The sequence below is a fragment of the Pseudophryne corroboree genome, chromosome 4 (genome assembly GCF_028390025.1).
Source record: "Pseudophryne corroboree isolate aPseCor3 chromosome 4, aPseCor3.hap2, whole genome shotgun sequence".
Classification (NCBI taxonomy): domain Eukaryota; kingdom Metazoa; phylum Chordata; class Amphibia; order Anura; family Myobatrachidae; genus Pseudophryne; species Pseudophryne corroboree.
This window is the reverse complement of record NC_086447.1, coordinates 881,351,031-881,423,119: the sequence shown is the minus strand read 5'-3', so window position 1 is coordinate 881,423,119 and position 72,089 is coordinate 881,351,031.

Below are 72,089 nucleotides of genomic sequence, written 5' to 3'. Positions count from 1 at the left end.
TCGCCCTCGGCCTCACATCCATCTTCTCCGAGCAGAGCTGATGATAATGATTGAAACCTGATACCGGGACTTAGTCCATATTCTTATGCTGGTTGATATAGCTAATATTTCTCCTCTATTGCGGAGTGGATTTGGTTTAACTCCTACCATGATAATTTAGAAGTCGGTTCATTTTCTTTATATAAGGGTCATTGTGATGTTTCCTTGAGCTCATTATCTTGGTATTGCCTGTTGGTTATTTTGTTATTTCTTTTTGTTCTACATTGCAGCGGGCCCACGCTGAAAGTCTATACTGATGTATGCTGGTGTAGACGCTCTCATATATTGTCTTTGTCTTAACCTTTGTCTTTACTTTTCTTTCTTCTTTCCGACTTTTTCTGCCTTCTTCTCTATTCCTTCTTACTTGAAGATGCCTAGCCGGTTGGGGTGGGGATTGTTTATGTTTATGATACTCTGGATTATTTATATAAGGATGTTTCTCATCTCAAGTCCTGTTACTGTCCTTCTGTATTCCCCTGCTGATGGTATAAATGTCACAACTTAATATAATATCGTGGAATGTTAGGGGTATCAATTCTCCTATCAAATGGAGACGTATCCTTACCTACTTAAATAAGATAAAAGCAGACGTCTCTATGCTCCAGGAGACACACCTGACCCCTGCTGAACATGCTAAACTTACCATGCTTAGACAAGAGGTTGTAGCTTTTTCTTCATTCTCTTCTAAGGCGAGGGGGGTCGTGATCCTTATCTGTAAGGGGGTGGTGTTTGACATTCATCATCAGATTATTGACCCTCTAGGTAGATACATTGTCTTAGATATCACCTTGGAGGGCACCAGATTAACCTTATGCAATGTCTATGCCCTGGCTGTCTATGATAAATCATTTTATTTGGAGATAACAAATATTCTCCGCCCATATTCGCATACCTCTCTTATTGTTGGAGGGGATATGAATATGGTGTCCTCTTTGGTTTTGGACAGGAAGGGTGCCTCGTCTCAGAGGACCCGACTTCCCGGGATCAATCTGGATTACATGTCTGCACAGCTGGGACTGATTGATGTATGGCGTCTTCATAATCCTGTGGAATTGGAATATACTTACTACTCTTCAACTCATAATTCCTTCTCACGTATTGATAATTTTTTTGTTTCCAACGATCTGTCCCCCAGGATCATTGAGGCAGCTATTAACCCCATAACCATTTCAGACCATGCCCCTATATCGCTTGTGCTACAGGGTAGACTCACTTTGGGTACCAATTCACATTGGAGATTCCCTGCCAAGATGGCGGCTTCTCCAGACTTTAAAAAATATGTTGATGGCTTCCTGGGACTCTTATGTTCTCAACAACTCTGACCCTGCCTTGTTTTGGCAGACTGCTAAAGCTGTTTATCGAAGGGATATAATTGCATACATGGCGAAATATAGACGAGACCAAGACGCCGCATATAGGACGACACAATCTATACTCACTTCCTCATTTCAAAACTTTAAATCCTCACCTACGTTAGCTAACAAGCAGAAATATAGGGACGCTAGGACCCAGTTTGAACATACTCTGACACATATGGATAATAGATTCCTTATTGCAGGTAAATATAAATTTTTTCAATATGGAGATAAGCCTAGCCGAATGCTTTCCAATTTACTTAAATCTGATAAGGGACCCCAACATGTGACAGCTCTGAGGGACTCAACCTCAGCTGTACAATCCGAAGGGAAGGCGATCACTGATATTTTTTACTCCTTTTTTAGCGATCTCTATTCACATAGCGATGTTGACCAACCTACTAAAAACTCCTTCTGGGAAACATTACAGTTGCCTCAGATCTCCCCAGATCAATCAGATTCCCTTTCGGCTCCTGTTACTGTCACTGAAGTGACAGAGGCTATTAAAGCCCTTAAACCACTGAAGACCCCGGGCCCTGATGGTTTATCTGGGGAATTCTTTAAATTGCTCTCCCCTAAAATAGTGGACTCTCTAACAGCCTTTTTTAATTCTATTTTTTCCAGTCTGACTATCCCACACTATTTTAACTCGGCCCTGATTCGAGTTATACCCAAACCTGGTAAAGACCCGCTCCTCCCGTCTTCTTACCGCCCTATCTCCTTACTTAATGTGGACTACAAATTGTTTACTAAACTGTTGGCGGATCGGCTAAAATTTATCTTGCCTGAAATAATCCATGAGGATCAAACCGTTTTTTATCTCAGGCAGACACTCGGTGACCAATATCCGTAAAGTTCTGACAGTTCTACAATCCCTGGGGGGGGGCGGGGGAGGGGGGGGGGGGGCTGATCCCACGTTCCTATTGTCATTAGACGCTGAAAAGGCATTTGATTTGGTGACGTGGGACCACCTGTTTGAGACACTGCGGCGTTTTGGATTTCCTGACCGATTTGTGGCCATTATACACACCATATACCATAATGCATTTACACAAATTTTCACTAATCGATATCTGTCTCAACCCTTAATGATTCATAGGGGGACTAGACAGGGCTGCCCCTTATCCCCTTTGCTTTTTGCGGCAGCTTTAGAACCACTGGCTATAGCACTGAGACAATTACCGGCCTTTTCGGGGGTCTCGGTAGGGGGGAAGGAAGTTAAACTTGGACTATTTGCAGATTATATGATCTTATTTGTCTCCAATCCCAATACTTCGATACCAGCTATTTTTGACACTATACACTGTTTTAGTACCTTTGCTGGTTATCGCATAAATACCCATAAATCTGAATTACTCCCTCTGACTAACATAAAGGACCCCCTTCTCTATACTGACTTATCTTCCCAATTCACGCTGACTCCTACTAAACTAAAATACTTAGGTATTTATATTCCTTCGGAACTCTCCCGGCTGTATCTATTTAATTATACACCCATTATTCAACAAATTAAAACACGTTTAGAAACTTGGAAAGACCTCAGACTTTCTCTGTTAAGGGGGGTACACACGGAGCGATAATCTAAGCAATCTGACTAGATTGCTTAGATTTTCAGCAACATCGCTCCGTGTGTAGCCCCCTCAGCGATAGCGATGCGCGGCCCCGCACATCGCTATCGCTGCTGCTAGATTGGCCTGCATGCAGGCCAATCTAGCGGGTCGCTCACTTCACCCGCTGGGTGAAATGAGCGCCCCCCCCCGTCTCCCCCCGCACGCTCAGCACAGATCGCGCTGTGCTGAGCGCCGGGAGAGATGTGTGCTGAGCGGTTCGCTCAGCACACATCTCTCCCAAATCGGGCCGTGAGTACTGGCCTTTAGGCAGGATAGTGGTGATAAAGGCTGTTATCTTCCCAAAACTGGCTTATTTGCTCCAAATGCTCCCCGTCACGATCACTAAACAGGACTCCTTACTCTGCTCACAAATATTTTCAAAATTTATCTGGAAAAATACAAAGCCTCGCATGCCCAAGGCCTGAACTTATGTTAACAAACGAAAAGGTGGTCTGAGTATGCCCAATGTGACGATGTTTGCTAGATCAGCACTATTTAAGTTCGCCTCAGACTGGCTGCTTCGGTCAGATCTATTTACGAACCTGGAATTGGAGGAGGCACTATTTTCCCCTTACTCCACTGCAGCATTGCTTCACACACCACAGTCTAAACTACCCCAGGAAGTTAGGACTAATATTTTATTTTGGGATACTTATAGGGCCTGGATCTCCACCCATAAACTATTTCGTACTGACCCTTTTGAGTCACCATACATACCCTTCCCTTATGGGGCAACCCCAATTTCCCCTCTTCTTTAGATAATCGTAATTTTTACACATGGAAATGTAAAGGAATATACACTATCAAGGATGTTTTTGATCCTGGTGGACAGATGCTCTCCTTCATGCAACTACGTGACAGATTTTCTTTGCCCCACTCTAATTTTTTTATGTACCTCCAAGCGCGCCATTATATTAACTCCCTTGGTGACCCCTTAGGCAAAAAAAAGGCCTCTACTCGAACAATACTCGACACTCTCACGTTTTGCAGACATAATCCATTCAAGATTAGTTATCTTTACAATGACCTGATTGAGGTGTCAGCCCCCTCTCTCTGCTTCTTGGCGGCGGTAGCTCCCGGAGGCACCCGCGATGGGCGAGATTTCTGCGAACACTGAATTGGTCCTAAAGGCTCTAAAATCCGCTACACTACAAGAAATACATTTAAGGATTGTGAACAGGATGTATGAATCCCCCTCCCAAAGACAACACTTCCACCCTGGTGAGTCGGGCATTTGCCCTAAATGTGGAGTGAGTGGAGCATCCCTTGCACACAATCTTTGGTTATGTGGGAAAATTAAACGGTTCTGGTGTAAGATTCTCCAGTATTTATCCCGTTTACTCAAATTAACTCTTCCTGGAGCGGTGGGCCCGTTGCTGTTCGCGGACTTCTCGCCCTGGTTGTCGCGGTTTGACCTCGCTCCTGTGATCCCTCTGCTGACTGTGATGGTCACGGTGGCGAAACAGGTGATACTGCGACATTGGATATATAAAACTGCTCCATCGGTAGGAGAATGGGAATCTGCTTTATTAGACGTACTATTTTGTGAGAGACGAATGGCCACTTTCCAAATTGAAAATGGAGTGATACTTTTCCATAAAAAATGGGGAACCTATATAGAGAGTTTACCCCTAGACAGACGCGAATGTATCTGGAAGGTATTCCGGGACACAACGTGGTATTGGACTAGTCGGATAGCGGGAACTATTACTTGACCTTCTGTAATCTGAAAGATAGGTTTACTTGGTAGACCTCGCTTATAACATAGACTCTCCACATTAGGGTACTGCATACTACAGTGTTCACTCCAAAGTCACGATTTAATCTCCTCATCCAGAATATATATTTGACCCTCCCCCCCCCCCCCCCCCCCGGCAATATACACCACCTATCTATGGTATCTCTGTACTATTTATTTTTCTTTACTTTCTATCTCTATCCCTTTTCTTTCCTGTCTCTCCTTCCCTCTAACAGCTGTGATATTTAGTTCACTTGTTATGACTGTTGCTTATTATTAGAGGCAGTGGTGCACCTAGGTGAATCATGCCCCCTACTATTGTTACTAGACAGCTGTGTTTGTATTATTTGATGTGAAATATTTCTGTTTTTCTTCTTTTCTTCCAAAAAAAACACAAAAAGTTGTACAGCCTTCAATTTTCTGTATTATATTCATTTTTGAACCTGATTATATGCCACTGCTGAATATTCTTGTAAGTTGATCCCTGGTAATTTATGTTGTGACTTTATGGCTGTATGATAAAGAAATTTATTTAAAAAAAAAACAGTGAGTGACTCGAATCATTCACACTTCCTGATGATTCGAGTCACTGTGTTGAGACAGTGAGTCAGTAGCCATCTCTAATGCCAAGGCTGTTTTAGTAGCGCACACCTTTCTCCGAACACGTGATGAAGCTATCTCCCACTGCACCGCTGGGCCCCGCTGAGCACCTAGCAGAGGAAACCTGGCCATATGCAGGGAGAGAGGCGCGCAGTCCCGAGTCGTCTGTCCGCCGTCAAGCTCAATCTCTCCTTTTCAGCAACAGAATTCCAGCAGTGGAGTGACAGGAGAGAACGCCAGCACTGGCAGCGAAAGATGGGGGGGGGGATTGGGGGGGGGGGAGTCCAGCAGGTACCTGGTGGATGTGGAGCAATGCCTGGGCTCAGCTCTCTCATTACATGGATGATAGGGCTTATAGTGTGTGTGTGTGTGTGTGTGTGTGTGTGTGTGTGTGTGTGTGTGTGTGTGTGTGTGTTGCTCCGTACATATGTGCTTATCACTCAGTGTGTAATTATTATTACAGTGCCTTTTTTTCTTTTATATATATATATATATATATATATATATATATATATAAAATGATTATTACCCTGAACTTTGAGAGGATCACATTGGCCCCATTGTTAATTAATTGTGTCGCTGCTATTATAAGAAGCGGGTATTTTGATCCATCTATAGTATCAGGGTCAAATATTCCTTATATCCAAGATCGGTCACTGACCAGACCATAATCTGAGATATATTTTTATTGGATTCCCCCCCATGTTTTAACGTAGAAATAAATCAGTTGGTTACCTGCCACAATAAATCTGGTTGTATACCTATTCTAATCAGTGAAGTATTTGTTCCATTCAAGATCCCCTTAATATATTGGGCATCTGAATGTGTACCACTGAAGAAGTCCCGGTAGGGACGAAACGCGTTGGGTTTCACCAGGTTTCATCCAGGCACTGTATTTCCACTTATGCTTATTGCTGATAAAGATGTACTTCGATAGTTGAACACAAACCAGATAAAATTTGGAATTTCTCCTGCGTGAGATTGTACAGATTCCATTTTGTATAATATATGTACACAGCAATAAAAAATACAGATTGATTTTTAATAAAGTTGTTTTTAATGATACTTATTGATTAATGTTGAAGAACAATACTAGAGATTAGCGCCCTCAGATCTGTATGTTTATATATATATATATATATATATATATATATCTGGGCTGCAATAAATCTCTTTTGCAGTACAGTCCAAATAAATCTCCGTATGTGACTGATAAAGTAAATGGACTATGCTTGTAAATCATTTACGTAGAAACGATGAATAAGTGCATTACCCGTTCCAATGCTGGATAGTCCTGCATGGGGCAACTGTGTGCTGAGTGTGCAGCCATACAGTATACCCAGTGACAGTAGATGGCAGTCTGCTGGTGTACCAATATAGTATATTAACGTTTGGAGTAATCCTTGGAAAGAGTTTAGATCAGACCACTGCAGATACAAATGGTCGGTGCTAGGAGTCTGCATAATACTGTAAGTCAGCCCAGTATTGAAGAACTATATAACAGAAGACTTGAGGAGATGGTCCTCGGTGCAAAGGACTAACGCATTTCACTGTCATTTAGTCAGCTTTATCAGAAGCTTAATATTAGTGGCCCTTTACATTTTGAATTCAACCCTGCTGAGACGGGGAGACTGGCAAAAGTCGCCACTTTGAAAATATGCCCTCAGGACAGAAAGTGTTGGAACCTGACACCTCAGCGAATAAGCAGTTGAGATAAGGGAAGTCAGACCATGGAGAACACTACTAGCAAGGGCACGAAAATACAATCTGCCCATAAGATGCCCAAGTATTACAGCTTGTTGAAATATATGTGTACTGTTGGCAATAGTATGGCAGAGTAATGGTACACACCAGCGGATGCTAGTCACAGTTATGCATGTAACAGACGCTCAGCATGGAGCGGAGCACAAAGACCATCAGCCAGTGACTACATGTTGGTAGCAGTGCCGGTTACAAGTGGTGAATGTCATGTGGAATGCAGTGTATCATATAATCTCACTGAGCTAAGTGGAACACATCTGTGTCGCACTATGGCACTCTCACACAGTGACAAGATGGCGCAATGCATGCGCAGAAAATCAAGCGGTGGTCATCTTGGTAAAGGATTTCATGCTCCCCCGAAGTAGCACTCTCCAGGCTTCAACATAGCTAGCAGAGAGACCCAATATAGTGTGAGAGCAAGGGGAACAACGAGAGACTGGCAATGCAGAGACATAGTAACATAGTATCTGAGGTTGAAAAAAGACAATTGTCCATCGAGTTCAACCTATTTGTGGTGTCCTATGCATGATGATTTGACTAAAATTTCTGACTGATGCTGCTGTCAGCCATTGCATTTTATCCCTATTTATAGTAACTATAATGCATGACTATGCACCATACCCCTGGATATCCTTATCCAATAGGAATTTATCTAACCCATTCTTAAAGGTGTTGACAGATTCCGCCATTACAACTCCCTCGGGCAGGGAATTCCAAACACCTATTGTCCTTACCGTGAAAAAGCCTTTGCGCCGTATTGTGCGGAATCTCCTCTCCTCTAACCTGAGCGAGTGTCCACGAGTCCTCTGTGTTGATCTAACCAAAAACAGGTCCCGCGCAAGCTCTGTGTATTGTCCCCTTATATATTTGTAGATGTTGATCATATCCCCTCTTAGTCTCCGCTTTTCCAATGTAAACATGCCTAGTCTTCAAGCCTTTCCTTGTATTCCATCGTCTCCATGCCCTTAATTAGTTTGGTCGCCCTCCTCTGTACCTTTTCAAGCTCCAGGATATCCTTTTTGTAGTACGGTGCCCAGAATTGTACACAGTATTCAAGGTGTGGCCTCACTAGTGATTTATATAACGGGAGTATAATACTCTCGTCCCTAGCATCAATACCCCGTTTTATGCATGCTAATATCTTATTAGCCTTCTTTGCTGCAGTCCTGCTTTGGGTACTACTGCTTAGCTTGCTATCTATGAGGACACCTAAGTCCTTTTCCAGTACAGAATCCCCTAATTTTACCCCATTTAGTAGGTAGGTGTAATTTTTGTTCTTGTTACCACAGTGCATTACCTTCACTTGTCTGTGTTGAAGCGCATTCTCCATTTGGCTGCCCATGCTTCTAATTTAACTAAGTCGTTCTGAAGAGACTCGGCATCCTCCTTTGTATTTATAGCCTTACACAATTTGGTATCATCTGCAAAAATTGACACCATGCTCTCTAGACCTTCTGTTAGGTCATTAATGAAAATATTGAACAATAGCGGTCCTAATACTGAGCCTTGCGGAACACCACTTAGCACTTCAGTCCAAGTTGAAAAAGATCCATTAACCACAACGCGCTGCTTCCTATTATCTAACCAGTTTTTGACCCAAGTGCATATTGTGCTTCCTAGCCCTGATTCTTGTAGCTTGTAGATAAGTCTCATGTGTGGTACAGTATCGAACGCTTTGGCAAAGTCTAAAAAGATTACATCCACGTCTTTACCCTGATCTAGGTTTGCGCTTACTGTTTCATAAAAGCCAAGTAAGTCGGTTTGACAGGATCTGTCCTTCATAAACCCATGTTGATTCCTTTTAATGACCTTATTGGTTTCAAGGAACTTCTGAATACTATCTCTTAGAATACCTTCCAATACTTTCCCCACTATAGATGTAAGACTAACTGGTCTATAATTACCTGGTTCAGCTTTACTTCCCTTTTTGAATATAGGCACTACTTCCGCTATACGCCAGTCTTTGGGAACCATACCTGATATAACTGAATCCTCAAAGATCAAAGATAGCGGTTTTGCCAGTTCAGAGTGAAGCTCCATTAGAACCCTTGGGTGAATACCATCGGGCCCTGGTGATTTATTAATCTTTAAATGTTTTAATCGGGATGGGCGTGGCCACGGCGCTGAGGAAGCAGACTGGTGGAGCTCCCCGGACGGATAAATCCTGCATCCATCCTGGGGCCCCTTCTGCGGCTCAGACCTGGCCAGTATAGAGTGCTGTCTGTGGGGCGGCTGCGGGCATCGTTTGCGGCCGTATTCCGGAGCTCCCAGCCTGTACCAGCGGCCGCCCGACTCCTGGGCCTAGGCCGCCAGAGGATCCCCGGACTAAATTTATAACACATAGCCGCGGGCGGGCGCGCGCGCACGGACCCGCGGCGATCGCCGGGATTTGGCTTACCCGGTGCCTGTTGTGAGCGGTGCCCCCTCGCCTGTGTCCCCTGGCTGATTCTCCCGACCACCTCTGCCTCCTGGAACCGAGCTCCTTGTGCAGGGAGGGGAGAGACTGCATGATCCGGCGGCCATCTTGGCTGCAGCTTTGCTGTATATCCTGCCTGTGTGACTCTCTGCATCTGTGGGAACTGCGGGGCTGGGGGAGCTGCTCTGGACACGGACTGTCCTGTCCCCGTGGAACACTACACAGCATACAATATCATATTGCCCCAGGCCCCCTTGGGCCCCCACCTCCATTGTGCTCTCCTGCTGGATGCCCTGAAGTGCTGCTGACATTATACCTCCTCCCCTCTGCTGTGCTTTCTGACACTGAATACAGGGACCCTGAGCGCTCCCTAAGCCTTGCTATCATGGTGAAGGGTGGCCAGAGTGCGGCGGCTAAATTGGAGAAGTATGCCCGTCAACCGGCTGCTCAGCCGACTCCCCCGGCTGAGGCCGACTCGGGCGCGGACGCGCAGCCACCTCCTCCTTCCATTCAGCAGGTCCTGGAGACCATAGCGGCCAGTGAACAGCGTCTATCGGACAAAATGGAGAAGGTGCAGTGTGACCTATCCCTGTTGCGCCAGGATGTTCAGCGGGTACGAGAGAGAGTGGGAGAAACGGAGACGCGAGTCTCTAATTTGGAAGACCTCAGCGGCCCCCTCCAGCGGTCTGTTTCTGCGGTCACACAGCAGGTCTCTACACTGCAAACTAAACTCCTGGATATGGAGGGACGACTTTGCAGAAACAACGTAAGATTCGTGGGCTTACCTGAGAAGGAGGAGGGGGCACATCCTGAGGACTTCCTGGAATCCTGGTTGACAGAAGCATATGGCGCTGAATCCTTTACATCCCAGTTTGCAGTGGAGCGGGCGCATCGGGTACCGTTCCGGCCTCTGCCCCCGGGTGCCCCGCCGCGGACATTTATAGCCAAGTTCTTACATTACAAAGACCAAGACTCTGTTCTGCGCCTGGGTCGCACGAAGGGCCCTTTGATTCGAAATGGTGTCCGGGTGTCAGCATTTCCGGATTTCGCTGCGGATGTCCAAAAAGATCGGGCCCAGTTTCTGCCTGTCAAGCGGCGACTTCGCGACTTGAATCTCCCCTATTCAATGCTGTTCCCTTCCCGGCTGCGTGTGGTGGCGGACGGGGAAACCAAGTTCTTCAACACTCCGAGGGAGGCGGCGGCCTGGCTGGACAGATACGCTCCGGGTGCCCGCCAGCTGGCTCCGGACTGACGCCCAGCTACCTTTCTCCATGGGCCATCTATACGCAAGTATACGTCCCGGGAGTATCCCCTGGTCATGGTTGTTCTGGACATTGTTGAGCAGTGACTTTACATACAGTATTAAGGGTTTCTTTCCCTTTGGGTCTGTTCGCTGCGTATAGCACTGTCGTAGGCTTTTTTGGGATACCAGGGTGGTGGTTTGTTAGGGATATGTGTATGCCACAGTTCGGGGAGGTATACGGGGAGGGGGGATGTTGTGGGGATGCTGTTTATTTTTCTGGCATGTTTTTATTTCTGTTTTGTATTGGTTTCTGTTTCCCATATGGTGGCCTATTCTTATGCGAGGTGAGGTTGTGCTATTTCAGGGGTTGTGGGTTGCGGGCTAGCACTTTGCAGGGGCGGGCGGGGGCCCAGACTATGCTGTTGCTTGGGCTTTCACAGAGCGCTGCGTCTCGGAATATACATAGTGTCACATGTCTGCTTTAAAGATTTTGGCTTGGAACGCCCGGGGCATTAATAACAAAGTGAAGCGGTCCCTGGTATTCAAAATGATTAAGAAATATGGACCGGACGTCATCTGTTTGAGTGAAACTCATTTGGAGGGAAATAGGCTATTGTCACTCCGTAGGCCTTGGGTGGGCTGGGCGTATCATTCCTCGCACTCCTCCTCTTCCAGGGGAGTGTCGGTAATGATACGGAGAACCGTACAGTTTGAATTAATCACGGTAAATACTGATCCATATGGCAGGTTTGTGTTTATGGAATGTAAGCTGAACTCCCGTGCTTTGTTCATTTTGTCTGTCTACATCCCCCCCCCATTTTCATATGATGTCCTGCAGAAAGCTGCATCGTTTATTGCTTCGTCCCCCCAAACTCCTGTTATATGTCTAGGGGATTTTAACAACGTGCTGGATGTCTCCCTGGATAGATGGAGGTCCACTCGAGATATGGGGGCGGGAGGTGGCCAGTCGACTTCTCCCTCTAAGTTCGCGGATGTTACAGATAGTATGCAGTGGGTGGATGCTTGGAGGGTTTGGCACCCTACACTTAGACAGTACTCATGCTTCTCTGGAACGCATGGTACATTTTCCAGAATCGACCTGGCCCAGGTCTCGCCCAAGCTTCTACCTAGTGTAACGGATGTTCATTATGAGGCGCGGGGGGTGTCTGATCACTCGCCCCTGTTGTTGTCTCTTGATGTGGAGTGCCGGAGGGGACAGTCTTACTGGAGGTTGCATCCATCCTGGTTGATTCAGTTAGGAGAATGCCCAAAGTTACAGTCCAGGTGGGAGGGCTTTTTTGCGGATAATATGGGCTCAGCCCCGGTACATGTTGTATGGGACACATTTAAGGCATATATGCGCGGTACGCTGATCGGTAAGATCGCTACCCGCAAGTTACAGAGCGACGGAGCGACGGCTAGAGTATGACTATAGGGATTTAGAAACTAGATATTTGGCGGAGGGTACCTCTGCACTAAAAGTACGGTGGTTGTTAGCTAAGGAGGCTTGGCTGGCTTGCCTCGCAGACAAAAATGCACGATCCCTTTTGTTCAGGGCAACCAATATATACATGCAGGCGGACAGGCCAGGTAGTCTATTAGCTCATTTGGTGCACTATGACCGCCCTGGGAATACGATAGTGCAGATGTCTGGCCCCGATGGCTCCATTGTGAGCAATACCCCTGATATGATACAGCTGTTCCTATCGTACTTTAGGGAGATCTACGGCTCCCAGATGTCGTGCTCCGAGGGGGACTTAGATCTATATTTGTCTAATATACCCCTTTCAAAGCTTCCCCCTGAGGCTAGGGACTCTCTGGACGCGCCCTTGACTTTAGAAGAAGTGACTGCGGCGATAGGAATGTGCCCTGGTGGTAAGTCTCCGGGAAGTGATGGTATTCCCACCGAGCTGTACAAACAGTATGTGCAGTTCTTCGGCCCTGATAAAGCTAAATATTTATCGTATATATGACCCTTTATGAGGTCTAAGAACACTGTACGCTATCTACGTGAGAAGTACCGTAAGGGTACGCAAGTTGCGTATCGATCGCTTAGCCGTGATCGAGACGCTCAGGCGTCACGTTCACTCACGGCCAAGTGATCGCAGGCAGGCAGACTATTGGCTGTTGACTTATCGTAATGATTCGCTATAGCGTAGCGGCGCTCGGGACCACGAGGAGATCACCAGCGATGCAGACGCTCACAACGTTAAACCTTTATATCTATACCCTTAACAATGAAATACACAGTAAACCTTAATGTAGAGACAAAGTGTAAGTGCAACCTTGTGTAACCTGATTAACTACAAAGCTGTTTGAGCGTAACCGACGCTCAGAGAATACTTAATACTATAAAGAATACACAGATACCTGGGCTTAGGGTCCGAAACCTATTATGTGTATTATGACTATTATACTTGCAAAAGGAATCACAGTACAAATGATACACTACAATATAACATAAACCAACTAACCAGATAAACTACACAGGTAATACAATACAATACAATTCAAGTCTAATCAAGGAAAAATACGAAAGAGAGAGAAGAGAGGGAGAGAGAGAAATGGCTCACAGTAAGACAATATGATTACGGAGAAAACTTACGCACAAGGGGAACGATCGCATGCGCCTCGATATCCAGCTCCCGATTATCAGCAATGAGAACCGTTGAAGAGAGTGAAGTTGGATATGGTCGGCCTGCTATTTATGCTCCACACACAATACAATTCAATGGTCCCTACAATCTCATTGTTCATTGGACACAGGAATTCGGCTTCGCATTATAACAAAAGGTCATAGGTTGATTCATACAGGTGGGCTGTGACTATTTCCAACTGCTCAGGTGGGAGGGAAACTGAGTTTCCCGCCGCATGGGTAATAAAGTGCAAATAAAGTAAATGTTCATAAACTTCTTATGTCCATAACTATTCGCACGAGCGATTGATCTGCTCCAAACCAACACCGGAATATTTCTAATTAAATATTCTTCCGATGGATACTAAACACCACTGTATTACTCCTATCTGACCCTTCGTATTAAACAAAGAGGGATTCCTCTGTTCATGAAAATTCTATATTAACCAAACTTTCAGAATCTATCAAAGGGACCATGATCTACAAAATACATTATTAGTGAAAATATGTAATGATCGAGTCGCACGCTATGATCGCATAAACTCTACCGTAAATACGCATACCATGCGCCTGCGGGTGCCCGCGACTGTGAGTATGCGCACGTACGGGAGAGCGTACGCATGCGCAGCACGGACCTGTGTGCGGTGCAAATATGGTAGCGTGCATAGAGATATTTTTCTGACTTTGACAGTCAACCCTTTGGCAGTCAATAATAACTGCCACTTCCTGAAAACATTTCAAAAGGAGAAAAATATATGTCAGGGGTTAATTCATTTCCATGGTTGGGTAAGGGAGGAGAGAGGAGTAGGTGGGAAGAGGGTATGACCTAGTGAGATAGCAGAAGCATGTGTGTATGAGTCCATGTTTGGGGGGTCATGTATCATCGTGCCGTACGTGTTGTAAATCAAGCTTCGAGGTATTGCGAAGTATACATTTGAATTCCTTCTTATCCCGTGGTACAGGTCTGTGGATGGGCTGTCAAACTTTACCGAGCTCTTTTTGAACAAAATGGGGAGCACATTTTAGTTGATGATACATGAATGGGGGAATATGTGATTGCTGATATCTGTGCCTGTATTCCCTATACTATGTGTGTCATTACCTGAGGGTTGTAGAAATGAAGAAAAGACATAATTACGGTAAATGCGGTGGTATTCTATGTCAGGTTAATGTACATCTGTCAGTTGAAGTTTTGTTCGGTATCAGTTGAAAGTCGTCTTCTTTGCGCTGTTTTGCTCATTAAGCGTGAGCAATAAGCTTTGTCGATGCCATTAGATTTACAAAAAATGTTGGGCTAGCGTAATTTTAAGAATTCTAGGGAAACTGGGGATCCATGGCAAAGTTCATCAAGTGTCCATATCTCAAGTGGTCAAAACTTCTTCTTTGGTCTATCCGTTGTCTGTATAGCGTCTAATCAACTTCCTCGTCCAAGGGGGTCTTGTTATCTTGGAGAAAAACCAGAAAAACAGGTGAAAGAAACGGACCGTAGAAATCGCATTTTCATCACATCATTGTTTCTATCGTTGGGTCGTAAATCAAATCCAGGTTAATTACAGTTTCCTCACTCCTCAAACTCATCACTCTGGTACTTTGTTTGCACCTCATTAAAGCCTGCCCGCATCTAAATATCAATCCAATCGATATAACGACACCTAAGATACATAGGAGAAACTTCCCAACATCCATTATGACTCCTTGAGCCCAGTCTCCCAAACCGGAGAACCAATTTCGCGGGTTCAACCATGACACCCAACCAGTCAGCTCATTACCTACAGCAGCAAGAGTGAGATTGTGTTTTCGGCGAAATTCCCACTTTAATTGGAGAATATCGTCCATCTTTTGGTCTATGACCTCTACCGGATCCTCGGTGCTATTTGTGATATACGTGCAACACTTCACGCCGTACTGTGTTGCCAATGTAACACAATATCCGCCTGTCACTGCTGTGAGGTAATTAAGAACCATTCTATGCTGTACCAGTTCTGTTTTATAAGCTTGAAGTTCTCTTCCAGTATATCTAAACGTGTCATCATACATTTCAGTGATATTATCTAACAAATTGGCGAGTGCGGAAATGTATCTATAATTCATCACTCCTCGAGCGGTGCGAGTGAAATCTAACGCCACCAGAACCTGAATCCCGGTGGATTCATGGATCAGATCAGAGGCCGGATGCTCTAACCTGTCTGACAGTTGTCTTTTAACGAGGTGCTCGTAATGAGTGTGAGTATAAGGAGCTTGGGCACCACGGTGTATGTCTTTCATTTTATCATGAGTTACAGTCATTACTTCAGGCAATACTCTTCCAATATAACACAATCCTTCAGAGTTTGGGGCAAGCCACTTGTACGCCTTTCTCCCGCATATGAAATATGCATCATCGGGGAGAACATATGGGACGGAGAAAGACATTACCATATTACACACCTTCCAGGTGAAATCTCCTAGCCCTAACTCTTCCATCTGCTTAATGCACGTATCAGGTTGTACGATATGTGCACAGTATCCTGGTGACACTTCTCCAACTCTAGTAATCCTATTTCCTAAGGTGTATCTATACCGGAAAGATTTTCCTCTACTGGCTATGTGGCGTACAAGCTCTGTATCTGTAGGCATTCTATCTGCTCTGTGTGAAAAGGTCATGGTGTGGTCGCTCCATGATACTTCCCAATTTCCCGGCTTTCTGGAATTGGAGATGTTAAAACATAATAGGGACCTATCCACGTGGTATTGGTGGAGCTTCAAACTAGGAGGGCTGGAGATATTAAACCTCCGGTCCACCGGTCTCCCACCATTTAACTCAAGTACCTCCCCTATCGTTAAAGGAAATGGTACTAGCCCTGATTTGCTATGACCCTGAGGTACTTGAGAGCATACCCAACAATCTGTTTTGTTTAATACATTACCCACTAAGGAGTGATAATCACTCAATGGATGCCGGTCCATATGGATATTAAAACTGGATTGGCATTTCTTAATGCACCCATCTTCAATGACATTGTTACAGAGCCTACAGATACAGTTTTCTTCAGCTAACAATCCGTCACAATTTCTTCTATGGTCAATGCTATCGGATCGTTTTCTGATACTCGCCTTTGCTTGTTGGTTAGGTTGATCTTGGAAAACTACGCCTCCATCTTTATCATCAGAACCCATTCCAGAACCTCTATCGACCTCCATGGTACTCTCGCCGGAACAGACTGCTCTGGTCAACATCATGGTCAACAGGAAAATCCGGATCACAGTCTCTTGGGGCAAGTCCATCTTTGAGGAGGAGACGAAGAAGAATGAGAAGGAGGAAAAATACATTTGAGGGAGAGGGGATGGGAAGTGGCGAAAAACAATAAAAGGGAGTGGGGAGTCGACAACAGCTCTCGGTCTTCAAGGCTCAGGTGCCGCCTCAGTCCTCCTGGAACAGACGCTCCAGTGATACAACCTCTACCGTCTGTTCCTTATCACGGGACTTCTCTGGATCAGCGACCTTCTTGCAGTGGGATGAATGGACCCAAGTCTCTCTCTCAGCAACCTTCAGTGCTGTAGTGCTAGTCAATAAGACCTGGTATGGTCCTTCCCATCTGTCAATAAGGCAACCTGAGCGTAGAAAATTCCGTATCATTACATAATCCCCAGGTTCAATGTCATGACAATTACTATCAGGTAGATCAGGAATCACCAACTTCAGATTATCATTTTGATTCCTTAACTGTTTACTCATGTTAATCAAGTACTTTACAGTTACTTCATTGTTACATTTCAAATCATCCTGAGGGTTAATCATGACATGCGGTTGTCGACCAAATAAGATTTCAAAGGGGGACAGATTAAGAGGGGACCTGGGAGTGGTTCTGATACTGTACAATACAATGGGTAAAGCTTCTGGCCATGTCAATCCTGTCTCTGTCATCACTTTACTCAATTTATTTTTAATAGTGCTATTCACTCTTTCGACCTTCGCACTCGCCTGTGGACGGTACGGAGTGTGCAGCGTGCTATCAATTCCCATCAACTTACACATTCCTTGAAAGACATCACCTGTAAAATGGGTACCCCTATCGCTTTCGATTATTCTAGGGATACCATATCTACATACAAATTCCTGCACAATTTTCTTAGCTGTAAACATAGCGGTATTTGTAGCTGCAGGAAATGCTTCGACCCAATTCGAGAAAACATCTATACAAACAAGTACATATTTCAAATTCCGACAAGGGGGTAATTGAATGAAGTCAATTTGTATTACCTGGAAAGGGCCGCCGGCAGGTGGGATATGGGATGGTTCTGTTGGTATTGCCTTTCCAATATTCTTTCTCAGACAGGTAAGGCATGACATTGCTCTTTTACTCGCATGAGAGGAGAATCCTGGGGCGCACCAATAGGCTCTTACCAATTTGCACATTCCCTCCTTGCCTAGATGAGTCAGCCCGTGAGCTGCTTCAGCCAGACATGGAAGATATGCTCTGGGGGCCACTGGTTTACCATGTCCATCCGTCCAGAGTCCTGAGGACTCTTGGCCACATCCCTTTGCCTTCCAGACTGCCCTTTCCTGTGTGGAACACAAATTTTGCATTTTACACAACTTCTGTGTGTTGATGGTATTGAATACCATCAGTTGTGTGGTGTCTGTCTGTATGGGGGTAGCAGCTGCTAACTTAGCAGCTTCGTCTGCTCGGCTGTTACCAAGTGATACCGGGTCTTGGCTATATGTGTGTGCTTTACATTTGATAACAGCCACTCTGTCGGGTTCCTGTATCGCTGTTAGAAGCCTTTTTATGTGAGCTGCATGCGCTACCGGTGTACCAGCTGCCGTCATGAAATTTCTGAGGCGCCATAGGGCTCCGAAATCATGGACTACCCCGAATGCGTATCTAGAATCGGTGTAGATATTGGCTGACTTACCCTTAGCCAATTCACATGCTCTGGTTAGGGCGACCAGTTCAGCAACCTGGGCTGAGTGAGGTGGGCCTAGCGGTTCCGCTTCTATGGTGTCTTGGTCATCTACGACTGCGTATCCAGTACACAAGTCTCCCGAGTCTGACTGTCTGTGACAACTACCGTCCGTGTAGAACGTGAGTTCTGCATCTTCCAGTGGGTTGTCACTGATGTCAGGCCTTGCGGTAAAATTTTGGGTCAAATATTCCATACAATCATGTGTATCTTCCTTTGTATTAAATCCTCCTTCCCCAGCACTCTCACCTTCCACCCTTTGTGCCTGACCAGGCACACCTGGGAGATATGTTGCAGGATTTAATGCACTGCATCTCCTTATGGTGATGTTTACGGGGGCCATTAGTGCCAATTCCCATCTTGTAAACCTCGCTGATGAGACGTGTCTGGTTTGGGCAGAATTCAATAAGGCTGATACCGCATGTGGCGTATGGATTGTGAGGTTGTGGCCTAGCACGACATCTTCGCTTTTTGTCACTAGCAATGCTATCGCAGCGACGCTTCGCAAGCATGTGGGGAGGGATTGCGCTACCGTATCTAGCTGAGCGCTGTAGTATGCAACTGGCCTGCTGGCATCACCGTGTTTTTGGGTTAGTACGCCTGCCGCGCAACCAGCACTTTCTGTTCCGTATAGTTCAAAGGGTTTCCCATAGTCTGGCATACCTAGTGCTGGTGCCTGTGTTAGGCACTGTTTAAGTCTCTCAAATGCTGTTTCGGACTCGTCTGTATGCGAGATCCTATCAGGTTTGTTTGAGGAGACCATTTCCTGCAAAGGTAACGCTAAAATGGAAAACCCTGGGATCCAATTACGGCAATACCCACACATTCCTAAAAACGTTCTGATCTGTTGCTGGGTTTGTGGCAGGGTCATGTCTCTAATTGCTTGGATTCTATCAGCGGTCAGGTGTCTCAGTCCTTGTGTTAGACAGTGTCCCAAATATTTTACCTTAGTTTGGCATAATTGCAACTTGTCTTTGGACACCTTGTGTCCGGTGTCTGAAAGATGAAACAGGAGCTGTTTCGTATCCTTCAGAGATGCTTCCAGTGAATCTGAACACAGTAATAAATCGTCCACATACTGTATCAATACTGATCCACTGTCTGGTTGAAAAGACTGTAAACAATCATGCAAAGCCTGAGAAAATATACTTGGACTATCTATGAAACCTTGGGGTAATCGAGTCCACGTGTATTGGACTCCTCTGTATGTGAATGCAAACAAATATTGGCTGTCAGGGTGCAGAGGTACCGAAAAGAAAGCGGAGCAGAGGTCAATAACAGTGAAAAATTTGGCAGTGGGAGGGATTTGCATTAGGATGACAGCTGGATTTGGCACTACGGGGAACTGACTCTCAACTATTTTGTTAATCCCCCTTAGATCCTGCACTAGCCTGTAACCCCTCCCCCCACTCTTCTTAACAGGGAAGATGGGACTATTGGCAGTGCTGGACGTTCTTACCAGAATGCCCTGTTGTAGCAAGCGCTCTATTACTGGGTAAACTCCTAACTCCACCTCTGGCTTCAGAGGATATTGTGGGATTTTTGGAGCTATCCTACCATCTTTTACTTGTACAACTACTGGAGCTACGTTTGCCATTAATCCAGTGTCCTGTCCGTCTTTTGTCCAAAGTGACTCTGGTACCTGAGATGTCATCTCTTCTACTTGGGATGGATTCCTATTTGTCATAATGGTATGTGACATTAATTTTGATGGGGAGCCTAACATGTCTCGCACTTCCTGAGCGTGTTTCTCAGGTATGTCCAAGAATACACCTTCAGGAGTACAATAAATGACGCACCCCATTTTACACAGTAAATCTCTTCCCAGGAGATTGGTTGGTGCCGATGCAGCCAGCAAAAAGGAATGCTTGGTATGCAAAGGCCCTATTGTAATCTCGGCTGGTTTGCTAACAGGGTAGTGCTGGACTACTCCTGTTACTCCCATGGCTGGAATTGTCCTACCAGTGGTCCTCATGCCCACTGTCGAATTTATCACTGACTTGGCCGCCCCTGTGTCTACAAGAAAGTTTAAAGTTTTACCAGCTACATTAATTGCGATCTCGGGTTCACTTCCAAGATTGGCAATTAATTTTACTGGCTGCAGATTACAGGTATGGCCACACCCCTATTGGGTATGGTGACCTCCCTGAATCCCGCTGGCAGCAACTACTTGTGAGGGAGATAGTTGGGAACTACCAGAGGCATGCCAGTCTCTGTTTGGGGGATATCTTTTTGTTTCCCCTGTATGTGGCTCATAACTCCGTTTCTGCGGACCTTGCTCCCAATGTCGTGTGTCGTGTCGTTGTCTAGGGGGTTGGTATGATCTTTGCGAATTTTTCGCTCTACAGTCTCGTGCATAGTGCCCCTGTCTTTGACAAGAATAACATGTTATCATAGTTGACTTACCCACAGGGTTGGATGGTACATACGCAGGCTGCTTTGTGGTCAGAGCCTGTATACTTACTGACATTAGCTTATCACTCTGCGACTCCCTGTGTCTGGTGATGTTTCGGTCGTGATCAATAGCAGCCTCTCTCAAAGTGGACACTGACAGACCTCGCCAACATGGTTGCGTGGTCTGTACCCTTGCCTTTAATGTTTCCTTCAAACCATCCATTAGTACAGACACTGCTATTTCTCGATGGTTTGGGTTTGTCCTAATGTCCTCTATACCAGTGTACTTTGCCATTTCTAATAGTGCCCGGTGAAAATATTCTGCAGCTGTTTCTGACTCTTTTTGTTTAATGGAAAATATTTTGTTCCATTTAACAACTGCTGGGAATTGCTCCTTTAACTGTAAGTTTATCCTTCTTACGTTATCTTTGTTGTACACATCTGTAAGAGGTACATCCAGATCTAGTCCACAATCAGCTAAAAATTGAGCTGAGTCGACATTGGAGGGTAAACAAGCTTTTAGCAATATCTGCCAATCTTTATTATTGGGCTCTAAAGTGTTTCCTAAGTCTGTGATGTATTTTTGGCTGGCAACTAAATCTTTTCTAGGGTCAGGGAATTCAGACACTATGGTCCTTAATTCCATTCGGGAAAATGGGCTGTACATGGCAATGTTCCTTATGGGAGTGGCTCCTGATACATCTGTTTTCCCATTGGGAACTGCTATTACCCTAACAGGAGTAATTCTAACAACCTCATTCTGTGTAGATTCTACAGCTTGTGGTGAAATAGTCTCAGCATAATGCATGGTGCCGTACTTACCAGTTGATACGACCTCACCTATCCCTCCGCTAGGGGCCTTTACTAATCTCGTGGGTGTTGCTGTGCCTACTGTGGTCTCTGCTATGGTGGCTGCTAGAGAGAGCGCTGAAATCGTTGTCGCTTCGTCCTCTTGATCACACTCCTGAGGAAAGTTCAAAACAGGGTACAACTTGCACGGGTTAATACTTGCATGGGTTAATGGGTTAACATTATCATTAACATTTACACCGTTACTAAGTGATTTTGTGTTACCCCTTAGTGCGTCTTTCTCCGTAATCAACTTCTCTCCTGATATATATGGTGGCGGCGGGGCCGTGGCAATTAGTTTTCTGTTAGAGCCAGATCCTGCCGCCTGAGCCAAACCTCTCTGTATCTCACCTTCCTGTTGCCACAACTGTAAATAATCATAATGCTGAACTCGTCTCTTTGTTGATTTTATGAGACATATCCTCCTCCTTAAATTTTGTAACACCTCTGGGCTGAAGCTACCTATTCTTGGGAATTTCTCCCGGTCTTCTACCGTCATTCTCTCCCATTCATCACATAAAACCTCTGTGTGACTTCCATATTTCTCACACATGATATACCTGGCCGACCCAATTGGTCGGACCACTGAATCAACCCGAACCGAGGTTGATCGCCCCCTACCTGAACAACTGGCCCCCATAACTCTGCAGGCGTTGCTTGCTCTACCTCTGATCTCTATATCAAGGTCTTCAGTGAACCCTTACAGAAAACCAGATTGTTCACAATAGGCCGACGGTGGCGGTTTACCGAGTACCCCACTCACTCGCCCACGCCGACCAATACGACCTGATCACACCGATATGGTGCTGGCGTACTCGACCCAGGGCACCTATAAAAACCGTTGTTTACTGGAACATGTGAGGGTTATCCGCAGAACACTTACTCTTTCCAGTAAAGGTGAGGTTTGTCAGATAGTTCCTGAGTGACCAGCGAACTTCCCTTCTTGAAAAATAAAAAATTACACAAATCACGTCAGAATGTACAAATAGCGTTTGTGACCCCTTTACTCTAATGGTACTAGGTCAGATTACTAACTACTGTACACAATTACGTGCGGTCCAGTCGTTCAGTACACAAACAACTAAGCTTGTGTACAGAAAGACCAATGGAATCGAAACTTACGACTGCGAATTCCTTCAGCCAGAGCTTGTACGGCCTATATGGGTCTTGCACCAACCCTTCTCGGTGTTGTGCCTCTGAACTGTATAGCGGACTTCCCTGTTTACTGTACCTGGACCTCCTGGTCTGTTATGACCTCCTGGTCTTGTTCTGTACGACCTCCTGGTCTTGTTCTATACTGGTCCGCTATACTCTAATGCTCAAATATTATGTTTAACCAAGGATGCCTCCCTAGCCACCGTGCACGTCACTTACACGCGTGTACCTCACGAGTACTTGACTTTTCTTGTGGTTCAACCTTTAAGTTATATAAACTTATGTAATACAAAAACACTCACTCATCACATGTACACTTTTGCTTCTATTTCTATTTCTGCGCAGAAATTTTTCTTTAGCCCAGCTGTGTTACCAATTAGGAGCAGGATCTGTTAATTTAAATTTTGGATTTCCAAAAATAGACTTGCGTTATTTATCGCCTGTGGCGCTATTTACCGCTTTGCGTTACTTATCGCGTTGCGTTAAAAATTAACTTATCGTGACTTGAGCTACGTGGGCGTAACCGGACGCTCCGTTGCGTAATGTACGCTGCGTGCGTCCGCCTTTGGATTGCGTACACAAGTCTTTTGTTAGGGACACGTGTACGCAAAGCAAAGATCCACCGTAACACAATTTATATTTTTATCAATGTAGATGATCCCTGGTCATCTACCACACAACACACTGACTTCGCCTTATCTCCCAGGCAAAACTGTGTGTTTGTCTATCTTTTAACTATATTACCTTTACTCTTAAACTATGAAATAACGGCAAATCTTTTTTTAGCACTTCTATCGACTATAAAACTGGCAGACAGGAGAGTGATATACGAAAATGAAAAAAGAAAAGAAATGCAGATATATGTGTGCGTGCGTGTGTACGCAAGACAGAAAAATACAGTTTTAAAAGACACTAGCGTTTTGTTCTTACCTCCGGTTCCCGGATTCCTTCAGCACTCTTTTATCTAAGCGAAGCAGACGCTTATCCCGTCAGCACTACGAGACAACCTCCCGCCCTTTGCTGAGGGATAATGTCTGCTGATCTACCTAGTGCAGATATGTGAAGGACAGGACGAGCCGCCAATTGATAAAGCTAAATATTTATCGTATATATGACCCTTTATGAGGTCTAAGAACACTGTACGCTATCTACGTGAGAAGTACCGTAAGGGTACGCAAGTTGCGTATCGATCGCTTAGCCGTGATCGAGACGCTCAGGCGTCACGTTCACTCACGGCCAAGTGATCGCAGGCAGGCAGACTATTGGCTGTTGACTTATCGTAATGATTCGCTATAGCGTAGCGGCGCTCGGGACCACGAGGAGATCACCAGCGATGCAGACGCTCACAACGTTAAACCTTTATATCTATACCCTTAACAATGAAATACACAGTAAACCTTAATGTAGAGACAAAGTGTAAGTGCAACCTTGTGTAACCTGATTAACTACAAAGCTGTTTGAGCGTAACCGACGCTCAGAGAATACTTAATACTATAAAGAATACACAGATACCTGGGCTTAGGGTCCGAAACCTATTATGTGTATTATGACTATTATACTTGCAAAAGGAATCACAGTACAAATGATACACTACAATATAACATAAACCAACTAACCAGATAAACTACACAGGTAATACAATACAATACAATTCAAGTCTAATCAAGGAAAAATACGAAAGAGAGAGAAGAGAGGGAGAGAGAGAAATGGCTCACAGTAAGACAATATGATTACGGAGAAAACTTACGCACAAGGGGAACGATCGCATGCGCCTCGATATCCAGCTCCCGATTATCAGCAATGAGAACCGTTGAAGAGAGTGAAGTTGGATATGGTCGGCCTGCTATTTATGCTCCACACACAATACAATTCAATGGTCCCTACAATCTCATTGTTCATTGGACACAGGAATTCGGCTTCGCATTATAACAAAAGGTCATAGGTTGATTCATACAGGTGGGCTGTGACTATTTCCAACTGCTCAGGTGGGAGGGAAACTGAGTTTCCCGCCGCATGGGTAATAAAGTGCAAATAAAGTAAATGTTCATAAACTTCTTATGTCCATAACTATTCGCACGAGCGATTGATCTGCTCCAAACCAACACCGGAATATTTCTAATTAAATATTCTTCCGATGGATACTAAACACCACTGTATTACTCCTATCTGACCCTTCGTATTAAACAAAGAGGGATTCCTCTGTTCATGAACATTCTATATTAACCAAACTTTCAGAATCTATCAAAGGGACCATGATCTACAAAATACATTATTAGTGAAAATATGTAATGATCGAGTCGCACGCTATGATCGCATAAACTCTACCGTAAATACGCATACCATGCGCCTGCGGGTGCCCGCGACTGTGAGTATGCGCACGTACGGGAGAGCGTACGCATGCGCAGCACGGACCTGTGTGCGGTGCAAATATGGTAGCGTGCATAGAGATATTTTTCTGACTTTGACAGCCCAAAACTGCTTGAGATGTACACGGATATATTTGCCTCCAACCGACTTCCTCCCTCAATGTAATTATAGTGTTGCCAAAGCCCGGCAAGGACCCAGAACTGAAGGAGTCTTATAGACCAATCTCCCTTATCCCTACCGATGCCAAGATCCTGGCAAAAATCCTCGCGGTTCGGCTCAACCTGGTAATCCAAACGGTAATACATCGGGATCAATCTGGCTTCATGCCGGGGAAATCCACGTCCATCAATCTGCGCAGGCTTTATACAGTATTACAGGCTCCACATGATTTCCCCTCGGACGCGGTTGTGGTTTCGCTGGATGCGGCTAAGGCCTTCGACAGTGTTGAATGGTCCTACCTGTGGGGAGTCATGAAATATATGGGCTTTGGCCCTAATTTCATACAATGGATCAAACTACTCTATCAGAATCCACGTGCCAGGATCTCGGTCAACGGCTATATATCCTCCTCCTTCACCTTGACTAGGGGCACCAGACAGGGATGCCCCCTCTCCCCCGCCTTGTTTGCCATAGCCATCGAACCCTTGGCTTGTCTGGTAAGGTCGCACTCGGACATTGGGGGAGTCGTTACGGGCCCCTGCACTGATAAAATAGCCCTTTATGCGGATGACCTGTTGCTGTTCTTACATGACTATGCCGTGGATATGCCTGTGGTGCTGCAGGTCATAGAGACCTTTGGCGGCTTCTCAGGTCTCCGTATAAACTGGTCCAAATCATTTATAATGCCCATCATGGGTTCTCCTCCCCAGGTGCCGAAGATACCCCTGCCGCTGTGCTGGACGGGCCAGTTTAAATACCTGAGGAACCAGGTTACTAACGACCCCTCAGATTTTATACCCTTGAACCTTGACCCGCTTATACACATGATTGTACGTAAGTCGAGGGCCTGGTGTAAACTCCCACTGACAATGACGGGTAGGGTTAGCCTTATTAAAATGATAGTTTTGCCCAAGCTACTATATGTTTTTTCACAATCCCCTGTGTACGTCTTTCCGGCCTTCTTTAAGAAATTGAACAGTATAGTGACATCACTAATATGGGCCAATAAAAGTCCTAGAATAAAGCTGACTACCCTTACTAGACAAAAGGCTGACGGGGGATTGGCCTTGCCTCACTTCCAGCTGTACTACTATGCGGCCAAGCTCGCTCACATTGGCGGTTGGTTGCGGGGTGGAGAGGAGGCTGATTTATGTCGGGCGTTTTTAAGGTGTTATTACCCGGACCTTTCCCCGGCGCAGATTCTTTTGGGAGGGAGCGCTTCACGGCTGTCCCCTCCTATTATTTATCAGGCCATGAAGATTTGGCTGGCCTTGTCAGGTATGTTTGGATATGATGGTATGGACCCGGATACTCCTCTCTGGCACTCCACATCGCTTCGTGAGCTGGGGTCCTTGGAGGGTACGAAGTGTGGGCCCCATACTCGGTGACTTCCATATCCCAGCTGTATAGCGGCGGGGCTCTGAAATCCTTTCAGCACTTGAAAGAGGAGTTTGGTCTCCCGAACTCTTACTTTTACAGATATCTACAGCTCCGGCACGCCTTACGATCACAGTTCGGGGATTCACCCCCAGCGCTCCTCCCCTTCCCCATCAAAACCTTTTTACGTGCATTGGGTCGGGTTAAGGTGATCTCCTTCACCTACTCGTACCTTCTTGCAACAATACATGCAGACCCGCTCTCGATTCTTCGGGAGCGCTGGGAGCATGACTTAGGCCCTATAGATGTAGAGGAGTGGGGGGTTGCGCTAGGAAACTCGAGCCAGGTCACCAAATCGCTGCGGTTCCAACAAATCCAACTCTTTGTACTACACAGATCGTATATGACACCGAGCAGGTTGGCCAGGTTCGGGGCCGGTGGCGCTGCCGCCTGTCCTAAATGTGGGACTTCTGGCGGATCATTCTTGCATCTAGTGTGGGAGTGTCCATCCTTACAGGTGTTTTGGGCTGGGGTCGGGTCGATTCTGGAACATACAGGGGTACCGAGAGTCATGCTGACTCCGGGATTCTGCATTTTGGGGGTGGGAGGGCATGATTCTGGGCTTCGGTGGGAGGGACTGTATGCTCGTAGCATTTGCGCCCTTGCTAAGGTATGCATAGCGCGGACATGGATGGCCCCACATTCTCCTACGATGTCTGCATTTAAAGTCTTGGTGAATGACACCGTACTGAAAGATCAGTATGTCTATATGAAAAATAATGCTCTCTCTAAATACGGGAAAATATGGTCCTTCTGGATCAACTCTATATACTCCTCCCCTGCTCTCAAGCTTTGAGACTCTGTGTACCTTCATGAGGGCCTGGCTATGTGGGACATGTGTAAATGGCCTGGGCCCCCTCCCCTCGTATTGATATGTACATTATGCAGATTATGTACCTCGCCTCGCGTGACTATGAGACTATAGGCTTGATGGAATTGATTTGTTTATTCTGCTTATGTTTTTGTTGTTGTTATTATTATTATTTAGTTTGTTTTTATTTTTTTATTTTTTGTTAATTACTGATATTTTTTTAGGCACCCTTGGTCGGTGTGCTAGGCCATGTTTGGCCTTATAGTTGGGGGGTTAATTGAGTTAGAATGGGGAGAAATTTGAAAACGTTTAACGAATGTGTAGATATTTACCTTCAGACTTCAGAAAAAAATGTTTTTTGTGGGTCGTTATTGCGATAGCCATATGTATGCCGGTCAAGTTTAACCCTATGTGTATATGGTATGGCGTGGCTAAGTACAGTTGTATATGTAATATAATGTCACCCGGATATCCCGGTATACACTGAAATGTCTGTAATTCTTCCATTTTGATGAATAAAAATACTCTATTAAAAAAAAAAAAATTTTAATCGGTCACAGACTACTTCCTTGCTTAAATAAGTACCTATCAGTGTGATATTCTCATTATTGAGATTGAGTGTCAGTCCCTGAATTGGGTCCTCTCTAGTGAATACTGTTGAAAAAAACTCATTTAGTGTGTCCGCTATGTCATTATCATTTTTGCTTAAGACTCCCAACTTGTCTTTTAAAGGGCCTATACTCTCCTTCTTTAATCTCTTGCTATTAATGTATTTAAAGAATTTTTTGGGATTCGCTTTGCTTTCCTTTGCTACTAGTTTTACAGTTTCTACTTTAGCCACTCTTATTTCCTTTTTGCATATTTTGTTACATTCCTTATAGTGCTGGAATGACTCTGCTTCCCCGTCAGATTTGCATTTTTTAAATGCTCTCCTTTTCTTGCCCATAAGTTCCTTTATCTATTTGTTAAGCCACATCGGTTTATGATTTTTATTCCTTTTTTTGCTGCTCGTAGGAATAAATTTGAGTGTATTTTTAGCTAGAAGGAATTTTAGTACCTCCCATTTCTCCGTAGTATTTTTTCCTAAAAACAAACCTTCCCATTCAATATCCCTGAAAAAGACCCTCATCTTTTCAAAATTCGCTTTGCTAAAGTTTAGAGTCCTAGTTGAGCCAGTATAGGGCTGTTTATGAAAACTGATATTGAATGTGACCATATTGTGGTCGCTGTTTCCTATGGGTTCCCCTACTATAATACCTGATACCAAATCCCCATTGTTTGTTAATACCAGGTCTAAGATTGCATTGTACCTAGTTGGTTCCTCAATTAGTTGAACTAAGTAGTTATCATTAAGTGTGTTTAAAAACATATTGCCCCTAGCAGTATCACATGAATCGTTTTTCCAGTTTATCTCTGGATAGTTAAAATCTCCCATCACTACTATGTCTCCTACTCCTGCTGCTCTTTCAATTTGCTTTAGTAACAATTCCTCATCAGATACGTTGATACCAGGCGGCCTATAGTATACACCCAATACTAACTTTTTTATTCCTTTTTCCCCGGATGCAATTTCTACCCATAATGTCTCGACAGTGTCTACAGTCCCCTCCTGAATATCTTCCCGTATTGTATTTTTTAAATGCTCGCCTTTTCTTGCCCATAAGTTCCTTAATCTTGTTGTTAAGCCACATCGGTTAAGTCCCCTCCTGAATATCTTCCCATATATTAGGTTTTAAAAACGGCTTTACGTACAGACACACCTGTCAAAGTCAAAAATATTACATAGAGAGACCATATAAACTGCACACATATAAGTCGCTATACTTGCAAATATGCGCAGCGAGCACAGCAATATATGGAAACACACGCATTTGCTCGGACATGGCACAGAGATGGATTCGGCACTTGTTTCATACAGTACATGGTTATAATAATGAACAGCACCAGACATCATGGAGATTTAGAATTGGCTAATGAATTAATGTCATGGATGTGTATCATTCGAACCGAACCAGATAAACACATCATGTTTGGTATTGAAGCAAGCAGAATCAGGTGTGGGTTAGTTTGAGGCCTGTTGTGTTGTTGTGGGACATTGCAGCGGATAGATATGATTATATGTATAAAAGCTAAGATCATATTGTTAGAACAATATGATGCTCAAAACAACCTTTTACTAAGTTTTCAGGGCTGAACCTGATTAGCATATACAAAGAGAATGGTGACTCAATACAAAGGAGAAAGAAAGACCCCTCCCCCAGGTACTGGTAAAACAGGAAGGTAGTGGTCAGGTGTGGCCTCAGAGAACAGATGTAATGTAGCTACACTCACAGACACACACACAGCTACCTGGCACCAAGCAGCATGGCGGCTGAATCCCCAGGACATCTTCCAAACTAAAGGCTAAGTATATAATCACATGGCTATAGAAGGAAATATAGACATATTGCTTTCTGGTTTAAATAGGATATTGTAACTTGGCTGTGATGATTGTTGGGTGTTAGTGTTGGTGCCCTGTGGAATCTGTGATGGTAGCTGGGATCTTGTTAATCATAAATACCACCATGCAGTACTTTTGAATATGTGCTGGTAGCAATGGCAGGCTGATACTTGTGAGTACCTGGTGGTCTGGTCTTGTGATAACTCATATGCTCTGGTTATTGAGATACTGAAGTTGTTTGGGATGTGAAATTATGAGATGGTTCTAGGAAGTTGGATTACATTGTGAAAGGTGTTTTAGATGGTTTGGAATTGTAAAATCAGAACATATGCATTGTTTTGAGGCTTGGACATTTTGGAAGAAAATGGAGTCTTGTGTTTTCTGCTATGTGATTGTGGTTTAGTATAGAGTGCCATGTGTTTGGACCTGCAAATCTAAAATGGCTGCTGCTGGATGTCTTCCCCTCCCCCTTTCAGCCATGTGGTGTGGTCTTTGGAATCAAGTGGAGGTTTCTCAAAATGGAGTCTAGCTTCCATCCCATGCTGTATTCAGCATTGACTAACTGCGCAGCGATTGTCTCTCACATGTGTAGTTTTATCTGCAACCATGTTGTCTCTTATTTAATGTTATCATGAGCCATTTCTCTCTATCTCTCTCTTCTTCTCTCCCCCTTCCATTTTCCCATAAATAGTAATTGTATTGTATTGTATTTCTTGTGTAGTTATCTGGTTAGGAAGTCTTTGTTATATTGTAGTGTATCATTTGTACTGTTATCCCCTTTTACAAGTATATTAGATATAATACAGTTAATAGGCCTTGGAACCTAAACCAGCATCTGTGTATTTTCTATAGTGATAAGTGTTCATTTGAGCGTCGGTGACGCTCATGCAGCTTTGTAGATAGTCAGGTTACACAAGGTTGCACTTACACCCTGTACTCACATTAAGGTATTCAGTGTATTTCATTGGTATAAGGTTTTAACATAAAGGTATAGTGTTGTAAGCGTCTGCATCGCTGGTGACCTCCTCGTGGTCTCGAGCGTATGCTACGCTACAGCGAATCATTCCCCTAGACATAACCAATAACGTGTCCTGTGATCACTGGGCCGTGAGCGAACGTGACGCTTGAGCGTCTCGCCTACGGCTGAGCGATCGCTACGCAGATAGCGTACCATTACGGTACTTCTTAAGTAAACAGCGTACAGTGTTCTTAGCTTCATAAAGGGTTGTTTATACGACAAAGGAATTTAGCATTGTCAATTGCGGGCTCGTCCTATACTTCTCATATCTGCACTAGGTAGATCAGCAGACATTATCCCTCCAGCAAAGGGTGGGAGGTTGTCTCACAGTGCTGACGGGATAAGCGTCTGCTTCGCTTAGATAAAGAGTGCTGAAGGAACCCGGTAACCGGAGGTAAGAACAGTACGCTATTGTCTTTGAAAATCTGGTTTTTATTTCAATTTGGTGCCAACTACACACTCAGGCCTAGAATAACTTTAGGAGTTTTGAATGATGACTTTCTTTGTGACAAGAGGCCGCATGGTCTGTCCACCATTTTGTGTGACCCTCATGGAGGTGGAAGATCTGGTTTTTATTTCAATTTGGTGCCAACTACACACTCAGGCCTAGAATAACTTTAGGAGTTTTGAATGATGACTTTCTTTGTGACAAGAGGCCGCATGGTCTGTCCACCATTTTGTGTGACCCTCATGGAGGTGGAAGGGGGAGGAGCAGCGGCCATTTTGGGAAGGTCAATTTTTTTTTTTTTTTCTGAGCGGCTGGTTTTCAGTTGACTCAGGAAACAATCAGCCATCCACTGTCAAAAAGAAATCATCATTTAATGAGTTTTTTTTTAATGCATTTATTTAATCTATATCATAGTCAATCATAAGTAATAGTGATTGGTACTTATATGTAATATCTATATGCGTGTGCTTACATCAATGTATGTTATTAGATTAAATTTAGAATTGCATTTTCATCTGTGTAAGTTTCACATCTCACCTTCCTGTTTGCCATTTGCATTGATAACGTGCTGAGAAAAAACAAGCACACAGCATAGAAGATACTGTGTGGTGTTTGGTAAGCATTTATATAGTGAAATATCGCTTATAGTAAGGCGATACAGAAGCCACAAGACAATAGCACACATTTGTTCAGTTTCCAAAATTTAGTTTAAATACCTTACTTTACTGTAACGCCTCTGGGGAGAGCTATCAGACTACGGGAAATGATTTTTCTGATCAGAAAACTATAAGAATGATAGTGGGTTGAAAACGGTATGAGTGTATTGAATCCCGCTTTGTGGACTTTGTGATCTATGTGATAAAACGGTATTGAATTCCGCTTTGTGGACTTTGTGATCTGTGTGATCTATGTGGAACGTGATGAGCACGATCTGAGTGAAAACGTGCAACAGAGTGTGATAAAGTTTTCGTTGTATTACGCTCTGGCTGTTTTGGAGCACAGTAGGGAGACTCCAATGATCCTACCATTTATGGGCAACAAGTGTCTATAAGTGGTACGATTGGACCGCACGGTTGTATGTGTGACCAATAACGCAACGTGATATGAGGTCGTATATCCATGCGTAAATCATGCCCTCATACGTGTTGTAGGGAGCACATGCAAGCGTGATTTGTGTAAAGAAAAAGGAAGGGAATTTTCTCAGGAAAATCTCTAGAGATAGGGCCTGCAACGGCTACACGTGTCTGCTAGAAGGCGGAACGGGGATACCCGGAGCAGAAGAAGTTCAGTGGAAGAGCTTTAAGGATTTCCAACGAAGTTCTGTGTTTGGTGCATTTTAGGAAGTTTTTCTGTGTTAAAAAGGTCCACAATGGCAGCCAAGTGCACAACACAGAGACGGTCGGAGGTCAGGATTCAGACTCCAGAGGCTTGCAGACCCCGAGGGTCTGCTCGGTTAGTAATGTGGGGGAAATATGGTCCCCACACTGAGACCTTTTGTGATGAATGGACACGAATGACTGCGGGGGATAAGGCACCATTTCCCGGGATAGGTAGTTTTGACTTAGAGGTGTTGCATAATTTAAGGCAAAGGATCAGTCTCATAAAATCCTGGAAACAACGAGTTAAACATGATGATTGTTTGCAGATATGGCAACAGGAGAGTGAAATGCAAAGAAATGTAACTTACTTACCTAACTTTCATCTTGAGAGGTGGCAATGGAGGGGATTGTGGTTGCGGAGAAAAGCACAGGGTTGAACAATAAAAACGCTCTTAGCAACTGTAGTATAGATTATAAGAATAAGTGTAATAAATGTAACAATGATTATTGTAATACTGTTGAATGTACAACTATTAACCTATGCAAGTTGCACCCCATGTCGAACTTCCCCCAGGAATACACTCATGAAAGTGAGGCCAGAACAATGTCGGCACCTCTTCCGGAAGCCATCCTACAAGACATCCAGGTGGACGCGACCAAATTGGTAAAGGCAATAATCAAACCCCCTAACGGAGGGTCAGGTGAGGTCGTGTCCACAGGTACGTACAATGTTTTATATCACGCACAAACAAATGTACCCCATATTGTAAGACCAAAACAAGGTGATGTGATTGAGTTTAGTCCTGTCAGGGTGATCAGTCCCCAATGGGAAGACTGACGATCAGGGAATCATTCCCGTCAAGGACAGTGCAATGCGCCATCCCTGGTCCCGGACAGAATTGAGATCAATCATGTCTGATTACCCAGATCCTAGGAAAGATCTAACTGTATGATCAAAGATTCACAGAAGGCATATCAACTCCCTAGACAACGACATAATCATGGTATCCAAGGAACCAGGTAGGTACAGGGAAAGCGGTTGAGGGTGATGAGCATCCAAACGTTTGAGGAGGCATCAAATCAACCAAAACCCCAGGCCATTGGCACATGGAGGAACTTAAGGAGTTGTGATCTGTGCAAAAGAGAACTGCAATAACCCACATAAAGTTAGACCCCCTAGACATGAAAATGAGCAAAAGTTATGACACACCAAATTACAAGCAGGGATCATATAGGAAGAATTTTGGGCCACACCCATAATATATAGTTAGGAAAGGTGATTATTAGGAATGGAGGCAAGCCTGAGGTAACGGTTAATAAATTGGGAGGTCATTCACTGAAGACACAGGAATGACCAGGTTAAACGTTGTAAATGTATTTGTGAAAAATGTTTTTTCTTTCTCTCTCTATCCCCATCTCTGACGATTATTGGTAAGAATTCAAACATTGCATATTCGCTTGGTCCTTGCAGAAGTCTACCAAACCCCAGCATGACCTATCCACCACAATGTATTCTGGCCAGATACAGACAGTGGAATAATGCAAGTGCTGGTGGGGAGGGACTGCTCAAGGAAACCATTAGACACGTAGATACGACAGCCTAATAAGTCTGACAATGTTTTTCTAATGCTAACAATGTTTTCTTAATGTTGACAATGTTTAAAAATGTTTTGTTTCTCTTTTCTCATTGGTGGTTATTGTCGAGTTATGTAATGTATATATGCACATGAATTGTTCTCTATCTCTTTTGTTTTTTTGTTGTCTCTCTCTTCCCACTCATGTTTCCATGGTTTAAAGATGGTATGTCATCCCTCAGTTGGACCAATGGTAATGCCAGATTTTTTCTCCTTACAGAAAGATCGCCGGTTAGGAAGGAATATTGCATCACCAGAATGTTCGTTTGGAAGACTGAGAGACAGCACCTTTGAGAGGACAGCAGAACAAGAAGAACAACAAGACGAGAGAACTTATTATCGTAACAAGTTCTCTCCCCCTCAAACTGTTTTCTTATACCCCCTTTACAAATTTCTTCTTTTCTCCTCCTGTAAGATGGACTTGCCCCAAGAGACTGTGATATGGATTTTCCCGTTAACCATGATGTTGACCAGAGCAGTCTGTTTCGGTGAGAGTACCAGTGAGGTCGAGAAAGGATCCAGAAAGGTCCTGATGACTGAGACGGAGGTGTAAATTTCCAATAGCAACCCAATCACCAAGCAAAGGCGAGTACCGGGCACGATCTAACAACCATGTTATCTGTAAACATTTTCTTTGAAGGATTGTTAGTTCAAAAAGAAAAATTGTATCTGTAGGCTCTGTGATAATCTGGTTGAAGATGGATGCATAAAGAAATGCCAATCTAGTTTTAATATCCATATAGACCGGCATCCATTGAGTGACTATCACTCCTTAGTGGGTAGTGTGTTAAATAAAACAGATTGTTGGGTATGCTCTCAAGTACCTCAGGGTCATAGTAAATCAGGGCTAGTACCATTTCCTTTAACGTTAGTGGAGGTACTTGAGCTAAAGGGTGGGAGACCGGTGGACCGGAGGTTTAACATCTCCAGCCCTCCTAGTTTGAAGCTCCACCAATACCATGTGGATAGGTCCCTATTATGTTTTAACATCTCCAATCCCAGAAAACCGGGAAATTGGGAAGTGTCATGGAGCAACCTTACCATGACCTTTTCACACAGAGCAGATAGAATGCCTACAGATACAGAGCTCGTACGCCACATAGCCAGTAGAGGAAAATCTTTCCGGTATCGATATACCTTAGGAAATAGGATTACTAGAGTTGGAGAGGTATCACCAGGATACTGTGCACATATCGTACAAACTGATATGTGTATTAAGCAGATGGAAGAATTAGGGTCAGGAGATTTCACCTGGAAGGTTTGTAACATGGTCATGTCCTTCTCCGTCCCTTATGTTCTCCCCGATGACGCATATTTCATATGCGGGAGAAAGGCGTATGAGCGGCTTGCCCCAAAACCCTGAAGGATTGTGTTGTATTGGAAAAGTACTACCTGAGGTAATGAGTCTAAGGAGTGAGGAAACCGTAATTAACCTGGATTTGATTTATGACCCAATGATAGAAACCAGAATGTGATGAAAATGCGATTATACGGTCCGTTTCTTTCACCTGTTTTTCTGCTTTTCTCCCAGATACAAAGACCCCCTTGGACGAGGAAGCTGACGAGACGAGATGTATACAGACAACAGACAAGCACCAAAGAAGAAGATTTGACAACTTTAAATATGGACACTTGATGAACTTTGCCATGGATCCCCAGTTTCCCTAGTATCTTTAAACTCACGCTAGCCCAACATTTTTGTAAATCTGATGGCTCAGACAAAGCTATTTGCTCATGCCTAAGGAGCAATACAGCGCAAAGAAGACGACTCTCAACAGATACCGAACACAACCTCAACGACAGATGTACATTTCCCTGACATAGAATATCATTGCATTCTCCATAAGTGTTCTTTATCTTCATCTCTACAACCCTCAGGTAATAACACACATAGTCGACAGGGAATACAGGCACAGATATCAGCAACCACATACCTCCCCCATTCATGTATCATCAACTAAAATGTGCTCCCCCATTTTGTTACAACCACAGCCGAAATGAGCTCGGTAAAGTTTGACAGCCCATCCACAGACCCTTAGTACGGGATAAGAAGGAATTCAAATGTATACTTCGCAATACCTCGAAGCTTGATGTACAACACGTACGGCACGATGATACATGACCCCCCCCAAACATGGATTCATACACACATGCTTCTGCTTTCTCACTAGGTCATACCCTCTTCACACCTTCTCCTCTCTCCTCCCTTACCCAACCATGGAAATGTATTAACCCCATACATATATTTTTCTCTTTTTGAAATGTTTTAGGAAGTGGCAGTTATTGGTGACTGCCAAAGGGTGGACTGTCAAAGTCAAAAATATTACATAGAGAGACCATATAAACTGCACACATATAAGTCGCTATACTTGCAAATATGCGCAGCGAGCACAGCAATATATGGAAACACACGCATTTGCTCGGACATGGCACAGAGATGGATTCGGCACTTGTTTCATACAGTACATGGTTATAATAATGAACAGCACCAGACATCATGGAGATTTAGAATTGGCTAATGAATTAATGTCATGGATGTGTATCATTCGAACCGAACCAGATAAACACATCATGTTTGGTATTGAAGCAAGCAGAATCAGGTGTGGGTTAGTTTGAGGCCTGTTGTGTTGTTGTGGGACATTGCAGCGGATAGATATGATTATATGTATAAAAGCTAAGATCATATTGTTAGAACAATATGATGCTCAAAACAACCTTTTACTAAGTTTTCAGGGCTGAACCTGATTAGCATATACAAAGAGAATGGTGACTCAATACAAAGGAGAAAGAAAGACCCCTCCCCCAGGTACTGGTAAAACAGGAAGGTAGTGGTCAGGTGTGGCCTCAGAGAACAGATGTAATGTAGCTACACTCACAGACACACACACAGCTACCTGGCACCAAGCAGCATGGCGGCTGAATCCCCAGGACATCTTCCAAACTAAAGGCTAAGTATATAATCACATGGCTATAGAAGGAAATATAGACATATTGCTTTCTGGTTTAAATAGGATATTGTAACTTGGCTGTGATGATTGTTGGGTGTTAGTGTTGGTGCCCTGTGGAATCTGTGATGGTAGCTGGGATCTTGTTAATCATAAATACCACCATGCAGTACTTTTGAATATGTGCTGGTAGCAATGGCAGGCTGATACTTGTGAGTACCTGGTGGTCTGGTCTTGTGATAACTCATATGCTCTGGTTATTGAGATACTGAAGTTGTTTGGGATGTGAAATTATGAGATGGTTCTAGGAAGTTGGATTACATTGTGAAAGGTGTTTTAGATGGTTTGGAATTGTAAAATCAGAACATATGCATTGTTTTGAGGCTTGGACATTTTGGAAGAAAATGGAGTCTTGTGTTTTCTGCTATGTGATTGTGGTTTAGTATAGAGTGCCATGTGTTTGGACCTGCAAATCTAAAATGGCTGCTGCTGGATGTCTTCCCCTCCCCCTTTCAGCCATGTGGTGTGGTCTTTGGAATCAAGTGGAGGTTTCTCAAAATGGAGTCTAGCTTCCATCCCATGCTGTATTCAGCATTGACTAACTGCGCAGCGATTGTCTCTCACATGTGTAGTTTTATCTGCAACCATGTTGTCTCTTATTTAATGTTATCATGAGCCATTTCTCTCTATCTCTCTCTTCTTCTCTCCCCCTTCCATTTTCCCATAAATAGTAATTGTATTGTATTGTATTTCTTGTGTAGTTATCTGGTTAGGAAGTCTTTGTTATATTGTAGTGTATCATTTGTACTGTTATCCCCTTTTACAAGTATATTAGATATAATACAGTTAATAGGCCTTGGAACCTAAACCAGCATCTGTGTATTTTCTATAGTGATAAGTGTTCATTTGAGCGTCGGTGACGCTCATGCAGCTTTGTAGATAGTCAGGTTACACAAGGTTGCACTTACACCCTGTACTCACATTAAGGTATTCAGTGTATTTCATTGGTATAAGGTTTTAACATAAAGGTATAGTGTTGTAAGCGTCTGCATCGCTGGTGACCTCCTCGTGGTCTCGAGCGTATGCTACGCTACAGCGAATCATTCCCCTAGACATAACCAATAACGTGTCCTGTGATCACTGGGCCGTGAGCGAACGTGACGCTTGAGCGTCTCGCCTACGGCTGAGCGATCGCTACGCAGATAGCGTACCATTACGGTACTTCTTAAGTAAACAGCGTACAGTGTTCTTAGCTTCATAAAGGGTTGTTTATACGACAAAGGAATTTAGCATTGTCACACCCCTCCACCCTTTTTATTTAGTCTGTCTCTCCTAAACAGTGTATAGCCCTCTAGATTGACTGTCCAATCATAAGATTCATCCCACCAAGTTTCAGTAATGCCTATAATATCATACTGTTTGCTTGCTGCAAGTATTTCTAGTTCACCCTTTTTACCAGTAATGCTTCTGGCGTTTACATACATACAACTAAGATAAGTATTTTCCCTTGCGTTAGGGACATCTTTCACCTTATGTGGCAAGGATGACCTGTAATCGTCATTGGTTAGTGCTTTGGTAAAATCCCTTTTAGTACCCATGTTAGTAACCTTACCGCCTGCTCTTACCCTCCCCCCAACTTCTCCCCATTTCGTTTACTACCGCCATCCCCACTATTCTCACTGCATGACCCGTAGTTTCTAGCTAAACCCTCCCCCCAGGCTCCTAGTTTAAAATCTCCTCCAACCTTCTAACCATCCTTCCCCCCAGCACCGCTGCCCCCTCCTCAGTCAGGTGCAATCCGTCACGACAAAAGAGATGGCGCCTGACTGAGAAGTCCGCCCAGTGTTCCAGGAACACAAACCCCTCTTTCCTGCACCAATCCCTAAGCCACACATTTACCTCCCTAATCTCCCTCTGCCTCCCTGGACTAGCACGTGGCACGGGTAATAATTCCGAGAATATTACCTTAGATGTCCTTGCCTTCAGTTTCTTTCCTAAGTCCCTATAGTCTTTCTTAAGGACATCCCACCTTCCGCTTACTTTGTCATTGGTGCCAACGTGCACCAAGACCGCCGGGTCCTTGCCAGCCCCTCCCAACAATCTATCTACCCGGTCCGCGATGTGCCCGACGATCACGGTCCCGGTAGCAGATTGCCCTATCTGCCTTTCTGATGATAGAATCCCCTACCACCACCATCTGACTAGGTACCTCACTATCTTTTATCCCAACCGCGCCAGAGGGACCGCACCTCTGGATGCTAGAGGGAGCAGTCTCCTCCGGCACCGTCATTTCTTCACTATCATCCTCCGATTCCTCGTCCAATCGGGCAAATTTGTTCGGGTTTGATAGTTCGGAGATGTCGTGCCTCCCCCTCTTTTTCTTCCTTCTAACTGTGACCCAACTGGCTACCTGATCATCATCCTCTTCTACCAGTGACCCCTCCCGCAACTCCTCCACCGTTCTGTCTAAACTACGCTCGAGATTGTGAATCTCCCTCAGTCGCGTAACGGTTTGCTCTAGATCAGTTACCTGGGCTTCCAGGGCAACCGTTCGCACACACCTCGTGCAGGTGTATTCACACTGGGCCGGTAGCTCCAGGTGTGCATACATCTTGCACGACATGCACTGAGTGAGGTCCTCAATCACAGCCCCTCCCATATTGTTTGTAAGGTCTAACTCCCTGTTACACTCAAAGAAAAAGCGGCAAAAATAAAAAGTAGAAGACAAGCAATCTCACTTATACAATAATTAAGCTGGCTTATACTTATCTATCTTTGTGCGGTTCTTGGTCCTTCACTTTTATGCAGCCGTAGTACTCTCTCCTGCGGCACCTATACTCCACTTAGCAGTTGCAGTTGTTCCAGCTCACTGCTCTTCTTTTTCACTCGGCTTCCAGCTCACTTAGAAATCCCAGCAGCACTTGGAAGAGACCAGCCCCACAGAGCAGTGCCGGTTACAAGTGGTGAATGTCATGTGGAATGCAGTGTATCATATAATCTCACTGAGCTAAGTGGAACACATCTGTGTGGCACTATGGCACTCTCACACAGTGACAAGATGGCGCAATGCATGCGCAGAAAACCAAGCGGTGGTCATCTTGGTAAAGGATTTCATGCTCCCCCGAAGTAGCACTCTCCAGGCTTCAACATAGCTAACAGAGAGACCCAATATAGTGTGAGAGCAAGGGGAACAACGAGAGACTGGCAATGCAGAGACGAGAGATTGAGTCTCAAAGGAGTGTCAGCTCTTGTGACCATCTGAGTGATTCACTGCTTTCATGGAAATTGTACTAAATATCTATGCAGGAGAGGAAAAGAGCTGTAATAAAGTTGACTGTGCATGCATTTAATCAATAGAGATGGTCTGGTGCCCATTCTCCCATACATATGTATTTGTTTTGCTCTACTGTCCCTATGCCAACAGCTCAAAAATCTAAATCTTCAAGTACTAGGGCACCTTCCCTCTTTACACCCACCAGAACCTGAGAGGAAGGAAACTAATAATAAAGAAATAATAGTCTAGACGTAGGTGCCATCAGATCAGACCTAGATGATCTCCGCTGCAAGTGATCAAAGGGCTACTTATGGAAGTTGATATATTCCCCATTCTTGCTTTTTCCTGCTGTTACGATGATGGGGGTATTGTGGTGCAGCAGTCTGCAGTGTGAAGGGTAAATACTAGGATTACAGACTCACTGACTGATCAAATCCTCACGTTACCTCCCGCAGCTCATTTTCATTTCAAGTCAGAAACATCGCCGATGAGGAAACACATCCTACGCCCTTCCCAGACTAATCCTGACAAAATGCAATGCTTAATTCCAAATAATCCCCTACAAATTGTTACTTGGCAATTACTAGTGGAATTTAGAAGATTTAATTATACTATCTGACTCTTTATTATGAATAAAAAACATGCTCTATTAAAAAAAAGTGTACATATACAGTATGTATATATATATATATATATATATATATATATATATAGTGACGGAAATCACATAGACAGGGTAAAATCTAACATACTTATTTTTATTTCCACCTCAGGCAGGATACAGCTACGTATGCAGGATTTGCAGGTCAGGTTTACAGCTGTTCTCACAACTGCAGGTAACAGTCCAAATACTATACTTACAATCATGTTGTATATGACTGTAAGTTTCTATGACTAAGTAACAAATGTTCTATGTGTGAGTCTTTTAACAGATATCAATACGATAAACCATTTCTTTCCGAACACAGAAAGAATTACGTGCGAGTTTGTGGTCGTTACTTAAACTTTGCAGTAACTGTAGCATATACGGAAACACTTGTAAACATTTCCTCACAATTTTCCATACAGTCTGTGGTGGAATCTGTAATTCTAAAGCTTGCACGTTTTGTCCACTTCTTAGCGATGCCTGTGTAGCGCTCGTGGACACGAGCCACTTGTTCCTCTGATACAGGTGGCCTCCCAGAACTTTTTCCTTTGCATAAACAACCAGTATTCGTAAATGTCTTGCTCCAGTCATAGAAGATCTGTAGGTGTAGATTTCCCATATCGTGTTCTAAAATGTCGCTATACAGAAGTAGCAGAGTTTGTCTTTGCTAATTCGAGCACACAAAACGCCTTCTCTACCAGCCATTTTGCTTACATGACGCAACAGGTGCTCACATGATGCTAATATCACGAATAGCTGCAGTCGTAAAAACTTTCACGCCAGCTGTGATTTCTTCTTGCTCCTCCACTTCCTGTAAGTATAAACTATATGAAGCAACGCATCACAGCAGCTGTTGCCTAACGAGGATATGTGTTTGGAGCGAATTGGATTATCGTATTGATATCTGTCATGTGACAAAAGGTTCACACATAGAACATTTGTAACTTAGTCATAGAAACGTATAGACATATACTGCATATCCATGTAAGTATTTTGACTATACTGTATCAATAATACTTTGGTTTATATAAAACGTTGAAAGTGTCTATTTCTTTTGGAAAACACTTGCTGTATTATCCATAACGGTCGACCTTTAAAATAGTTATATGGAACTGTTCTAAAATTCCATGCCTGTTACTTCTTAAAATTAACCCATTAATTATACACAGTGAAGGCAGCCATTTTGATCAGAAAGCAGGCTGCCATTTCACTGAGGCATGAGGGTACAGAAGATTGGTTTGGTCTACAAAATGTCTGCCTCCCCTGTTAGTAGAAGGACGGTTCCACTTTAAAGTGATTGTCCTCTGTAGGTTTTTTTGGTTCTTAGCCGAGGTCCTTCCCCTTTTGCCAACAACCTGACCACATTGCTTAGCAGAAGTCAGAGGAAGCTGCTCTCAGAGCAGGTGGACAATAACCAAGGGCTTGATTTCCTAAACCTGGTGGTGTTGCCTATAGTAATGATAAAGATGGAAACCATCTTTGTACATAGACTCCATATTGCTAAGCTGTTTATAATTGTTTATCAGATCAAAGTTGATATTGGAAAGAACTGCAAGGCGTTGCACTTTGAGTGAACTATATTGAAACCTTCTTATGATCTATTTTTATTACTTTTCTGAGTAAAATATAAATGTCAGCAGCTACACATTTAGGCTTCACAGGTGTCCAGTAGTTTGCGGTATGGAAGGTGTGAAAACATAACTAGACATAGCATGTCTCACTTTTAGCAAAATTCCCCTAACTAACCCATTTAAAAGCACATACAGTATAAAAAATATAGACGTTGGCAAATATATTACGTATAAGATAGGAGTTTTATTAGCCAATAAGATTAAGCTTCGTGTCAGGAATCGACGACACCATATGTTAATTTGTATCACTTTATAATATACTGCTTGTAGGAAATAAAGCTCTCTGCTCTATTACTTTCCACTTTACACACATGTGGCTAGTTATTACAAAGGTTATTTTGTTGACTGGTCACTGGCTGCAGCCGTGTATGAACCTGATGCTGACTGACTGAATGCGTGCTTGAACTTGGTTAAGCAAGGGGTGCCCTTTACTGGGCTTACCTTTATCAGTAACCAATAAGATTCTATCATTTTCTAGAATACAAGACAGTATTGATAGCTACAGTAGAATCAGATTGGTTGCTATGGCCAACACCACCACTTGTCTGTTTTACAAGTTTTAGTAAATCTACCCTCAGGTGATTTAACTGGTGAAGACAGAACATGGAGAGAATCTTGCCACCTAGACGTGAATGTGGTATCCAGTCTGGGGTTACTCAGCACCTTTCAGCCTGTCTGATTCTCAAAAGGTAATGCTCTCTCTCTTTTCCCCTCTGTCTCTTCTGCCCTCCCTCACTCTTGGGAAGATGTACTAGACTTTGGAGAGTGATAAAGTGGAGAGAGATAAAGTAACAGCCAATCAGCTCCTAACTGCCGCTTTGCAGGCTGTGTTTAAATAAATGACAGTTAGGAGCTGATTGGTTCATAATTTATCTGTCTCCACTTTATCACTTTCCAAGACTTAGTACACTTGCCCCTCTCTCTTTCACTCACTCTATCTTTCTCTCTCTCTCTTGAGGGGCATAGACACTGGCTTGTAGAGTGATAATGGAGAGATAAGCTACCAAACAATCAGCTCCCAACTGTCATTTTTCAAACACAGCCTGTAAGCGGCAGTTAGGAACTGATTGGCTGTTACTGTATCTCTCTCCACTTTATCACTTTCCAAATCTTAATACATATGCGTAAGTGAGATGTATCAAGCCTTGGAGAGTGATACAGTGGAGAGAGAAAAGTACCAACCAATCAGCTCCTGTCATGTTACAGAATGTGTTTGAAAAATGTCAGTTAGGAGCTGATTGGTAATTTATCTTTATCTACTGTACCTCTCTCTGTGGCTTGATACATCTCACGCTCTCTCTCTCTCTGTCTTCCTTTCTTTTTCTCTATCTGTCTCATTCTAACTCTTTCAGCCTTTATTTCCTTGTCTCTCCCACACTATTTCTCTTTCCCTCTTTCTTTCTTTCTTTCTTTCTTTCTTTCTTTCTTTCTTTCTTTCTTTCTTTCTTTCTTTCTTTCTTTCTTTCCTTCTTTTTCTCTCTTTCTGACCTTCCCTTGTCCCTCGCTACTTGTCTCTATCCTCCACACTATTTGTCTTTCTTTCTTTCTTTCTTTCTTTCTTTCTTTCTTTCTTTCTTTCTTTCTTTCTTTCTTTCTTTCTTTCTTTCTTTCTCCCTCGTTACTTCTCTCTCTCTTTGGCCATTGTGCTACCACCTCCCCCTTGCTCGCATTTCATTCTCATGTGACTCTCATGCCTTGGTGCACCGGTAGAGTTGATGGCCAGAGCCGAGAGTCCTCCGAAGTGTAAACTCAACATTAATTTTTTTGGCTTACAACTAACTCACAGTTACAGTTATTATTCATTTGATCTCCTGTGCACAAAAATACAATTTGTTTCATTCTGTTTCCATAACTATATAATTTTATATAATACAATAAATTATACTCTAAAAATTCAAGTCTTGTCATTCACTTTATGTTCCTTGGAAACATTATAATTACCAGTCATCAAATATTAATACAGAGTTTCACCTAGTTCTAACATTAATTGCTATTTGATATGTAGCTCACAAGACATTATTAAAAAGATGGGGAATGTATCAATGGAACCTATGTATTAATCTACAGGTGATTATTTGTTCTACCACCTCTGCAGCAGTAACTTATCCAGCATTCACATGTCCAATTTCTCTGCGTGTGTGTTCATAAGTGGCTTGATTGCTAACTTTATAGCAGTCCTTTGTGTTGTGGGGACGCATCCAGAAATCTCTGCCTGCCAGTTCAAGCACACAGTACCCACCTTACCCTCCATTCCCCTGCCCAAGTACTCAGTTCATTACTGAGGATGAGGTCTCAGATTCATCATTCCTATTTCCCTGCTATCTATCCCCTTGACCCTGGTACATCCTATTCATCCTCCTCCTTCTAAGCCAACACTTCCCTGCATCTACTGTAGCTTGTATCTAACGCTTTCATCCAACCCGTCTCTCTAAACTGGCACTTTCCCATTTTTATAAAAAAAAAATGTATTGCTGGCATGAGGGATTGGTGGCCTGGTTACCTGGGGTAGCCAGGGAGAATTTCCCTGTACTGACTGTATACCTAGTCTGTCAGCCAGGGCAACATGCTGTTCCACACTTCCATTATGGTCTTTCTGGTTCTTCTCTTCTTGGTATCCTACCCGCCTCCTATGCCCTTTCCAAATAATATTGACTGTCTAACTCCTCCCCTCCAATTCCCTCCTCCTTCTGTCACTACCATCACTTTCAGTCTACTCCTCCCCTCCTGTTTCTCACCTTCACCTCTATTCCTTTTTTACTCCTCCATGCAGAGACCAGGATACAGTCATATAGAGGGTTTGCTCCTCTACCATCAGTTCTAGACACCTCTATATACTATCACATGCCTAAATCACACACTGATTTCTTCTCCATGGTGGCCTATTGTTTCTTGATTATTTGACCTTTCATTTGCAAACCAAGGTGTATTCTTTTAGGTCCGACTCAGCAATGTACTCCTTGGACTTTACTTAGAGATCTACAGTGAAACAGAGCTATGTCTTTCTGATCATGGATGTATGGTATACGTGCTGTACTCTAATATAATTTATACCTATTTATTAATACATAATGAGAACCTCCCAGAAAGGGGAGTTTATTTTGGATTATATTGCCTTTATCTTAAAACAAAATTACTCTTTTGTTTGATACCACGTTTCATTTAAAGGTATGGCCATGGGTACTTAGTTTGCCCCAAAATATGCAAACCTCTACATGGGAGAGTTTTAATCTCAAATATGCCTGCAAATGTGGCTTTGGGATGAAGCTGGTGCTCTCTAGCCAATGTATAAATGATTAATTTATTATTTGGGATGTGGATCTGAGCACAGCACAGGCTTTTGTTTCTCGATTTAAATTCCAACAATCTTAATCTTTCTAGGTGCACATAATAGAGAATCCTCTATAAGTTCTTGCATGTGGCCCTAGAGATCCAAGATAACACCATAGTTACATCTTATTGATGTTAGTCAGTAGACACTAATACATATTTACATGTTAATAGTGCACACTGCAAACACTGTATCATGATCCTGACTGTATTTCTCATATTCTGTGGCTTACCACAGCAAACCATGTAACCTGCATTTGCTTCAGCTCAGCATGTAGACTGCAAATATGTGTTCCATACTCTTGTCTAGCTACCTGAGTAGGAATTCCTTTGAGTAATCAGTAATCAGCTGTGTGCAGCATTTGATTCTTCACTGTGTTCAGCTCTCTGCAGTTTTGGCCCAAAAGTCAGCATCCTCTGTTCATTTTTAGAAGTTCAGGCTTCAGTGTTTTTCTGGCCTGGTAGGCCTCACTCAACATCAGAGCCTAACCTGGAGTACTGATGTGACGGGGTCTGATCACCTGACCGTGAGCTATTCAATCCTGTGCCAGCCTGAAACTCCCTGAATCATCTGACTCTATTCACCAATCCCCAAGGACCAAGAGGTATAATTAGAGAGATCTGTGTTTCAGAAGCTGCCATTTCCTTGAGTCACACAGCTCAGTGTGATCTTAGTAGCTGAGCTCCCTAAGAGGTAACACTAATTACCTTAGTTCCTGTAAACCTCTGCTCTTTTGCTACCTAGTCCGGATTACAATTGTGTAAACAAGTTATATCCAGAACCAGCCCGGATTAAAGTTGCGTTACCAGTTATATCTGGTACCAGCCTGGATTACAGTCGCGTTACCAGTTATATCCAGCACTAGCCTGGATTACAGTCGCGTTACCAGTTATATCCGGTACCAAAAAATATAAGATATTGAAAATATCAAAAGGAGCGCTAGTAATGGTTAAATTAATAATTTATTAGTTACACCTAAAAGGATATAACCAGTAAAATAAACACAACATAGTACAATATAAAAGTTGACACATATAACATGCAATATTATAGCTCACACAAAATGTCTCTGGGTGACCTGTTATATTGCACTTTAGTTAAAACTGCCTTGAATCATCCTTTGTGGTGACTTAAAGGTTTTAAAAACTTTAACAGGTGCACAAATTATACTCACCTCCTTTGATCATGTCCTTTAATGCAGTAATATTGTGGAGGTAGGGCATAGAATTGTAAATGAACATTAGCACCCATTTAAGCTGGGTTCACTACTACTCTGGACATAATTTTTGCCCAATACCGTGTTGTCACTGCTTGTTGTTGCTTGTTTCCCATCCAGGGGAGGCGAAGCTTGGCTGGAGAGCGCTGCAGTCTTGTGGCCTTCTATGGCGCAAAATGTCGTTGTGGGGCATCTACCCTCTGATTACTTGGCAAGTTTGTCCTGCTTTATGCGGAGGACCTGGGGGCTCTTCATGCAGGAGCGCTCAGTCTTGGCCTAGGAGGCGTGGTGAGTCCTCATGAAGCTAGTGCATCTTTACAAGGGGGGGCGTCTTAGTCGTCCCCTAGGGTGTGATACACTAATTAAGGCTGATATTGCAGCCTCCTGGCCACCTTTACCTCATTAGGTTAATCACAACTGGAATAAATAGCTGTGACCTTTAAGCCAAGCCGTTTATGTGTCCGTCTCAGTTATTGTGTCAGTGTCGTTATTTGTAGTGTTAAGTTTTATCTTAAGTACCTGAGTTTAAAGGAAGTTTTAATGATGAAAGGTTATGTACAGTATAAGTATATATCTGGTTTAGTTGGATAATGATAGATTCAGGTTATAAGGCTTTAATGGTGTTTTAGGAATAAACCAATGGAGTTCTTATAAATATTTTGATAAGTTGATATGAGCCAGGTTATTAGACACATTTTAAATGGTTATTGTGTCGTTGTTTTTCAATATTATCTCAGCTTTAAAATGTGGATCTATGTGCAATATACAGGATACGTGTTTTATTCCATTGTACCTAATAACCAGCACAATGCAATATAGAGTTACCTAATGCCATTACATTAGGGATTTTATTCTTACATAACATTACATTGTGTTTATTTAAATGGGTGTGGTATGGAAGGTCGACAATAACTAGGTCGACAGTGTCTAGATCGACCACTATTGGTTGACAGTAACTAGGTCAACAGGGTCTGTAGGTCGACATAGTCTAGGTCGACAGGTCAAAGGTCGACATTAGTTTTTTTATTATTTCTCTTACGTCCTAGAGGATGCTGGGGACTCCGTAAGGACCATGGGGACGCAGGAGACATGGGCACTATAAAGAACTTTTAGTATGGGTGTGCACTGGCTCCTCCCTCTATGCCCCTCCTCCAGACCTCTGTTAGATCCTGTGCCCAGAGGAGATTGGGTGCACTACAGGGGAGCTCTCCTGAGTTTCTCTGAAAAATAATTTTGTTAGGTTTTTTATTTTCAGGGAGCACTGTTGGCAACAGGCTCCCTGCATCGTGGGACTGAGGAGAGAGAAGCAGACCTACTTAAGTGATAGGCTCTGCTTCTTAGGCTACTGGACACCATTAGCTCCAGAGGGAGTCGGAACGCAGGTCTCCCCCCGCCGTTCATCCCAGAGCCGCGCCGCCGTCCTCCTCACAGAGCCGGAAGATAGAAGCCGGGTGAGTATAAGAAGAAAAGAAGACTTCAAGGCGGCAGAAGACTTCAGATCTTCCCTGAGGTAAGCGCGCAGCGGTAACACTGCGCGCCATTGCTCCCACACACTACACACACTAGCAGGCACTGATGGGTGCAGGGGGGGCGCCCTGGGCAGCAATATAAACCTCTGCACTGGCATCTTTATTGATATAGCCTGCGGAGGCAGTTAATATATAAATCCCCCGCCATTTTTTATACAATTGAGTGGGACCGAAGCCCGCCGCTGCAGGCGGCGGAGCTTGATCCCACAGCACTAACCAGCACCATTTTCTCCACAGAGCACTGCAGAGAAGCTGGCTCCCCGGACTCTCCCCTGCTGAACACGGTGACACAGGGCTGGAAAGAGAGGGGGGGCACTTGTAGGCGCAGTGAGTGTATTACACGATTAATAATTATATATATAAAAGCGCTATATCTTGGAATTTGTTTCCAGTGTCAGTTGGCGCTGGGTGTGTGCTGGCATACTCTCTCTCTGTCTCTCCAAAGGGCCTTGTTGGGGAACTGTCCCCTTATAGATATATCCCTGTGTGTGTGGGGGGGTTTCGGTACGCGTGTGTCGGCATGTCTGAAGCGGAAGGCTTGTCCAAGGAGGTGGTGGAGCAGATGATTGTGGTGTCTCCCTCGGCAACGCCGACTTATGATTGGTTGGACATGTGGAATATTTTAAATGCAAATGTGACCTTATTACATAAGAGAATGGACAAAGCAGACTCCAGGGAAAAAGCAGGGAGTCAATCCATGGATTTGACTGGGTCACAGGGCCCTTCAGGGTCTCAAAAACTATATATACGGACTTTATGCCGTAAAAGGTTCTTTGCCAAAGCTAATCTAAAGAAAAATGATGAAGCCGCTATGCCGATCCTTCTGGATCAAGGTGATGAATTAGCTCTAAAGATTCTGGAAGAACTAAACACCAGTTCACCAAAATCTCCACAGAAAATATTTGATGTATCCAGGACACTTTTCAAACAAAAATCAGAATTCTACCCTATCAGAGCCAAGGGTTCCAGTGTGGACATGTTTTACAAGACCACACTAGAAGATTTCAAAAATCTCTGCAGTGCTCCCCAGCCCCAGAAATACAAATCCAATCTTAGTAAACAGGAAAGAAAAGCCCTCACCAATCTGACCAAAGATACCACCATTATCATCAAAGAGGCAGATAAGGGGGGTGGCCTCGTAATTCAAAATAAAACGGACTACATAGCAGAGGCAAAAAGACAGTTAGAAGATCCCCGCACCTATACTAAATTACAAAAAGACCCCACTCAGGGATTTTTATTGGAACTCTTAGAACTATTAGATAACGCAGTGGCCTTGGAAATTATTTCCAAAGAAGAGTTCAGGTTTCTTTACATAGAACATCCAGTTATCCCCATTTACTACCACTTGCCAAAAATACACAAATCCCTCACTTCACCTCCTGGGCACCCTATCATTTCAGGTATTCACTCACTCACTTCTAATCTTTCATTTTATATTGACTTATATTTACAGCCACGGGTTTCTTTTCTTCGTTCGCACGTTAAGGACACCACTCACTTTCTGTCACTAATTTCAGGTGTTAAATGGAAATATGCTTTTCTCACCATGGATGTACAGAGTCTGTATTCAAATATACCGCACCAAAAAGGACTGTCGGCTATATATAACCATCTTAAGCAAGATGGCGATCTCACAGACACTCATCAAAAATGTATTGTAGACTCCATTTCATTTATACTACGCCACAATTATTTTTTGTTTCTGGACTCACATTATCTCCAAATTTTAGGTACCGCCATGGGGACCAGGTTCACGCCTAGCTACGCCAACCTTTACATGGGTCAATTCGAGGACCAACATGTGTGGGGCGGCGGGCATGGCGCGGCCCTAGTCCTCTATGGCAGGTACATCGACGATTTATTTATTATTTGGGATGGGGATGCACTTTCGACACAAGCATTTGTTAATTCACTCAATCAGAATTCTTATAATTTAAAATTTACGCACCAGTACCACCCTAATTCCATCACTTTTTTAGACCTAAATTTAGAGGCACGCGACGGACAAATACACACCACTAATCATACTAAAGAGGTAGGATCAAATGCCTATCTCCACTTTTCCAGTGCACATTATCCACCCTGGAAAAAAAGTATACCTCGGAGCCAATTGATTCGACTCAGAAGAAATTGCTCCGACTTAAAGTTGTTTGAATCACAAGCCAAACATATGGTAGACTCCTTTGAACATCGGGGATATCCGATATCCCTACTACAGAAAACATTAGGAGAAGTGAGAGAGATGAATAGAGATCTTTTACTATCTAAAACAAAGAAGCCAACTAACGATTCTGAAAGGGATAAAGAATACCATTCAGCATTTATTGCTACTTATAATGATTATTGTCCTAAGATAAAATCTATAATTACGAAAAATTATATTAAAACAAGATAATTTGTTAGGGGATATTCTTCCAGCTAAACCCACATTCATTTTTCGGAAGGGACAATCTTTAAAGAACTCCCTAGCTCCCAGCCATTTGAGATCTGAGAAGAGAATAAATTCCATTAAAGATCCATGGCTTCTGCCAGTAGTGGGCTTTTATAAATGTGGTGGCACGAGATGTACTACGTGTCAATATATAGAGAAAACACAGTTTGTAAAAACCGATAAAGGGGAAAAACAATATAAAATTAGGAGCCATATTAATTGCAACTCGACATACGTCATATATATTCTACAATGTGGTTGTGGCCTCCATTACGTAGGCCGCACCACTAGAAAACTCCGTATCAGATTTCTAGAGCACCGTAGGAACATTCTAAATCGAGTATCCACACATAGTGTCTCTCAGCATTTCAACGATCATCATAATGGAGACCCAAAAAGTCTCAAAATAATAGGGATAGAACAAATTCCCATAACAAATAGGGGAGGAGACCGTTTAAAAAAACTGTGCCAACAGGAGGTTTACTGGATGTTTAGAATGGGCTCCATTCACCCAGATGGCCTCAACGAGGCAGTAGAACTAAATATGATTATTTAATCTTAAGACCAACCATTATGTCCCTTTACCCGTTCATTTGCTATTAATAGTAACTCTTTTTCCGTATAGGCATTATCGCCTAATACTTTCAATCTACTCAGCCAATCAATTCTCTTTCTTTTTATTTTCTTCTATATATCACGTAGTCTCTGTCCTTCCTAATAGGCGTTAACAATCCCGCCAGCCACAGAAATATCTTATTGTTATTTTCTGACCAATTAGAATCCCCATGGAGAAATTCAATAAGACAATTACCATACACTAAGCGAAGAATATTTTGTTGTAGACATGTATAGGATCTTGTTATATGGGGTCCACTGGCCTAATCAGATACAATCAGGTCTTTAGAATAACTGGCATTCAACTGTATACAAAATCAAAATAATATCAAAAAATTAAAAACTTAAAAATATCTTCAAAAAACCTGAGTGCTAAATAAATAACCTATAGACATCTTTATCGTATATAAGTGCAATAGCTATTGGATCGAATATATACACAGAGGAATATTAAGAGGTATAAGAATTAACCATCAACCACTCTAGCTAAGGTATAAATACATTACTGGTCTTGTAATCATGTATACGATTCAGCTATAAGATATGTGTGGGCTCTTTAGAACAGTAGCCACTGAGTTACCTAAGCATTCCAGCTTGAAACGATTGCCATAGTTACTGGTATAAATATATACAAAGCCTGTAGCACAGCCAATTATAATATGTCTGGTAAAAGATGATCCAGCCAGGTTCCCATGGAGACCGGACCAAAGCCACCTATATAATTTATAATTAATATTAATCCCTTCGCCCTCACGCTGAGATCAGCCCGTGAAGGACGAGTCGAGTAGGGTTTCCATGGTTACCGGTCGGAAATCTTATGCAAAGACCCCATGGAAACATGAGTTTCTATGCTGCGGAGGACACGGCTGAAGACCGCGTCGTCATGACGACGGAGAGAGGAGGGTTTAAACCTCCAATCATGCAGGGACAACAATCCGCCCACTACAAGCCGCGTTACTATGGCGACGGCCCGGGTATTCTCACTGGCTCTCTGATACGTCACGTCACTTCCGGTCGAGGTTGCCAAGGCAACGGTCTGGGAGCAGACGACGAATCCTCGGAGCTCCTTCTTTAAAAAGATTATGAATTTGAGATTGATATTACCAATTAGGTCCTATCACCATATAGAAACCTAAAAACAACAGTCTCTCCATCCAGTATATACTACGTAAATACATTTGGTGACACTTCATTTACCAGGTGACCTAGGTCACATGATCGACACCGATCACATGATTTGCAACTTAACCTATGAAATGATCTCTTTCAAAGGTCTCCATGACTACAGAGCAATATACAAATCCTCTGATTGGACCAACGTATCCCATGTTAAAAGTCCAAGGAAATGAAATGTTTATAAAAACAGTTAAAATAAAAGCTTTATATAATTACAAATTGCTTTATATAAGTAGGTCTGTCTCCTATACACATTTTCATTACTTTTTTATTGTTTTAAAGATTGGAAAAATAAATATTAGGGCCAAACAGGAAATGTGCATTCAGGTGCCAATTAAGCTACCATCTTGTCTAGGGTATATAAAGCCAAAACCCAGGCATTAGAATACACCTTTGAAAAAGCTGCAAGGTTTATGCAGCGAAACGCGTCAGTACTTACCCGTTGGAACAGGATATCTCTGAATTGGACCCGAACCAGCCCATTCTGCCGACCAGTTATCCGGAGGAGCCCGAGAGAGGCACCAGCCTATTTCCGCATTGCATGAGGTACTCTACATCTATGAGACATTGCACCAATCCTCTAGCGGTATATGGAAACTTTCCATGGACTCTCCTCAGTAACATCTAAAAGGGACTCTCCTTACCGGATTATAACTGGACACCATATTGATGGGCAAAATGAGGAACGGACTCTAGAGAATTATCTCCACTAATCCTGTACCAACACCTTGGGTAAATTCCAATTTTTGCATAGCATTGGCAAATTCTATTTTTTTATGCATATATTTGGCACATTATCTTGCACAGAACTACTGCTTTTTAAAGAATTAATGTTTTTTAATACATTTTTATAATTACAAATTGATTTGTTTACATTTGTTTACATTGTTCTTTCCTCCACTAGCGCAGCCTCCTTCCTTTCTTGTATTTTCCACCTGGGAGTGACTCCCCTGTAACATTGGCTGCTGCTTAGCTAACCATCTCGTCTCACAGCGCCCGTATACTTTTGGGTATATTTTACCTTATTTCTGCATCTTCTCAAAAACGTCCCCTATCCCAAATAGCAGACACTGATACCGACGCGGATTCTGACTCCAGTGTCGACTACGATGATGCAAGGTTACACCCAAAGGTGGCCAAAAGTATTCATTATATGATTATGGCAATAAAAGATGTTTTGCATATCACTGATGACCCCTCTGTCCCTGACACAAGGGTGTGCATGTAAAAGGAAAAGAAACCTGAGGTAACCTTTCCCCCATCTTATGAACTGAACGAATCATTTGAAAAAGCTTGGGAGACTCCAGACAAAAAACTGCAGATTCCCAAGAGGATTCTTATGGCGTATCCTTTCCCTGCACAGGACAGGGTACGGTGGGAATCCTCGCCCAGGGTGGGCAAGGCTTTAACGCGTCTGTCCAAGAAGGTGGCGCTACCGTCTCCAGACACGGCAGCCCTCAAGGATCCTGCTGATCGCAGACAGGAAGCTACCTTAAAATCTATTTATACGCATACGGGTGCTTTGCTCAGGCCGGCGATAGCATCGACATGGGTTTGTAGCGCGTTGCAGCGTGGACAGATACCTTATCTGCTGACATTGATACCCTAGACAGGGATACCATTTTACTGACCTTAGGTCACATTAAAGACGCAGTCTTATATATGAGAGACGCTCAAAGAGACGTTGGGCTGCTTGGTTCCAGAGCCAACGCCATGGCAATTTCTGCGAGACGAGCTCTGTGGACCCGCCAATGGACGGGTGATGCAGACTCAAAGAAGCATATGGAGGTTTTACCTTACAAGGGTGAAGTTTTGTTTGGGGATGGTCTCGCAGACCTGGTTTCCACAGCTACCGCGGGTAAATCTACTTTTTTGCCTTTTGTTCCCCCACAACAAAAGAAAACTCCACAATATCAGATGCAGTCCTTTCGGTCGCATAAGTCCAGAAGAGGTCGGGGCTTCTCCTTCCTCGCCAGAGGTAAGGGTAGAGGAAAGAGAACACCTGCTTCGGCTAGTTCCCAGGAGCAGAAGTCCTCCCCGGCTTCTGCTAAATCCACCGCATGACGCTGGGGCTCCACGGAGGGAGTCGGCACCGGTGGGGGCACGTCTTCGACTCTTCAGCCAGGTCTGGGTTCTTTCAGACGTGGATCCTTGGGCGATGGAGATTGTATCCCAAGGTTACAAACTGGAATTCGAAGAGGTGCCCCCTCGCCGATTTTTCAAGTCGGCCTTGCCAGCTTCTCCCCCGGAGAGGGAAGTAGTATTAGCTGCAATTGAAAAGCTGTGTCAACAGCAAGTGATTGTCAAGGTTCCCCTGGTCCAACAGGGGAAAGGGTACTATTCAACCCTGATCGTGGTCCCGAAGCCGGATGGTTCAGTCAGACCCATTTTAAATCTAAAATCCCTAAACCTATACTTGAAAAAGTTCAAATTCAAGATGGAATCACTCCGGGCTGTGATATCCAGTCTGGAAGGGGGGGATTTTATGGTGTCACTGGACTTGAAGGATGCCTACATTCATGTCCCCATATATCCTCCTCATCAGGAGTACCTGAGATTCGCTGTACAGGACTGTCATTACCAGTTTCAGACATTGCCGTTTGGGCTTTCCACGGCACCAAGGATTTTCACCAAGGTGATGGCGGAGATGATGGTGCTCCTGCGCAGGCAGGGAGTCACAATTATCCCGTACTTGGACGATCTCATGATAAAGGCGAGATCGAGAGATCAATTGCTGAAGAGCGTGTCGCTCTCCCTGAGAGTGCTACAACAGCCAAAAAGAGTGTCTGTTCATCAATGCACTTGAGTTCTGGGAAAAATGGTGGCAGCCTACGAAGCCATCCCCTTCGGCAGGTTCCATGCAAGGACATTTCAGTGGGACCTTCTGGACAAGTGGTCAGGGTCCCATCTACAAATACATCAGAAGATAAGCCTGTCCCCCAGGGCCAGGGTGTCTCTCCTGTGGTGGCTGCAAAGTGCTCACCTTCTAGAGGGTCGCAGGTTCGGCATTCAAGACTGGGTTCTGGTGACCACGGACGCGAGCCTCCGAGGATGGAATGCAGTCACACAAAGAAGAAATTTTCAGGGACTATGGTCAAGCCAGGAGGCTTGTCTACACATCAACGTGCTGGAATTGAGGGCCATATACAACAGCCTACGACAAGCGAAGAATCTTCTTCGCGACCTACCGGTGCTGATTCAATCAGACAACGTCACAGCCGTGGCTCATGTAAACTGCCAAGGCGGGACAAGGAGCAGAGTGGCAATGGCGGAAGCCACCAGGATTCTTCGCTGGGCGGAAAATCATGTAAGTGTTCTGTCAGCAGTCTTCATACCGGGAGTGGACAACTGGGAAGCAGACTTCCTCAGCAGACACGATCTCCATCCGGGAGAGTGGGGACTTCATCAAGAAGTCTTTGCAGAGATAACAAGTCATTGGGGACTTCCTCAAATAGACATGATGGCGTCACGCCTCAACAAAATGCTTCGGAGGTATTGTGCCTGGTCAGGGGACCCTCAGGCAGTAGCGGTAGACGCCCTAGTGACACCATGGGTGTTACAGTCGGTCTATGTGTTCCCTCCTCTTCCTCTCATCTCAAAAGTATTGAGAATCATAAGACGAAGAACAGTACAGACAATACTCGTTCCAGATTGGCCTCGAAGGGCCTGGTATTCAGATCTTCAGGAAATGCTCACAGAAGATCCGTGGCCTCTTCCTCTCAGGGAGGACCTGTTGCAGCAGGGGCCCTGCGTATTCCAAGACTTACCGTGGCTACGTTTGACGGCATGGCGTTGAACACCGAATCCTAGCTGGGAAAGGTATCCCGGAGGAAGTTATCCCTACTCTGATAAAGGCTAGGATGGAGGTGATGGCGAAACATTATCACCGTATCTGGAGAAAGTATGTATCTTGGTGTGAAGCCAAGAATACTCCTACGGAGGATTTCCATCTGGGTCGTTTTCTCCACTTTCTACAGACAGGAGTGGATATGGGCCTAAAGTTAGGCTCCAATAAGGTACAGATTTCAGCTCTATCTATATTCTTTCAGAAGGAATTGGCTTCTCTCCCAGAAGTCCAGACTTTTGTGAAGGGAGTGCTGCACATCCAGCCTCCTTTTGTGCCCCCTGTGGCACCATGGGACCTTAACATTGTGTTAAGGTTCCTAAAATCTCACAGGTTTGAACCTCTTCAAACGGTGGAATTAAAATTTCTCACTTGGAAGGTGGTCATGTTATTGGCCTTGGCATCTGCAAGACGGGTGTCCGAATTGGCGGCCTTGTCTCACAAAAGCCCCTATTTGATTTTCCATGTGGATAGAGCAGAGTTGAGGACTCGTCCTCAATTTTTGCCTAAGGTGGTTTCTTCATTTCATATGAACCAACCTATTGTGGTGCCTGTGGCTACGGGCGACTTGGAGGACTCCAAGTCCCTGGATGTAGTCAGGGCCTTAAAAATTTATGTAGCCAGGACGAATCGGGTTAGGAAAACAGAGGCACTGTTTGTCCTGTATGCGGCCAACAAGGTTGGTGCTCCTGCTTCTAAGCAGACTATTGCTCGCTGGATCTGTAATGCGATTCAGCAGGCTCATTCTACGGCTGGATTGCCGTTACCAAATTCGGTAAAGGCCCATTCCACTAGGAAGGTGGGCTCTTTTTGGGCGGCTGCCCGAGGCGTCTCAGCATTACAGCTTTGCCGAGCAGCTACTTGGTCAGGGGCAAACACGTTTGCAAAATTCTACAAGTTTGATACCCTGGCTGATGAGGACCTCGCGTTTGCTCAATCGGTGCTGCAGAGTCATCCGCACTCTCCCGCCCGGTTTGGAGCTTTGTTATAAACCCCATGGTCCTTACGGAGTCCCCAGCATCCTCTACGGACTAGGAGAAAAAGATTTACCGGTAGGTTTAAAATCTTTTTTTTTTTTTGTGTAGTTTTCGCCGTACAGTGACCGGGAACCCCAATTAGTGCACCGTGTCCCCTCGAAGGCCAAGGTGCCTCACACCGCTACCGCTGCGCTTGGCACAGGTTACTATTCCCAATCGTAGTCCACGTGGATCATTAAATATGAAAGTTTTTTTTTAAATTGTGAAAATCTCATGTCGACCTTTCGACCTGTCGATCTAGAACATGTCGACCTAGAGACCCTGTCGACCAATAGTGGTCGGCCTATTTACTGTCGACCTAGTTACTGTAGACCTAGAGACTGGATCCCTATTTAAATATAGCATATCCTTAATGTCTGAAATAGGGTAGCGTTCTGCATCCCAGCAGTCATGTGACCGACTCTGGAATCCCAACACCACACAGGAGACCGTAAGGTTAGCCAGCCATAGCTCCCCTCCCCCCCTTCCCCCAGAAGGTTAGGGGGGGAGGGTAGAAATACCCCATCCGCAGTCGGGATCTTCACTGTCAGGATGCCAGTGTCGGTCTTGTGACCCCCGGCATCCCAACTGCCGGGATTAAATACTAAATCCAGAAAAAGCATGGTATTCTGTACATGTATCTAGCATAAGATTTATTTAGACTTCAGAAACCCTAAGAGCCTGCTCCGGTTGCACGCAATTTCGATGTTCACGGAGCTGAACCCTTGTAGCTACTGAGCATGCACGAAAATCCCTAAAAACTCCATTTGTTACGCAGAGTGGGCCTGATTCAGGTTTGTAAGCAAAGCAGACTGTGCCAACCCATGTTGCACTGCAGGTGGGGCAGATGTAACCTGTGCAGGGAGAGTTAGATTTGGGTGGCTTATATTGTTTCTGTGCAGGGCAAATACTGGCTGCTTAATTTTTACACTGCAATTCAGATTTCAGTTTGAACACACCCCACCCAAATCTAACTCTCTCTGCATATGTTACATCTGCCCCACCTGCACTGCAGTATGGTTTTTGCCCTGTTGTGTGTTGATGACATCACAGCGGCACGTGAGGGATTGTTTACTGTGTTTCTTGTCTATAAATGATGCTACATGCTTTTTCAGTTATGTTACGGACTGATACAATAATTAAGCGAGTAGGAGGAGATAATCTGCGTTTTGCATCTGTAATGTTATATCAGTGGGTCTAATCTCTCTCTCTCTGCACATACACGACCTGTATTCTCCTAAGAAGAGACACAAGTCAATAGTCCATCTTAAACTCATTTTGTTAACACAAGCCGCTGCTTGCCGGCTTCCTACTACTGCGCAATTGAAATGTTAATGCCAATCTTTTTTTTCTTCTTCTTAACTAAATCCATATTCTTCTCTGCTCCTTGCGGAGCCCCGGACAAGCTGTTTGAAAATTAAAAACAAGTTGAATCCTCATCGCGCCCTGGGAGAACAGCTCAGGCATCCGAAATGTACCATGCTATTTAGAATCCGTTCCCCTTCTCTCCCCCTTTGAAAGCACATAAGATTTTCTTCTAACTTGTTAAGGGTCCAGAAATCCGATCTGCATGCTGATTAAGACTTAAGAAAACTATATTAATGAAATAAATTAGGTCTTTAAAGGAACGCAGCGTCACCACGGTACATCAGTGAGCGTGTCGCACTCCATTAGATCATCCGTGGCCGCGCATTGTTCCATCCTGTCTCCAGGGATTCCATTGGAACAACAATTCATCTTCTTATTTCACAGAAATTAAGATTAGCTCCTGTGTTCGTATAAACTGCTGCTGTTTGTTTTGGAAGTCGGGCTGAGAGTGAATGCAGATAACGGCATTGCGGAAGCTGGCACAGGCATGATAGAGAATGGGTGTCAACCGCCGTCCAGGCGTTACTGGGCTTTCATCCAGATGACAGGCTGTTACAGAGCACTTAAGAGGAACTAGCGCAATTTAGGATTGGTATTGCCTATTAGAAAGCAATCTTCAATGCACATAAACTTTCTAACAAAACATGGGTATAAACTGCGTCCTTTTCTCTTCAGATTCTGGTAATCTCTTGTACGTATATATTTTACAGTCAATGGATAACACCTGCATTAGTCTAATGCAGGTCATTGAAATATATATATATATATATATATATATATATATATATATATATATATATATAAAATGCAAAAAAGGAGATTGACTCACTGATTGACACGTCACAAAATCTCTTAAACCACAAGGTCTACAATCTTGAAACTTGGCAGGTAGCTTCTCCTTGCTAAGAACCGGTTTACAAATGTCACTGCCCATCCACGGAAATTGCCAAAAATGGATGTGTGTATGTATGTATGTATGTATGTGTATATGTATGTTCCAGCATAACTCCGGAATGCCTGGGAACAAACACTGTGGGGGTAACACATCCCTAGCGGTGAGGCAGCAGCACAGAGTATTTCTACAGACAGCATAACTCCGGAATGCCTGGGAACAAACACTGTGGGGGTAACACATCCCTAGCGGTGAGGCAGCAGCACAGAGTATTTCTACAGACAGCATAACTCCGGAATGCCTGGGAACAAACACTGTGGGGGTAACACATCCCTAGCGGTGAGGCAGCAGCACAGAGTATTTCTACAGACTTACAATCTCGAAAACACCCCTACCACCCCTAGGGGTGGGACAGCGGCACAGAGTATTTAAGGAGACAGCATAACTCCTGAATGGCTAGACAAATTTACAACAAACTGGGTACACATATGACTTACAATCGGGGAACAAACACTGTGGGGGTAAGACACCCCTAGCACCCCTAGAGGTGTGGCAGCAGCACAGAGTATTTCAGTAGACAGCATAACTCTGGAATGCCTGGAGCAATTTACACCAAACTTGGTACACAAATGACTTACAATCGGGGAACATACACTGTGGGGGTAAGACACCCCTACCACCCCTAGGGGTGGGCCAGCAGCACAGACTATGGGGGTAATGCAGAGTTGATCGCAGCAGAAAATTTGTTAGCATTTGGGCATAAACATGTGCACTGCAGGTGTGGCAGATATAACATTTGCAGAGAGAGTTGGATTTGGGTGGGTTATATTGTTTCTGTGCAGGGTAAATACTGGCTGCTTTCTTTTTACACTGGAATTTAGATTTGAGTTTGAACACACCTCACCCAAATCTAACTCTCTCTGCACATGTTACATCTGCCCCCCACCCCCCTGCAGTGCACATGGCTTTGCCCAACTGCTAACAAATTTGCTGCTGCGATCAAGTCTGAATTAGGCCCTATAACAGGACATGCATGATATGTCTTCACGTGACAGTGACATGATGTGAGGAGGGGAATGGAGGTAGCATGAATCCACACACAGAGTTATATAGTGGGAGGAGCAGGGTCACCCAGCAGCACAGAGTATATCAGGAGATGCATAATGTGCTGTGCTATATCAGAAACTGTAAATCAATCAATCATTTCACAGGGGCACTGACATGATGTGAGGAGGTGAATGGAGGCAGCAGGAAGCCACAGACTGAGAGTTGTATACTGGGAAGAGCAGGGTCCCTTGGTAGACCAAAAAGGGGTCCGGCCACTACACAAAGTGGGTCAGTGAAGCAAGATAGGCCTGTATACTAGATCTCCAACCAACGTCAATTAACGGACAACTATAATTCTAATTTACCATCCTCATCCCGTAGCGAAGCACGGGTAATCAGCTAGTTATATTATACACATAACATTTATACAGTTTAACAACTGAATTATAAACAACACCTACGTATATACAGTGCAGCTATAAAATTATAAGCATCAGATATATTCAGTAGGGCTATTCAGAATATAATAAGAAGGTCAGCAATGACAATGTCAACAGTTATGTTGTCAACATTGTTAAAATGTTGACAGGTAACGTGCCAACATTTTCAGAATGTCAACATTAGAGTTTTGGGGGGCTGCTAAACTGTCAAAGTTTCCATGCTGTGTTTATGGGATATGTTTATGTGACCGGCAGTCAGAAGATCGTCGGTCACAATACCGAAGCCGGAATCCCGCCATCTGAAAATCCCGTCGGTCGGCATGACGACCAACAGGGACTATTCCCACTCGTGGGTGTCCACAACACCCATAGAGCGGGAAAAGAACCTGTGGCGAGTGCAGCAAGCCTGCAATGGGCTTCGTTGCACACGCCCCCCACCACCACCACCAGCCATCTAACTACAGGGATACCGGCGTCGGTATTGAGTCGCCAGTCACACATACCCGACGCATGTTTACTATATAGAGACTGTTACCTGCGTTTTAACCAACCAACAAGTCCAAAGGTTCCCAGGTCTGGAGCTGCCTGCAGGTGACAACTACACTGCCCATGTATTCCACCATCCCATGAATCCATTCTATTCTCACTACCATAGTGTCCTCACACAGCACTGATGTGGAACTTGATGCACAATCGTTTCAGTACCAATATAAGGATGGAGATGTGACTGAATCTGAGTATAGTAACTCTGCGTGATCTGGGAAACGCTCCGGAACCAATGCTGTCTACTTTAATTAAATGACTTGCCTTCTATTATTGCCGCTGCTTGGTCTCTCCATGTCAGATAAAGTCATTGTCCACAAACCTTTTTATTTCTGGTTGTGACCTCACTATTAGTGGCTGGCATTGGGTGTTGCCCACCCTGGTGTATCTCAACTATTAGAGGCAGGCTGTGAAGGTTGCCGACCTGGATGTTTCTTCACTATCAATGGCAGGCATTGGGTGTTTCCCACCTTGGTGTAACCTCACTATCAGTGGCAAGCAGTGTGTGACATACTATATTGCACAACCTGATGTGTCCTCACTATTAGTGGCAGGCTGTGGAGTCTGCCAACCTGAGTGTGCCCTGCTATCGGTGGCAGGCTGTGGAGGTAGCCCACCTGGGTATGTCCTCACTTTCAGGTGGCCGGCTGTTGAGGTTGCCCACCTGGATGTGTTCTCACTATCAGTGGCAGACTGTGGATGTTGCCCACCTTGGTGTGTCCCATCAGTGGCAGGTGGTGGGTGTTGCCACCTTGGTGTGTCCTCAGTATCAGTGGCAGGCTGTGGGAGTTGCTCACCTTGGTGTGTCCTCACTATCAGTAGCAGGCAGTAGGTGTTGCCCACTCTGGTGGGTCCTATCAGTGGTAGTCAGTGGGTGTTTATTTATTTTATTATTTATTAACAGTTTCTTATATAGCGCAGCATATTCCGTTGCGCTTTACAATTAGAACAACAGTAATAGAACAAAACTGGGTAAAAACAGACAGACATAGAGGTAGGAAGGCCCTGCTCGCAAGCTTACAATCTATAGGGAAATAGGCATTGATACACAAGGATAGATGCTACCTATTGCATAATGGTCCACCAGATTGCTAGGTTCTTATGGATTGTATGATATGATCACCCCGCAATGTTGGTCAAGTGTCAGGAGGGTGTGAGAGTAAATAAAGACAAAATATGTGATGTTATGTATACTGTACAGAAAGGATGTAATTAGATAGGGAAGCACTAAAGGTTATGTGGGTGGTTCTGGAATTTGGTAGGCTTGTCTGAAGAGGTGAGTTTTCAAAGAACGTTTAAAGGTTTGGAGACTAGAGGCGAGTCTTATTGTGCGTGGGAGGGCATTCCACAGAGTGGGTGAAGCCTGGATAAAGTCCTGTAATTTTGAGTGTGAACAAGTAATGCGTGTGGATGAGAGACGTAGATCTTGTGCAGAGCGGAGAGGTCGGGTAGGGAGATATTTTGAGCTGAATGAAGAGATGTATGTTGGTGCAGTTTGGTTAATAAACAGTTGGGTGTTGACCATCTTGGTGTGTCCACACTATCAGTGGCAGGCTGTTGGTATTGTCCACCTAGGAGTGTCCTCACTATCAGTGGCAGACTGTAGATGTTGCCCACCCTGGTGGGTCCTTACTATAAGTGTCAGGCTGTGGGTGTTGCCCTCCCTGGCGTGTTCTCACTACCAGTGCCAGACAGTCGGTGTTGCTCACAATAGAAGAATAATGAAACAATTGTGTTGTGTTTAAACTAGATGTGTGTGGATCCCCATGTTTTGGTTGTGGCTAAACCACCCTCACGTTTTTTTTTTTGTTTTTTGTTTTTTCCTACAGTATTATTAACCTCAATAACATTAATTTCCATACATTTCCAGACAATTCTGACCACCTCACAGCTCAAAATATTGTTCACTAATATTGGTTAAAGGTTGGCTAGCTAAACTAAACAGTGCAGTGGCACAAACACACGGCACCCTTCTGTGGAAGGGTGAAAGGGAAGAACTTGATAATTTCTGTAGCTATCTCAATAACAACCCTTGCAACATAGAACTTACTTTTACTGTAAGTAACATTGAGGTCAATTACTTGGATGTCACCTTATACATTAAAGATGACACTTTATGTCCAAAAACGTTCACGAAACCGACCGACTCTCAGGCCTACATTGACAAGAACAGCTGTCACCATAAAAACTTGCTCGACTCAATTCCGAATAGCCAATTCAAACGGATAAAACGGAATTGTTCTGAAGAAGCCATATGTAGAGAACAATTGGATCAGCTAGAAACTAGGTTCCAAAATGGTGAATATGAAGAGGCCTTGTTAAAAGCAGTAAAGAACACTGTTACACAATTAGATAGGAAAACCCTTTTAAGTAGTAGAGAAAATGTAGAAACAACTAATAAGTTTGAGTATGCTTTCATCACAGGCTATAGTTTACAGCATACAATTTTGGAAAAATCTTTCAAGAAACACTGGGGAGTCCTTAATAAAAAACCCCATCTTGAAGGAAGTATTGCCTGAACACCCCATTTTTATATATAGAAAAGCCCCCAATCTTAGGAACTCCTTGGTAAGAAGCGACCTTCCGCCTGTTAAAAAGGAAGGCATAAGGAGTACTAAGGGATTCCACAGGTGTGGTTCCCTGCATTTGCAGGGAAATCACCACGGATAGTGGAAAGAAATTAGAAAATCTTGACATTAATGGAACAACCCATGAAATACGGGATTTTATCACCTGCAATGTTAAAAATGTGGTTTACGCTATTGAATGTTCCTGTCATTTATTCTACATCGGACGTACATCAAGACAGCTAAAAATACGGGTGAGAGAGCACCTCAGGAAGATCAGAAGGGGACTGGACACCCATGCGCTGTCCAGGCATTTTAAAAAACATCATAGTTGTGACCCTAAACAGATCATCAGATTTGTAGGTATTAAGAGAATAGAATGTGGTCGTCGACAAACAGATATTTCTAAACGTTTGGCTAAGGCAGAGATGGAACTTATATATAAATACAACACACTGCAACCCACTGGGTTAAACTCAGATTTTGAATTAAAGTGGTTTTTGTAGCACTTTTTCTCTAAGCCTTAGCTCCCTTCTTTCGGGTTTTTAACTAATCCTTTTTCAGCTACCTTTTGGGTTAAGTAAGACCTCCCTTTTTTACCCAAGATGTAAATTTATACATTCTTTTACAGCATGTTTATAAGTGTTGTTATTGTCCCCTTAATATGGGATTAGGTTTTTTATACATCATAAGTATATGTTTTATTTTTTATTTAATTATGGAGGTCATTTATTTAAAGCAACATCATTTTTTTGGCAGTGACATCATTTAATAAACAAAGATCATCTACTGTTAAATTAATATGAACTTTTAATGGACTACAAGGGATACTGCCCCAGAACTAGTAGATATGATTCATGGACGCTGCGGTTGCCTAGCTACTATACCATCTGCCGGGTGTGACGACTACAACGATCGGATAAGGGCAGAAGTGACGAATATTCCCCGATTAGGCAAGGGCGGAAGTGGCCGCATAATAAAGAACATAACATACGGAAGACTGAGGAAAGATCGTCTCGCGGGAAGATGCATGGGAGAACCTTATAGTGACGGATTGTACCTGACTGAGGAGGGGGCAGCGGTGCTGGGGGGGAAGGATGGTTAGAAGGTTGGAGATTTTAAACTAGGAGCCAGGGGGGAGGGTATAGCTAGAAACTACGGGTCATGCAGTGAGAATAGTGGGGATGGCGGTAGTAAACGAAATGGGGGAGAAGTTGGGGTGAGGGTAAGAGCAGGCGGTAAGGTTACTAACATGGGTACTAAAAGAGATTTTACCAGAGCACTAACCAATGACGATTACAGGTCATCATTGCTACATAAGGTGAAAGATGTCCCTAACGCAAGGGAAAATACTTATCTTAGTTGTATGTATGTAAACGCCAGAAGCATTACTGGTAAAAAGGGTGAACTAGAAATACTTGCAGCAAGCAAACAGTATGATATTATAGGCATTACTGAAACTTGGTCGGATGAATCTCATGATTGGACAGTCAATCTAGAGGGCTATACACTGTTTAGGAGAGACAGACTAAATAAAAAGGGTGGAGGGGTGTGTCTTTACGTAAAGCTGTTTTTAAAACCTGATATATGGGAAGATATTCAGGAGGGGACTGTAGACACTGTCGAGACATTATGGGTAGAAATTGCATCCGGGGAAAAAGGAATAAAAAAGTTAGTATTGGGTGTATGCTATAGGCCGCCTGGTATCAACGTTATCTGATGAGGAATTGTTACTAAAGCAAATTGAAAGAGCAGCAGGAGTAGGAGACATAGTAGTGATGGGAGATTTTAACTATCCAGAGATAAACTGGAAAAACGATTCATGTGATACTGCTAGGGGCAATATGTTTTTAAACACACTTAATGATAACTACTTAGTCCAACTAATTGAGGAACCAACTAGGTACAATGCAATCTTAGACCTGGTATTAACAAACAATGGGGATTTAGTATCAGGTATTATAGTAGCGGAACCCATAGGAAAGAGCGACCACAATATGGTCACATTCAATATCAGTTTTCATAAACAGCCCTATACTGGCTCAACTAGGACTCTAAACTTTAGCAAAACGAATTTTGAAAAGACGAGGGTATTTTTCAGGGATATTGAATGGGAAGGTCTGGTTTTAGGAAAAAATACTACTGAGAAATGGGAGGTACTAAAATTCCTGCTAGCTAAAAATACACTCAAATTTATTCCTACGAGCAGCAAAAAAAGGAATAAAAATCATAAACCGATGTGGCTTAACAAAAAGATAAAGGAACTTATGGGCAAGAAAAGGAGAGCATTTAAAAAATACAAATCTGACGGGGAAGCAGAGTCATTTCAGCACTATAAGGAATGTAACAAAATATGCAAAAAGGAAATAAGAGCGGCTAAAGTAGAAACTGAAAAACTAGTAGCAAAGGAAAGCAAAGCGAATCCCAAAAAAATCTTTAAATACATTAATAGCAAGAGATTAAAGAAGGAGAGTATAGGCCCTTTAAAAGACAAGTTGGGAGTCTTAAGCAAAAATGATAATGACATAGCGGACACACTAAATGAGTTTTTTTCCAACAGTATTTACTAGAGAGGACCCAATTCAGGGACTAACACATAATCTCAATAATGAGAATATCCCACTGATAGGTACTTATTTATGCGAGGAAGTAGTCTGTGACCGATTAAAACATTTAAAGATTAATAAGTCACCAGGTCGGATGGTATTATTCACCCAAGGGTTCTAATGGAGCTTCACTCTGAACTTGCAAAACCGCTATTTTTGATCTTTAAGGATTCAGTAATATCAGGTATGGTTCCCAAAGACTGGCATATAGCGGAAGTAGTGCCTATATTCAAAAAGGGAAGTAAAGCTGAACCAGGTAATTATAGACCAGTTAGTCTTACATCTATAGTGGGGAAAGTATTGGAAGGTATTCTAAGAGATAGTATTCAGAAGTTCCTTGAAGTCAATAAGGTCATTAAAAGGAATCAACATGGGTTTATGAAGGACAGATGCTGTCAAACCAACTTACTTGGCTTTTATGAAATAGTAAGCGCAAACCTAGATCAGGGTAAAGAGGTGGATGTAATCTTTTTAGATTTTGACAAAGCATTCGACACTGTACCACACATGAGACTTATCTACAAGCTACAAGAATCAGGGCTAGGAAGCACAATATGCACTTGGGTCAAAAACTGGTTAGATAATAGGGAGCAGTGCGTTGTGGTTAATGGATCTTTTTCAACTTGGACTGAAGTGCTAAGTGGTGTGCCGCAAGGCTCAGTATTAGGACCGCTATTGTTCAATATTTTCATTAACAACCTAACAGAAGGTCTAGAAAGCATGGTGTCAATTTTTGCAGATGATACCAAATTGTGTAAAGTTATAAATGCGGAGGGGGATGCTGAGTCGCTTCAGAACGACTTAGTTAAATTAGAAGCTTGGGCAGCGAAATGGAGAATGCGCTTCAATACAGACAAGTGTAAGGTAATGCACTGTGGTAACAAGAACAAAAATAACACCTACCTACTAAATGGGGTAAATTTAGGGGATTCTGTACTGGAAAAGGACTTAGGTGTCCTCATAGATAGCAAACTAAGCAGTAATACCTAAAGTAGGACTGCAGCAAAAATGGCTAATAAGATATTAGCATGCATAAAACGGGGAATTGATGCTAGGGATGAGAGTATTATACTCCCGTTATATAAATCACTTGTGAGGCCACACCTTGAATACTGTGTACAATTCTGGGCACCTTACTACAAAAAGGATATCCTGGAGCTCGAAAAGGTTCAAAGGCGGGCGACCAAACTAATTAAGGGTATGGAGACGCTGGAATACGAGGAAAGGCTTGCAAGACTAGGCATGTTTACACTGGAAAAGAGGAGATTAAGAGGGGACATGATCAACATTTACAAATATATAAGGGGACATTTTACAGATCTTGCGCAGGACCTGTTTTTGATTAGATCAACACAGAGAACTCGTGGACACTCGCTCAGGTTAGAGGAGAGGAGATTCCGCACAATACGACGTAAAGGCTTTTTTACGGTAAGGACGATACGTGTTTGGAATTCCCTGCCTGAGGGAGTTGTAATGGCAGACTCAGTCAACACCTTTAAGAATGAGTTAGATAAATTCCTAATGGAGACGGATATCCAGGGTTACGGGGCATAGTCACGCACTATGGTTATTATAAAAAAGAGGGGTAAATCGTAACGGCAGTCTTCAACTTCAGTCAAAATTTTCTACAAAATAATCCTGCATAGGAGACCACAAATAGGTTGAACTTGATGGACAATTGCCTTTTTTCAACCTTAGATACTATGTTACTATGTTATCCCACGTCATGTGACCGGACAGCAGGAGCGATTACCAGGGCAATTGTGAGTATCAATATGGGGGCGGCCATCTGCACACAGGTGCAGATATCAGAGAACGGACTTGCTATTGGTGAACTCATAAATAAATAACTTGGCTTTTTTTAATAGAGACACACTTACCTTGAAAAAGGGTCTGGAACAGACCTGAAACGCGTTGGTGCGGTGCAGGAGACTACCCAGACGGCATTTGGTGGAGGCGTTTATCGGATCCAGGGAGCTGAAAACCCTGTGAGGCTGCCTGGAACTTTTATTACATCTACGCGATTTTGAGAACTTGTCAGGTTCTCATAACGTCCGGTAATTATAATTACTTCACCCATGTCTACTGGGTTTTTCTCTTGTCACCTGTGTGTCTATTTTTAACTGGATTGGATTTTATTAGAATATTCTTTGTCATTTGTTGTTTTTGTCTTCTGTAAATTAAAAAACGTTTGTGCACTATCCTGAGGAGCACTACACAGAACACGAGTGGATCTATCCATTACATGATGAAGACACAAGTGGTGTACAGGAATGTATATTGCTGAAATTCCCTTTGATATCATTGAAAAGCAATTTTAGTTGTTTTTACTTTAGCACATATATAGAGGAGCGCCACGTATCAATTTCACCTATTTTTGTTTACCATTGTATTGCTTTTGGGGGTGAGGGAGACACCCCTATTGTGTGATTTTGATTGAGGCTGCAACTACTCATTGCGCACCAGATAGAAGCCAGTCCTTTTGGTATCTACATGGCAGCTATTTGTTTACAAATGCGTTGTAAATTAGTAATGCAGAAGAGCAATATCCAATACAAATGTTGTCCCCCTCATCCTGTTGCCCTTCCGCAATAACATCCTCAATTTCTATGTCACATTCTTTACTTGTATTCTTAACCTATAATTATTTTAACAGTAACAGCGAGTGCAGAAATGGTGAAAGAAGGCTTCTCTATGAGTAGAGTGTCAGAAATGTCAGACACTCCTAGTCTCTCCTCAGGGATTTGTCAACACACAGTTTGTTCCTAAGCCTTAGTTATCTTCTTTTTTTGGGGCACTGATTTGTCTGTTTTATAGCTGACTCCTCTACTAGACTCAGAGCGAGAAGGTGTTGCATCATCATATGAGGTTACAGAAGATGCCTGATTGTGTTTGAATGTTGTTTTTTGAAAGTTTGATTTTTATTTTTTAACACGGTGCCTGTACTGAATACACAATACAGTGCCTCACAGTGCTGCAGCCCACAGACCTTCACTAACACAGCCACAGTAGTGATGCAGCCAACAGCCCTTCACTGACAATCTGACAGTCACAGCAGTGCTGCACCCCACAGCCCTTTACAGTCTGACCAGTCACAGCAGTGCTGCACCCCACAACTCTTCACAGTCTGACACAGTCACAGCAGTGATGCAGCTCACAGCCCTTCACTCACAATCTGACAGTCACAGCAGTGCTGCTCCCCACAGCCCTTCACAGTCTGTCTAACACATTCACAGCAGTGCTGCACCCCACAGCCCTTCAGTCTGACAGTCACAGCAGTGCTGCACCCCACAGCCCTACACAGTCTGACACAATCACAGCAGTGCTGCACCCCACAGCCCTTCACAGTCTGGCACAGTCACAGCAGTGAGGCAGACCACAGCTCTACACCCTAACCCTCCGGCGTGATGGCGTCCTGTGTAAAATGTCACCCGAATCACTGAGGGAGGGACCTTTATAGAATGCAAAACACACAAGATGTAACTCCAGGACATTGACGTTTTGCCTCATTCTGAAATCCGACCCTGGCAGGAAATACAGACCCCGGGCTCAGAACTACCCTTATACGGCAAATTTGCGTGGGTGTGGTTTTAAAAAAATACGAACCCACACATTTCTTGGGGGAAATTGATTCTATACAGACAAACAACCACAGCACCCTAAGCCGCTAGTGGAAAAATATGGGTGTCCCCACCGCCCAAGTTTTCCATAACCAGTTATACAGTAGGTTTTACTAACCAGTGCTGGTGCCTTTGGCTGTTGCTTACAGTACGTGAGTATCTACATGGTCGCCATAGATGAAATGTCAACATGCTTAGCCTGTCGACATTCATTATGTGGACACTGCTGCAATGTCAATATGATACAATGTTAATAAACAATCCCTGTTGGTTTAGTGGTATCTTACCTGGTACCCAGGGCCGCAACGGCTCCAGCGGCAGCTTCCGGGTCCTGACACACTACATGTCCTGGGCTGTGGTTGTACATTAGCAATATTTGTTTAATAAATAAACATTTATTTTTATTTATGCACTACAGGTCCCAGCTTTTCCTATCTATTTAAATGGCTAGCACATATAAAAGTGTCATACTGGAAAACATTTGTCAGGAGAAGTCCCAAATGAAGGAAATACCATAATATGGCATTGTGACCCCAGAAGGTACAGAAGGGCCCCACAGTACCCCTTTTCCACTAGCATAAAAAACACGGGTAAATGCACGGGGGCGTGCATTTACCCGTGTTTTTTGCAAATGGAAAAGGGTCCCCCCGCAAAAACCCGGATCAAGTGACCCGTGAATCCTACCCGGACATCTACCTGGGTAGGACACGGGAATGATCCGGGTAAGGTTGTAGTGTAAATGGGAGCCGCGCCGATGCGACACGGCTCCCGTTTACACTGTATGGAAGAGCGGCGTTGGGAGATCATGTGAACTCCCAGGGCCGCCCCTGCCGCGTCACCAGAGCGTCACCAACCTGGCAATATGCCGGGTTGGTGACTGCTGATGTGAAAGGGTGCTGAGCACCGGCTACAGCCGTGCTCAGCCCCCTTGTGACCGGATGCGACCCGTGCTCATAGGTGGAAAAGGGGTATCAGTCAGA